The sequence below is a fragment of the Neoarius graeffei genome, chromosome 14, assembly GCF_027579695.1.
Source record: "Neoarius graeffei isolate fNeoGra1 chromosome 14, fNeoGra1.pri, whole genome shotgun sequence".
NCBI lineage: Eukaryota > Metazoa > Chordata > Actinopteri > Siluriformes > Ariidae > Neoarius > Neoarius graeffei.
Window position 1 is genome coordinate 27,851,495 of NC_083582.1, and position 72,089 is coordinate 27,923,583.

Genomic DNA, 72,089 nt, shown 5'->3' on the forward strand with positions numbered 1-72,089 from the left:
CCTCCGCGACCCGGTCCCGGATAAGCGGAAGAAGACGAGACGAGACGAGACGAGAGCAAACACAAACAGAGTGGAGATTTCAGTAATGTTTGAATGTGTTAATTTTCTGTCTGACATTTGAGCAAGTTTATCAGAGAGACACAATTTTGTATCTTGCATTTTACTGCAACAATGCTGAACACTCACTTGGGTCAAGATTTAGATTGTTAGGTTTTTTTTTTTCCCTCAAAGGAAGTATGCTCTTTTTTTTTTCTTATAAGCGGGACACCGTGTAATTTGAGTTTTTGACCAGCCCTGAAAGAGTTGGAAGAGAATGGATGTTTAAGAGGGTCTGAAAGCTTTTACACTATTTAGTAAGAGGAGATGAAATGTATCACGCTTCTGTGGGTCACACCACCTTGTTTTCATGTTCTGACCTATTTCTATTGCTTTGTGTGGAGGAACACTAATCCATGTGATGTTAGAGCCATTGTCAAGAGTGGACATTTCAGTAATGTTTGAATGTTTTCATTTTCAACATTTTGAGCAGGTTTCTCAGAGATACATTTTTTTTGTTTGTTTTTACGAATCTCTTTCTGCAATTTACTGCAGCAACTCTGAACATTCACTCAGAATGGACTCAGTTGAACTCAGAGTTATTGTTTTTCCCCAAAGGAAGGGTGCTCTTCTTATGTATTATATCATTATTTATGTGTGGGACAGTGTAATTTCAGTTTGTGAGCAGCCCCAAGCAAATGTGGATTAGAGGGTGTAAAGGCTATTTTTATAACATGTCCCAAGGAAGGTCTTTTTTGACATCCATTGACACTTATTTTGAAGCAAGGCTGATTGAAGTTGGACTTGTTGGGGTTTTAATAAAGGTCCTTACTGAACTGAGTTTTCAGCTATTTTTTCATGTATTAATAAGTTTGAGTGGCAAATTCTCATGTAGATTCTTTGTAGATATGAGTTTGCTTAAATTTTTGAAATCTAGCAATTTCTGTAAACTCAAGTAACTTGGCAATAGAGCATGAGGGGAAAAAAAAATAATGTTGCCCTAACTTGATAAAATAAGTTCAACCAACATCTTTTTTTAGTTCTTGTAAGTAATGTTTTCCAGTCCACATTACTTGATACATACAGTTGAGTCAACAAATCGTGAGTTGTATCAATCATGTATTCCATGTTGAGCCAACTTGATTCACAATTGTAAGAACTTGATAAAATAAATTCAACCAACATATCTTAAAGTTATCTCAAACAATATTTTCAAGTCCAACTTACTTGATACAGGAAGTTGAGTCAACAGACTGGATGTTGCATCAACTCATGTTTTTAAGTGTAATAAAATTGACATTATAAGTTGACTCAGTTTAACTCAGTCAAAGCAACAAGATGACTTGACTTTGTTAAGTTGAGTCAACTAATCTTTTTTTACAGTGCATGCTCATAATGTTACCCATGCCCCTTAGCTTCAGATCTCCTCCCATATCCCCACACTATAAAAAAACCTTGCATTCCAAACCACATTCACAACCTTGTGAGTGGACTTCAGCAACCAGAGGAAAAGGTGAATATAACTAATTTGTTTAATGTTTAAAGATAATTACTGAATAGTTGATTTCTTACAAGTAAGCAATGGAAAGACCATCAGCTAAGCCATATACAAACTGTTACCATATTTTATAGTTGTGTGCACAACAATGACATTATTTTCATTTTTAAACCTTTATTTTACCATGAATTATCCCATTAAGTTTGACTGGCATCCTAAAAAAGAGGCTGTCCATAAGTCATAGTATGGACAGTTGAGTAGAACTGCATAGTTGGACTAGATTTATGCAGCATATTTAAAAGAGGAATCTCTGTATCTTATAATGTGTCCACATGTCCATATGCTAGAGTATACACAACTAAAGATACTTTAGAGTTATATGTTTGTACTTGTGTGTCTTGTATTGATCATTTATGGCTATATTTCTACCTTTACAGATGTCTCAGAGCAAACCTATCCAACGGTAAATGCTCTAATGTTCTATCTCTTTTTACGTGTTCACAAATGAGAATATATTCTGGTGACCTTTTTTTTTTAAAATCATTTTTGTTACCTGTATCTATCTTTTGTTATCCCCCGCTGGCCGAAAGGCCCGAAGGGGGATTATGTCGTGGCGATGTCCATCCGTCCGTCCATTCCGGGAAGGGTGCTCACCTTCTGAAATCAAGTCCTCTCATAATTTTTGGAGGAACTGCATGCAACTTGACAGGATTCTTTGTTATATGTCAGTACTATGCATATTGTAATTTTGTTAAATTCAGTCATATTTTACCAGAGTTACAGCCCCTGATTAACAAAATTATAACTTCACAGTTTCATGAGTGTGTTTTCCTTCTGAAATCAACTTCTCTCACAATTTTTGGAGGAATTTCACAAAACTTGACAAGAGGCATTGTTATATGTTGGTAGTATGCATATTGTAATTTCGTTCAATTCAGTCATATTTTACCAGAGTTACAGCCCTTGATTAACAAAATTATACTTTGACAATTTCATGAGCGTATGTTCATCTCATTTCATCTCATTATCTCTAACCACTTTATCCTGTTCTACAGGGTCGCAGCCAAGCTGGAGCCTATCCCAGCTGACTATGGGCGAATGAGAGTATGTTTTCATTCTGAAATCAAATCCTCTTACAATTTGTGGAGGAATTTCATGAAACCTGGTAAAAGGCATTGGTGTATGTCGATAGTATGCATATTGTAATTTCGTCAAATTCGGTCACATTTTACCAGAGTTACAGCCCTGGATTAAAAGAAAATATAATTTGACAATTCCATGAGACTGTGTTTTCCTTCCGAAATCCAATCCTCTCACAATTTGTGGAGGAATTTCACAAAACTTGACAAGAGTGATTGTTATATGTCGGTAGTATGCATATTGTGAATTTGTTCAATTTGGTCGCATTTTACCAGAGTTGTGGCCCGTGATTAACAACGTTGTACTTTCACAATTTCATGCGAGTTTGCTTGCCTTCTGACATCAACTGCTCTCACAATTTTTGGACGCATTTCTCGACGCTTGGCAAAAGGCCTTGTTATATGACGGTAATATACATATTGCAATTTAATTTTGTTTGTGAAAATTTTACCAGAGTTTTGACTCTTGATTAAATAACTTCTATTTTGACAATTTCATGAGGGTGTATGTTCTTCTGAAATGAACTCTCACAATTTGTGGAAGAATTTCACCAAAATTGGCAAAAGGCTTTGTTACATGACAGTTATACGCATATTGAAATTTTGTTTAAGTTGGACATATTTTACCAGCATTATGCCCTTGATTATTAACAAACTTGTACTTTGGCAATTTCATCAAGCTGTGCTTGCTTTCTGAAATCAACTTCTCTCACAATTTTGTCAGAAATGGCGAACAGAGGTGACGTGAGGACCCAAGAGCAGACTCAAGACAGGCAGTGTACAAAAGGAAACTTCTTTAATGAAGTACAGGCAGAGGTACAATAGGGCTCAGGCAAAAATCGGCGGTCAAAGAACAGACCAAGAGGTCAAAACACAGAAGAGCAGGCAGGCATGGTCAGGGACAAAAACAGGACAGAAAAATCTTCACAAAAACTGAAGAAAACAGGGACAAGGGAAACCCAGGCAGAGGAAGCAAAAAACACAGTCCAAAGGAACAGGCAGGTACAACAGGGGCAAAAAACTGGACAGGAAACTAGACGGGAAAAAACAAGGAACAATACAGGCAGGGGGAATCTGGAGGTCACAATATCAAAAGGCTATAGCGAGGCAAGGAAAGTCTACAGGAGACAGTCTGGCAACAGGAGTAGCTCCAAACAGTTCTTAAAAAGGCCCTGGCTGATGGGAGAGGAATGGTAGCAGGTGTGGAAGTGCCATTTCCAGGAAATTGGCCTTCAGCAAGGCAGGACTGAATTCCTGTCCCGGATCCCGCCTGGAGCCGGCATGGGAGTTCCACAAACTCAGGCATGGATGGACCGGACCAGACTGTGACAAATTTTTTATCCCCCACTGGCCAAAAGGCCTGAAGGGTGATTATGTTGTGGCGATGTCTGTCTGTCCGTCCGTCCCGGGAAGGGTACCCACATTCTGAAATCAACTCCTCTCACAATTTTTGGAGAAATTTCATGAAACTTGACAGGATTCTTTGTTATATGTCAGTACTACATATATTGCAATTTCGTTCAATTCAGTCTCATTTTACCAGCAGGGGATATTGTGCTCTGAGAGCGCTCTTGTTTTATGTTAATGTTTTATGTTAATGTTTTATGTTCATTTCCATGAGTTGTGTGTGTATACAGTGTATATATATATATATATATATATATATATATATATATATATATATATATATATATATACAGTTGAACTCAAAATTATTAGCCCCCTTTAAATTTTGGAACATTTTCCCAAATATCCTCCAAATGTTTAAAGCATTGCTAAAAATTGATATACACAAACAATCACCAGTACTATTCAGATGTTTGTGGTGCATTTTGGAATATGAAATTAGTTTTAGGCTGTCTTTATATGAAATATGGTAAAAATGAGTTGGTCAAAAATATTAGCCCCCATGTGGATTCTTGCTTTTAAAACACAGTTAATTAACCAATCAGCTTTTAAACAACACCTGTGCAATCAATTGGCTTCCTAGCAACACCTGTAGTCAATTGGCTCCATTCAACAGTTTAAAAGGACTCCAAGGAACAGGGCATTTGAATGAATGAGGAGGATTACTATTTGTCACAATGCCGAAGACTAAAGAAATAAGTCTTGAACTCCGACAAAAGATTGTGGAGGCTCATGACAAGGGCCAAGGCTACACTGCCATTTCAAAGAGGTTTACAGTCTCCAGAACTGCAGTTCGGTGCATCATTGCCAAGTACAAGGAGACAAATTCGGTCAAGAACAAACCTGGTCGTGGACGCAAGTGTAAGATCTCAAGAACTCCGGAAAGAAAAATTGTCAGAGATGTCCGTAAAGAGCCCCGTACATCTGCAAAGGAAATTGTTGCTGACCTGGCCTCTTCTGGAGTTTGTGTGTCAAGGCACACTGTTGTGAGGGCTCTTCATCGGAATGGGCTTCGGGGCTATCGTCCCAGAAGAACCCCCTTACTAAAACATCGTCACATCAAAGCCCGACTAAAGTTTGCCCGTGAGTACTTGAAGAAGAAAGATGAGTTTTGGAAGTCTGTGCTTTGGTCAGATGAGACGAAATTGGAGCTGTTTGGGCATATGGACATTGCCTATGTATGGCGAAGAAAGGGAGAGGCCTTCAACCCTGTGAACACAGTTCCCACAGTTAAACATGGTGGTGGCAGCATCATGCTGTGGGGCTGTTTTGCAGCCTCAGGTACAGGCAGTCTGGTTCGGGTGCATGGCACCATGAAAAAGGAAGATTACCTAAAAATACTGAAGGAAAACATGCAGAAGTCTGCTCTCACTTTGCGCTTAGGTTGTCGTTGGGTCTTCCAGCAAGATAACGACCCAAAGCATACATCTAAAATAGTCCAGCAATACTTCAAGGATACCAAGACCAACGTCATACAGTGGCCTGCACAGAGCCCAGATCTCAATCCAATAGAAAACCTGTGGCAAGTGCTGAAAAAGAACGTCCATGCACGAAAACCATCCAATTTGGGCCAGTTGGAACAGTTTGCAATGGAGGAATGGGCCAAAATTCCTCAGGAGACCTGTGCCAACCTAGTGAAAAACTATTCCAAGAGGTTGTTGTCAGTTGTGGGTCAAAAAGGGTACACAATTGACTACTAATGGTCAGGGGGCTAATAATTTTGAACATCTCACTTTTGCTGTTTTTGGTTGAAACTCAGTGTGATAATAAGATATCGTAATGAAACTTGTTGGACAATGTCTTCATAGTGCATTTATTTCAAGAATAAAAACATTTGTTGTCAATGGTCATTTTCATGGAGAAATCAAGAATTATGTTCAATTCCACAAGGGGGGCTAATAATTTTGAGTTCAACTGTATATATATATATATATATATATATATATATATACATATATATATATATATATATATATATATATATATATATATATATATATATATATATGTGTGTGTGTGTGTTTATTTTACTGTTTGTGCTTGCATTATTGTCATAGTACTGAAGTCAGGATTGGTCATTCTCTGAATGAAGGAGAGCAGGACCATGTTTCTAGGAGGGGAGAGACTGTTCTGCAGTGCTTAAAGAGACATGGTATCAACTGCAGTCAGGTATGGACTCTATTTTTCCCTTTCGTCATTAAATGTTTTACATGGATGAACAACCATACTGGTGCCATTCTGTGGCTCAGCCTAATGTTTTTTTCACTTAATCGTCACTTGCATACAGAGGAGACGGACTGAAAAAGCATGATGTATACATTTTTAATATGCAGATTTCACATTGAGTTGCTTGTATTCAAATCACTTAAACCACCTTATTTTGCAAGAAATCACAAACGAATTATTTTTCCATTTGTGTATCATTTGATGAATAAGGTACACTAAGTTTCAACTCAGTAGAATCCTTGCATGTCACAAATGTTTCCTCATAGGATACAATGCCCAACATTGCACTGCTGGGCTCTGGGGGAGGTGAGCGAGCCATGCTGGGGTTACTGGGATCACTGGTTCAACTAAAGAACTGTGATCTCCTGGACAGCATAATGTACCTGAGTGGAGTCTCAGGATCCACATGGTACTATCCACACACAAATAGACATGAACAATATAAACTGGTGGACATCAATCAGTGTGTCTCACATCTGTAAATCAGTGAAATGCATACAGTATGCTGAAAATCTATGCTAAGTGTACTTCATAGGCTGTGTACTGATGCACTTTACAGAGAATATGTTTATACAGGTATTCCAAGTATCACACAATAGAATAAATCAGTATTATTAGAAATAGATAAATGGATTTGTGACTTATATAAATGAGTTAATATTTGACTTTGAATATGAATATTTGAACAATAACTGACTCTTTTGTGTGTGTGTGTGTGTGTGTGTGTGTGTGTGTGTGTGTGTGTGTGTGTGTGTGGTGTACAGGTGCATGACATCCTTATATAAAGAGTCAGACTGGTCCACCAAACTGGCCGCTGTGAAGGAGAATATCATTAAAAGGCTTGATGGGCCTGCAGTCAGCTGGTCAGATGCTTGGAAAAAACTGAACAAATACTATGACCAGAATGACAACTTCTCTCTGACAGACGTCTGGGCTGTAATGTTTGTCACTATGATCATGAAAGAGGTAAGTGTGTTCAGCAATGAGGTCAGAGAGTCCAGTACACAGACTGAAGAAACCACAATCCGTCTGCCATTATTTTTGTAGTGTTTATTTAATGTATATATTTGGCCTTATACAGACAAATAAGCATTATCCTGCAGCTTTCTGAAATAAACTGAGAAGTAAAACCAGATATCACATTAGAAAACTGCACTGCAAGAAAGCACAAAGTAAATACTCCATGAAAATACCAGCCTGTATTTTTGTTAAATACAGTATATGCTTCACACTTTTGACACTGGTTTGAAAATATGGAATCAATTTTGTGCCAAAATGTTCATACAATACTTTTGAAATATCAAACAAAAACGACAAATCAAAATACAAAAAAAGAAAAAAAAGTAAATTTTTTTAGACTGGCAAACAAATTATTCGTGTAATTGTGCAAAATATCAGTCTATTACTCTTCAGAAACCTTTTATTTTTGTTCCGCGTCTTTCTCAGTTTTGCTTGATGTAATTTATTTTGGTTGCGATTCCAGCGTTCTCGTTTGCGCTCCCTGATTTTTTGCTTGCAGTTTTGGCACAAACTTCACATGTGGGTGGGCTGTCCAGGAATGCATTCCCATTGGGTAACTTGTGTTTGACTGACAGCTATGCTCAGCCATTCCCTGGAGGCTGTTGCGGCCATTTCCTACTCGGATTCTGGCAGACTGTTTGACGAGTGACCGATCCATTGACGGTAAACAAGGATCGAGTAGACTTCAGTGGCGACTATGATATTGAATTTACACTTTGTTGAATTAATTCAATATCATAGTCGCCACTGAAGTCCACTCGATCCTTGTTTACCGTCAATGGATCGGTCACTCGTCAAACAGTCTGCCAGAATCCGAGTAAGAAATGGCCGCAACAGCCTCTGGGGAATGGCTGAGCATAGCTGTCAGTCAAACACAAGTTACCCAATGGGAATGCATTCCTGGACAGCCCACCCACACGTGAAGTTTGTGCCAAAACTGCAAGCAAAAAATCAGGGAGCGCAAATGAGAAAGCTGGAATCGCAACCAAAATAAATTACGTCAAGCAAAACTGAGAAAGACGCGGAACAAAAATAAAAGGTTTCTGAAGAGTAATAGACTGATATTTTGCACGATTACACAAATAATTTGTTTGCCAGTCTAAAAAATTTACTTTTTTTTCTTTTTTTGTATTTTGATTTGTCGTTTTTGTTTGATATTTCAAAAGTATTGTATGAACATTTTGGCACAAAATTGATTCCATATGAAAACACACTACAAATGATACTGTGACCAGATTTTCTGTGAAATGCTAATTAATATTCACAACTAAAATTTATCTGTGAGTCAATATACGTAAATTGTGCATCTTTTAATGTGTAGATTGATGAAAACACTATAAGCGGTCAGAGAGAGAATCACAGCAAAGACCCATATCCCGTCTACACTGTGATTGACAAGCAGTGCAAAAAGAAGAAACGGGACCGAGGTTTGTTCTGTGTCCATGTGTGTACCTGTATATGGGGGTAATGTAAGGCCTGCTTGTGTGTGCTTATAAAGTAATTAGTAAGTATAAGGCTGAAATTCTGACAGCATTTTCTGTGCAGATGTCTGGTTTGAGGTTGCGCCTCATGAAGCTGGCTACTCCCTCGCTGGTGCGTTTGTGGACTCAGCCTATTTTGGGAGTCAGTTTGAAGAAGGGCGTTTAGTGAAAAAACAACCTGAGATTGACATGCTGTATCTGCAAGGTATCTGTCACTTCCAGACAACAGAGACTCCAATAACGGAGTCCATTGTTATCACAACACGACATACTATATCCTCAGAATGATTATTTCTCAGTAGTAATTTGCCTCCAAATACCTTAAAATCTAGCATAGATTTTTTTTCTTTTTTCTTTGACTTTAATCCACTGTTCACTGGTTTGATACAGTGAAATGTATTTTAGAGTCACAGAAAAGGAGTTTTAAGTTAAAGCATAAGTGAAGCCTATGGCCGAAAGTTTAGAGACATAGAACTGTGACTGAAAGGATGCTGGATTGATTCCCTGGACCAGCAGGAAACATCCTGTTTGAGGATGATGATAGTATTATTTAATAATATTTAGTATTATTTACTATTAACTGCTCCCTGGGTGTTATTGCTGTCCACTGCTCCTTGCTCACTACAGCATGGGTTAAATGCAGTGGATGACATTTGTAGTGGTGATCTGCTCATTATGGTGTGCAAAAATCAGTACTTTTTTGTTGAAATGTTTTTGCCAGTGTTTCTCTCTGTATATTTGGAACAGACTAAATTCAGACATGAAGACACACACACAACACATGAAAAATACCAAACAAGTAAAAAAAAAAAAAAATCCTCTCGAGTAAACTACAGAGCTGTGCTACTGAGCATTATCTCTTCTTCCAGTTGTTTTTACTCACATTAATATTCATAAATGCACGGTCAACTCTTAATGCACTCCCATGTCCATTTCCCCTCAAATCTAAGAGAACCAACAGCACAGAGGCTGATGTAAACTTACACACAATGAAAAGAGAGAACCGAATCGAAAATAAATTTATTTTAGCCTGTTGTCAGTTTTTGACCAAAAAAAAAAAGGTAATAAAATCATGTCTCTGAAGGTTCTCTGTTTTCTTCAGGTTCTTCATAAGGTCCTGTGCAGGTTCTCAAGGTTGTTAAAAAATAATTTGACCAGTAATGCATGTCAACAAATTATTGAGTAATATGCATTCTATGAGGGGGCAGTACGGTGACGGTGGTGTAGTGATTAGCACTGTCGCCTCACGGCAAGAAGGTCCTGGGTTCGAGCCCAGCGGCCGACGAGGGCCTTTCTGTGTGGAGTTTGCATGTGTCTGTGTGGGTTTCCTCCGGGTGCTTCGGTTTCCCCCACAGTCCAAAGACATGCAGGTTAGGTTAATTGGTGGCTCTAAATTGACCGTAGGTGTGAGTGTGAATGGTTGTTTGTCTCTATGTGTCAGCCCTGCGATGATCTGGCGACTTGTCCAGGGTGTACCCCGCCTCTCGCCCATAGTCAGCTGGGACAGGCTCCAGTTTGCCTACAACCCTGTAGAACAGGATAAGCAGCTACAGATAATGGATGGATGGGCATTATATGAGCATGTTAAACACAGAAATGTTATATACAGCCAAGTAAATAAATGATCAAAATTAACCAGAAACCACTAACTGTTTATCCTTCTGATATTTTTACACAGGACTCTGTGGCAGTGCCCTCGCTAGTAAACAAGAGATACAGAAATGGTTATGGGAACATATCAAAGGTATTAATGCCTTTTTGATTAATATTTCACTCATTTGTTTTATTTATTTTTCCATTTAATGAGTCCGTCTGGACAACTAGACATCTTCAATCTGTAATATTGCAAAATTAACTGCTGTAAGTGCTCAGTTTAATGTATATGTTTTGAATTTCTCTCTCTTTTACACACACACACACACACACACACACACACACACACACACACACACAGAATTACTTCCATTTACGCAATACTCAGCCCAGGACCAAAAGGTGCTCTTAACTCTCGTGGAGCTGAACAAATGTGTTCTGAACGAGGAAGACCCCACAAATCTAATCACAGAAATGACTGTGCAGCTAGAAGGTACGCTGCTCAGAAATGTTCTATACTGTTAAAAATACATTTCTGTTCTCTAGAAGAGTTAATTTAGATCACAAAAACATTCAGAAATAAAGTCATGAATGAATGGTGCATGAGAGAAGTCTGTAAGTTTATCATAAAACTTTGCTTCTTTACCAAGATATGTTTTCCACCACAGGAAAGCTGGATAAACATGGGAGAGCAATGTTTATCTCTAAAGAAGAGTTACTATATGACCAGAAGCATCAGACACTGAAGGAATACACACTGATGATATGTAAAAATTTCCAAGATCGGTTTGAGGACTCTGAGAGGAGTGAGTTTATCGAAATCCTCAGTTCTCCAATCAGGGACATGCACAGGATTATAGAGGGGCAGGGGCTCAAAGTCAGAAAAAGGGCAGCAAGTGCATGAGTTTTTTCCCCGGTCCTTTCCAAAATATGGAAATGTAGAATTAAAATTAACGTACTAATAGGAAAGTAAGTACTTAGCGATGTGTCCTGTGTGATATGCAATTGCCAATTGCCATTTCTTTTGTGTCAGCAAAATTGTCACTCACATTATCATTGGCTTGGAAGACATGCAAAGCAATAAAACACTGGTGCATTATTAGGCTTTTTTATTGTTAAAGATTTAACATTGAACAGTGAAACCTGAACTTTGAACAAATAAGTAAATAGCCTAATGGACAAAATGATAAAAATCAGTCCTTCCTCTCATAAGGTAGAAGCCTAACATTCCAGGGGCCTTAAAGCAGTAACCTTCTGGGGGCCATGTCCCTGTAGATATTAATGACCTCATTGTGATTTATGGGTATGTCTTTTTCAATCGAGAGGAGAAGGAGATCAGAGAGCCTCTCTTCTTTGCATAGGCTTCTGAGTACATTTTTCACAAGCTTTTGTTTTTGTTTTTTTCTGAAACGTAACCCACATTTGATTTGAGCACGTTGTGGAAGAGGTCGACGACTAGTTATACAAGAGGAGAATATAAGCTTCCCGACGATATATGATACTTGCATGTACACCGAAGCACGGCCGAGGCAATCGATTGTGAACAGTAACAGGTCAGGTCACGTCAGTTAACAAGCAGATTATTAAACTACAGAGACTTAAATTACTCGCACAAATGTCAGTAGCCCTACAAACGCCCAAATGTCATGTCCATACAGTCTGAAAGGGCTAACTGTTAGACCATAACTCACATGTTCAAGCTGCCTCACTGTCCGTCTCCTCTGTTATCATTGTGGCAGCGCGCGCAGCGGCTTGTTCCCCCTCTCTCAGTCCGCGCGCCCCCTCTCTCTTTCCGCGCCCCCTCTCTCTGGCCTCGCTCGAGCGGAGCAGCAATGGACAGAGAAGCGGCAGCTCAGCGCACACAACCACCCCGGATAACAGCGCACACAACCACCCCGGATTACAAGAACATTGGTAGATTGCCGTGGAGTTTTTGTACCGCCGTTGTTTTAAACTTCTAACAGGACTGTATTATTATTATTATTATTTTATTATTTTTTTAAAGGGCAACATTTAATTCGAGGCAAAAAGGGCAAGGGCTCAAGCACCCCTAAAGCCCTATGTGTGCACGTGCCTGTCTCCAATATTCGGTTCATGTATTTTGTGAAATATTATATAGATTCGTCACCATACCTTTAGATACATGGTTTATTGAAAATAGCTTTTTAATGATAACTTTTTTAAAAATAAATATTTCCTTTTGTTTTTGTTAAAATTTAAATACCATGAGGGGCGGCATGGTGGTGTAGTGGTTAGCACTGTCGCCTCACAGCAAGAAGGTTCTGGGCTCAAGCCAGGTGGCTGATGGGGGCCTTTCTGTGTGGTGCTTGCATGTTCTATTCGTGAGTGTGCGGGGTTCTTCTGGGTGCTCTGGTTTCCCCCACAGTCCAAAGACATGCAAGTTAGGTTAATTGGTGGTTCAAAATTGACCGTAGGTGTGAGTGTGAATTATTGTTTGTCTGTGTGTCAGCCCTGCAATTATCTGACAACTTGTCCAGGGTGTATCCTGCCTCTCACCCATAGTCAGCTGGGATAGGCTCCAGCTTGCCTGCGACCCTGTACAGGATAAGCGGCTACAAATAATGGATGGATGTTATACAGTACATGCTTAATCAGTTGAGAAAGAGTTGATATATTTGACTTAATTATTCAAGTAGATAGGTCCATCCATTATTCATAACCACTTATCCTGTGCAGGGTCAGAGGCAAGCTGGTGCCTATCCCAGCTGGCTATGGGTGAGAGGCAGGGTACACCCTGGACAAGTCACTAGATCATCACAGGGCTGACACATAGAGACAAACAACAGTTCACACCTATGGTCAATTTATAGCCACCAATTAACTTAAGCTGCATGTCTTTGGACTATGGGGGAAACCAGAGCACCCAGAGGAAACCCGGACAGATATGAGGAGAACATGCAAACTTCACACACAAAGGCCCCCGTCAGCCACTGGGCTCAAACCCAGAACCTTCTTACTGTGAGGCGACAGTGCTAACCACTACACCACTCAGTGCGTTTACATGCACATCCAAATCGAGCTACTGTCGGTAATCGAGCTAAGGGTCCCATCAGGGGTGCCAGAGAAATCCAATCCTACATGCACACAAGGAAATCGAGCTATTGTGTGAGGTACATTGTGCACCCGAGCCACAGGTGGCGCTACATGCCCCATCATGTTGGTACACTTCCGGTTGTCGTCATGAAGAAGAGCTATTCAAGAGTATAAACAAAGTTATCAGTTCTGTGTTCACAAGAAGAACGACGACGAGGACAGCAACATCGAGAGAGAGAAGATTGTTCCTTGTTCCTCCTGACCTCTTCTGCTGCTCGCTACTACTACTACTGTTTTCATGCCGACCGAGGCTGTTGTGTTTCCCGCTTGTGGTCTCGTCACTCGTCACTTCCGGAAGGGGCAGTGCTGAAGTAAGTAGCTCGACTACGTAGCTCGATAGGGTTTACATGCAGTAAGTAGCTCAGCTACAATCGCATAATCTAGGTCGCGTAGCTCGATTACGAGAAATCCAGTTCGGTTCGATTTCAGCCGAGCTAAGGTGTTTCCATGGCATTGAGAACTTCGATTTCAGTCGAGCTATGGCAGAAATTCGATTTTCTCTATGTGCATGTAAACGCACTGACTGTGCCACCCAAGTAGAGAAGTATCAACTTTTTTTACTATAACATTAAAACTAGTATGCTGTGACACTATACTATCATCAAACTATAATATTTTTATAAACAGTTCCAATAAATATTTTAGAAAATGCATGAAGAAAATAAATTTGTGACAACATTAATCCCAGAGTAAGGGAACACTCTGTGGGAATTCAATTTTTATTGTCATTTACACAATGTGCAGGTGCAAGTGTAAATGAAAAGAGGGCTGCGGCCTCACCAAACAGTGAACTGGTGAGAACATGGCTATCAATAAAAACACGAGTAACAGGGAAGGAAAAAATATCAATAAGAACACAAGAGAACAAAAGACCATCACATATGTGCAAATTTGCATTGACTGAGGTAGTGTATGTAAAGTAACACTGTACACATTAAGCAGTCGTGCAAAATATAAACTTCTGCATGATAAACATGGCAGGCCTGCAGTGGCAGCAGTGCAAAGCAGAGTCATTTAAAGTGCAGAGATAGGAGAAGGAGGAGGTGGGGGGTGGGGTGATAAGAAGTGAGTGGTTAGAGTTCAGTGGTAGCCAGGTTCAGATGTATAACAAGTTGGTGGAGGAAGTTGTTTCTGAGCCTGGTAGTGCAGGCTCATTGATGTGAAGTCCAAAAAATTTAAAGCTGGGCACATGTTGCACTTTGAATTCAGTGATGGGGAGTGGCTGCAGCTTTTGGACTTCCTGAAGTCCACAATCAGCTCCTTTGTCTTCTGTACATTTGAGGATGAATTTGTTGGCGGTGCACCATGAGGTGAGGTGCAGGAGCTCATCCCTGTAGGCTGTCTCTTCATTGTTATTGATTTGGCCTACAATTGTGGTGTTGACCACAAACTTTATTAGTGAGTTTGAGTGCTGGCTTGGCAGGCAGTCATAGGCAAAGAGAGAATAGAGGAGGGTGCTCAGGACACAACCTTGGGGGGCACCTGTACTGAGGGTCAGGTTGGAGGATGTGTACTGAGGGGACAATGGTATTGAAGGCAGAGCTAAAATCAGTGAACAGTATCCAAATATGTGGTGTTATATTCTAGATGGGTCAGAGCAAAGCACAGGGCAGTGACAATGGCATCCTCCCTTGACCTTTTGGGATGGTAGGCAAATTGGGTGTTGGTCAAGTATGGGAGGGATGGGGTCTTTTGATGTGGGCCACGACCAGTTTGGGGGTGAATGCTATGTGTTAGAAATCATTCAGACATGAGGGTGATGATTTCATGGGGATGGAGAAAGTTGAGGTGGATTGGGAAAGTGAGAGGTTGAATATTGTGGTGAAGACCTCAGCCAGCTGTTCTTTTATTGTGATGGCCTCAATGCAGAAGGTAATATAAAATTGCACAGTGGATGTATAATGGCTATATGAGAGCCATAAGGGGCTGTGTTATCAAAGCCCCTCATGGGCTTTGTATCATAATTTTGTCTCATAGATTTCTTTGTGGGGCGGCACGGTGGTGTAGTGGTTAGCGCTGTTGCCTCACAGCAAGAAGGTCCAGATTCGAGCCCCGTGGCTGGCGAGGGCCTTTCTGTGTGGAGTTTGCATGTTCTCCCCGTGTCCGCGTGGGTTTCCTCCGGGTGCTCCGGTTTCCCCCACAGTCCAAAGACATGCAGGCTAGGTTAACTGGTGACTCTATATTGACCATAGGTCTGAATTTGAGTGTGAATGGTTGTCTGTGTCTATGTGTCAGCCCTGTGATGACCTGGCGACTTGTCCAGGGTGTACCCCGCCTTTTCGCCCGTAGTCAGCTGGGATAGGCTCCAGCTTGCCTGCGACCCTGTAGGACAGGATAAAGCGGCTAGAGATAATGAGATGAGATGAGATGAGATTTCTTTGTATCATAAATGAATAGAATAGAATAGAATAGAATAGAATAGAATAGAGCACTATACTGGGAGTCACAAAAACCACTGCATCCTGTGCGCTGCCAAACCAAAACCAGAAACCAGACAATCAAGGATCCCTAAATATTAATTTAGGGATCATGAGGTATCATTAGAGGGTGTTGAGATGTAGTATTGCAAACTGGACAAGGGGCCGCGGCATGGTGGTGTAGTGGTTAGCGCTGTTGCCTCACAGCAAGAAGGTCTGGGTTTGAGCCCCGTGGCCGGTGAGGGTCTTTCTGTGTGGAGTTTGCATGTTGTCCGTGCGGGTTTCCTCCGGGTGCTCTGGTTTCCCCCACAGTCAAAAGACATGCAGGTTAGGTTAACTGGTGACTCTAAATTGACCGTGAGTGTGAATGGTTGTCTGTGTCAGCCCTGTGATGACCAAGCTGACTTGTCCTGGGTGTACCCCGCCTTTCACCTGTAGTCAGCTGGGATAGGCTCTGGCTTGCCTGCGACCCTGTAGAACAGGATAAAGTGGCTAGAGATAATGAGATGAGATGAGACAAGGGGCTGGAGAGGAAACCTGAGCAGGACGGGGGAAAATAACTGTTCACATACTCAAGAAAAAAACAGACAGTTGGAGATGCTGATGTAGCTTGAGCTAGGTAGCCCACAGTATGGTTAACACAGGGCAGTGAGGAGCTGTAAGAGATGGTAGAGGTCCTGGACTTCCAGTAGAATGGCAGGTTTTTAGCACTTTTTAGACCAAGACATTGGAACAGGACATCCTTTTTATAGAATAAGTTTAGATGTACCTTCTCTTAGTGCTGTGGGGACTCAAACCAACTGTGTCCATCGAGCTGCTGAAGATGGAAATTGTTGTACAGATGATGGACTTGTAGTGAGAGGTTGAAATACTGTGAAAACGTTAAGCGCTTAAACAGCAACTTTGAGAAGTGGAAGAGAAAAATGTCAGTTTGGTGAAGAAATGTTACCATATTTTAACATAAGATGTTGGATCAGCTAGCGGTGGGATGAAGAAAATAGTTTAAAGTCTAAACAATTCTGAACCTCCCTTGTACCTATTGACCAGCTGAATGAGAGGAAGGTGGAGATAAGAGAAGAAAAAAAAACCACAGTGAAACCTTAATTTAGCAAAAGTTTTATTTTGGTATTCATCAATTTCAGGAAGTTATTCCTACAACTTGCACATATTTTTATGCTACTGTCAGTGCATCAAAGGTTGATGTATTGCATATTGCTCATTTAAATATCCATTACATTTTCACATTTTTATTAGACTGTGTTCAAACTGAATAACTGTAAATTTACTTTTAAAGAGGCATGGATCTCATGGATTATACCAAAGATCTTTGAGCTTCTTACAAACTGGACATGGGGAACAACATACGATTTCCTCCACCAAATGAAAGGTAGGCACAAAGGCTTAACTGCAATGGGCAAACCCATTGACAGTTAGTGTAGAAAACAAATTTTGATGTAACTGAATAGCCTTTGCCTTGACCATATAAAGATGTTATTTTTCATTTTCTGTGATTGTTAATATCAGTGGAAGATGTGGACCCCTCTGTTCTGAGTGAAGAGGAGAGAAATTATATGGATGCTGGGCTGCTGGACAACTCTCCTTATTTCCCAATGCTGAGAAAAGAGAGACACATCGATCTCTTCATCTCCCTTGATTTCAGTTCTGGAGACCCCATGGAGGTAATGCAAACAGAAATGAGCGTACAAGCAGACGTTTGAGCACATACATATTTGCATGGTCTAAATGAGTGACCATGTATACAGTGTAGGTCCTCACACGGGGCACCAAAATTATGTAGATGCAATTGCGTTATTAAATCAGTCTCATAAACGTATGTAGGTGCAATTGCACTATTAAATTGGTCTCATAAAATATCAGTTCATTAATTTTACTAATCAGTATGTCTATTAATTATTAAATTAATGAATTAATTACTCTAATGATACACTAGATTAGTGAAAGCAATGTGAATTCTTTGATGACAGAGGATGGCTTCAAGAAATACTGCAGCAAAACAGACAAGACACAGTTTCTTATAAAATATTTAATGTTTTAAAATGACAAAACCAAGTGAGGATAACACTGATCAGGTACATTCAATAATACTAACAGCTGTTTAACAATCATTAGCTTTACCGGATAAAACAGCCTGCCGGCGACGGCCGGTTATGGGCCCGACACTCCAGCCCCATCCATTTTCAGGGCTAGTTGATTCGGCAGGTGAATTGTTACACACTCAGCGGATTCTGACTTTGGTGGGGGTGGTGTAGTGGTTAGTACAGTCGCCTCACAGTGAGAAGGTTCTGGGTTCAAACCCAGCAGCCATCAAGTCAAGTTTATTTGTATAGCGCTTTTAACAATAAACATTGTTGCAAAGCAGCTTTACAGAATTTGAACGACTTAAAACATGAGCTAATTTTATCCATAATCTATCCCCAATGAGCAAGCCTGTGGCGATGGTGGCAAGGAAAATCTCCCTCAGACGACATGAGGAAGAAACCTCGAGAGGAACCAGACTCAAAAGGGAACCCATCCTCATTTGGGCAACAACAGACAGCATGACTATAATATTAACAGTTTTAACATGAAGACAGTTTCGTTGATGTTGTAACTCTTCATTGATGGAAACTTGAGTGCAAAACTGTTCATGGCAACTGCAATCCTAAAGTTAGCAAGTCAACTGTAGTCCTCAGCCATAAAAGCATTACTGTAAGAGTCCAGAGCATCCTCCAGGTGTAACTTTCAACTGTCCTCATGGGGCCATCCTCCACAGGAGCGATGCGATGAGACTCCAACCAGACACAGGGCACCAGGATGGATCAAGCAGGTCCGAGGAGCAGAAGAGGTCAGCATCTCGATCCCAGGACCAACATGTAACTCAGAGGGACAGATTTGGGGAGGGGGGGAGAGAGGGAGAGAAAACACAGGTTGTTAGGTATGCCCTAAAAATGACACAAGTATTAATTCTGTGTGGTAGGCTCGCAGAGACGAGAGTCTTGACATCAGGCATAATACGGTACACAACAATGGCATGTTAAAATGGTTAAAAAATATCATGACCTGCTCTGGCTGGATGCTTGATTGGGTGATGGGAGCACAGTCCTCAGTAATGATGGGATGCAGATGGGACCCTTAGGGCTGGCCAAGACAATTCAGTTACATTTCACCGGGTCTGGGACATGTGACAGAATGTCTGATGGCCTATTCCCTGCAGGCTACGAGAGCCTTTCTGTGTGGAGTTTGCATGTTTTCCTCGTGTCTGCGTGGGTTTCCTCCGGGAACTCCGGTTTCCCCCACAATCCAAAGACATGTAGTTAGGTCGACGTGGGGCGGCCTTGGGCTGAGGTGCCCTTGAGCAAGGTACCTGACCCCTGACTGCTCCCCAGGTGCTCTGGTGTGGCTGCCCACTGCTCTGAGTGTGTGTGTGTGTGTGTGTGTGTGTGTGCGTGTGTGTGTGTGTTCACTGCTTCAGATGGGTTAAATGCAGAGGATGAATTTCACTGTACTTGAAGTGTGCATGTGACAAAGGTTTCTTCTTCTTCTTCTTAAAAATCAAGGCACAAAATGATGATATGAAGTAGTAATATTGTGTGTGTATGTTTGCAGGTAAGTGAAATCATGAGAAAAAGGTGCGGGAGGGGACTGTAGGCACTCTGTGTGACTGATTAGACAAAGGATTTTAACAAAAGGTGCATAAATAATCATTGGCCCGCACAGGGCTCAAACCCACAATCTTGGTATTATCAGCACCATGCTGTAGCCAGCTGAGCTAGCTGGCCCTTAATTTAGTTATGTCTGAATACTCAGATGTGTAAAAATGGTGCATGGTAAGCAAGTGATAGAGAAATAGAGGTAAAGAGAGATAGGGCAATGCAAAATCTATCGACCAGAGTAACACTGAGAAATAAAATAACATAGATCAAACCAAAAGTTTGATCATCTGTTGACCTAAGGTTGACCTTAGGTTTAAATAGCACTTTTCACATAAACTAATCAAACTAAGACTAACATTGCCCAAATGCCAGCCTTACTTGGGACCACTCTCGCATGGCAGCATGAAGGAGTTCATCAGTGAGCCTCCATTTTGGTGTATTCTCCTGAAGAGTGGAGCACAGCTTCAATTCAGTTTAATGCAGATCTGCTATGTTGCAAAAGTCCTTCCTGGGCAGGATCTCATTGATCCAAAAGGTCCTTGGTCAAAAGTTTGTTGGCTGAAGACATGGAGGGAATCGTTTGCTTCCAATCTTCCTAATTAGCGTTATTACAGTGTAGTAATAACAGGAGCCAGTTTCAAACACAACAAAAGCGAAACAATGCAACTGAGGTCCTTTTTTTATTTTTTAAACAGTGGTCAGTGGTCCATACAGCAACGCATGTTTAACCCTTTGTTTCTTCGCTTCCGCCTGCAGGCCATAGTGTCTCTTTTTACCAACAGTGAATTGGTCGGAGAGTGTCGGTCAGAGCGAGCCGAGGCGCATCTGGTTTTGGGAGGACAGAGGCACAGGGCATCGGCAGTCGCGTACATCCATGACCGTGGCGAGGCGTTCGCATGGTGGGACGTGGGACGCTCGTGTCAGGAGGTCGGGCAGAGAGCGCAAAATGTGCTCAGACCACCCGATTTATAGGCGAGTTTGCGTCACGATCTACTGCAGTATACCACCCAATCGCGGTGCAGTGAAAGATGAGACAAGCCAATCGTGATGCAGTGAAAGATGAGATGAAGTGGATATTGTTCGGGGCAGGAACTGAGGGAGTAATGGGAAAGGTAGTTGCGGAGATGTGCTGTACCGACATCAGCCAAATCCCAAAGGACAGACATAATATACTCAGAAATTAAGTAAAACTATAAAAATGCTCTTTTGCTTCAGTGCAGACAAAAAAGTTAATTCTAAATTTGTTATATTAAATTTTAAACCTCTCATAAAAAAATAAAAATATTGTTATAATACTTAGCCAGCTTGTCAACCTGTTCGTTTCCCTCCACACCAACATGAGTTTTCTTTGGGTACCTGCTCATATTGGTGTGGAGGGAAACGAACAGGTTGACAAGCTGGCTAAGCAAATGCTAAATAATAAAGAAATAGAATTGCAAATCCCAATAAGTAAGGCAGAGGCTCAGATTTATATCAAGTCCTATGCAAAGTCAGCCTAGCAGGATGGAAATTAAACAGGGAGACATCTATATAACATTGAAAAGCAGATGAATATGGGAAGGATAGAGAGCAGGTGTCAGAGAGAAGAAATCATGATCACCCATTTAAGAATTGGACATCTCACCATCTCTAGCCACTTTATCCTGTTCTACAGGGTCACAGGCAAGCTGGAGCCTATCCCAGCTGACTACAGGCAAAAGGCAGGGTACACCCTGGACAAGTCGCCAGGTCATCACAGGGCTGACACATAGACACAGACAACCATTCATACTCACGGTCAATTTAGAGTCACCAGTTAACCTAACCTGCATGTCTTTGGACTGTGGGGGAAACCAGAGCACCCAGAGGAAACCCACGCGGAGAACATGCAAACTCCGCACAGAAAGGCCCTCACCGGCCACGGGGCTCAAACCCAGACCTTCTTGCTGTGAGGCAACAGCGCTAACCACTACACCACCATGCCACCAGAATTGGACATACAGGACTTAACTTTTCTCTAAACATAATAGGCAAACACCCAACTGGAAATTATGAACATTGAAGCCATCCAGAATCAGTAGAGCATGGACTCCTTCACTGCAAGAAATACGAACATGAAAGAAATGAGCTTTTTAAATCTCTCGGAACAGTTAATCATCATAATTTCACATTTACGGCGTCTGTACAATTACCAAAACACTATGCCTGAGGACCCTCCAGATCAACTCCTTTACCTAATAAAACTATTAACAAAAGATTTAACTAAACAGATATGTTTTCAACCACTGAGACTGTGTCTGAGTCGCAAATACTACTTGGAAGGCTGTTCCATAACTGTGGGGCTTTGTAAGAAAAGGCTCTGCCCCCTGATCTAGCTTTCACTATAGGAGGTACCAGGAGACAGCCTGCACCTTTTGATCTAAGTTGACATGGTGGGTCATAAAGAACCAGAAGTTTGCACAGGTACTGTGGCGCGAGACCATTCAGTGCTTTAAAATTCAAGAGTAGTATTTTATAATCAATACGAAATTTGATTGGGAGCCAGTGCAGTGTGGATAAGACAGGGTTGATGTGGCCATATCTTCTAGTTCTTGTAAGGACTCTTGCTGCTGCATTTTGAATTAACTGGAGCTTGTTTATGCACTTATTGGAACATCCAGACAGTAAGGCATTACAATAATCCAACCTAGAGGTAACAAAAGTATGAACTAATCTTTTTTTGCATCATGTAGTGACATTATATTTCTTATCTTAAAAATATTTCTGAGATGAAAAAAAGCTATCCAGGGTAATGTTATCGATATGAGTTTCAAATGAAAGACTGCAGTCAATAATCACCCCGAGTTTTTTTTTTTTTTACTGCTGCACATAAAGAAACAAAAAGGCCATCAAAAGTTACTGTGTAATCAGAAAACCTACTTCTAGTTACATGTGGTCCTAGTACAAGTACTTCTCTCTTGTGAGAATTAAAGGGGAAGAAAAGGCAATATATAGAGTAAATATAACAATAAAACACACATTGATGAACCTTATTCAAGACTTACAAAAGTTTTTTGTTCTAAGGTTGGAAAGTTATAGTGTTTTAAAAGTAGCTCGAGCAAACTATTTCCGCAGTTTGAACAGCCCGCCGTGATATTAATTTTATCCAATCAGAATGCACGTTCATTTTCTCTGTGTAACACTCATGACGTATGTATGTGCCCAGTTGTGTTGGCTCATTGAGGTTGGGAATAGCGCGTGTGAATCGGAAAGTAGGATGAATTGTAAGTGATCGGCTACACAATGCCACAGTCAGGGACGTGCACAGGATTATAGAGGGGCAGGGGCTCAAAGTCAGAAAAAGGGCAGCAAGTGCATGATTTTTTTTTCCCGGTCCTTTCCAAAAGTGTTCTCTCTCTCTCTCTTTCTCTCTTTCTCAGTCCGCGCGCCCTCTCTCTCTCTCTCTGGCCGCGTGCCCCCTCTCTTTCTCTCTCTCTCTCTCGGTCCGCGCGCTCGCTCTCTCTCTCTCTCTGCGCATGCGTGAGTGAGTGGGCGTGTTGGTGAGTGCTGTGAGCGTGTGAGCGTCGTGCCCTTCTGTGGCTTTCTAACTTTCTTTCTTGCTGATCTTTTTCTTTTTGTTCGGTATTTTTTTATGTACATTTTCACTGTTGCATAAGGCACATTTTCTCTTGGACGGGTCTGTCCCCTGAGCCCGTATCCAGCTTTCGCTGGTCGGAGCCATGGCCTCCTCTGGAGGGTCCATGGATCTTACAACCTTATCACGCCGTCATGGCGTTAAGGTGGTTGTGGATGTCAGTGTTGAGGAGTGCAGTCTAGCAGTGGGTGATATCGTTGGTCATGAGAATATTGCGTCGGCCTCGAGGATGAATAGAGCCATTGTAATTTTCTTTAAACGCATTGACTTTGCGAATGTAATGGTCGAAAGGGGAGTGGTGCTCAATGGCGTACTCCACACGGTTTTGCCTTTAAGTTTGCCTTCGAAGAAAATCGTCATTTCTAATGTTCCCCCTTTTCTCTCTGATAGCATGCTCGAACGTGAGCTTTCTCGCCATGGCAAGCTGGTCTCAAAGATTTTTAAAATGTCGCTTGGTTGTAAATCACCTCTTCTTAAACATGTTGTCTCTTTTTGCCGTCAGGCTTACATGATACTTAATGGCAGTGATGAACTTAATATAACCCTTCGTTTCAAAATTGATGACTTCGACTACGTTGTGTTTGTTACGTCTGATACAATTATGAAATGTTTTATATGTGGGGAAATGGGGCATTTAGTTCGTACATGCCCTAATGGGCCTAAAAATGATGAGGGGCAGCATGAGAGAGATGTGACCGCTAGTTCAGCTGGTGGCGAATCAGCGGATGTGCTGCCTCTGGTCGAGGTGCCCCCAGCTGGTTCCCAACCGGCTGGTACTATCACTGCCCCTGCCGATATTGTCGATACTGATGTAAAGCGCATATGCTCGGAACCCTTTCCGATCGCATCGCAAGAACCTATCCTCGCAACACCCCAGGATGCACCTGTTGCTGCGGCAAATCCTGCGCAACCTTTTGCTGGTCCAGCGAGGACAACGGAGGCCGTAGAACCCGAGGCCTTGCTTATCGATATTGTGGATACGCGGAATGCTCACACTGATATGGATATTTCTGTTCAAACGCCAGTGGAGGTCGAGTCGACTGGAAATCCTGCTATACAGACATCCTCAGGTAGGACTGCGGTTTCTATTACCGATATTGTTGCGAGTGGGTCCGCTACCAGCACCGATCTACTGCCTACCCTTACTGTCCCTGTTGCCAGCCCAATAGAGTTCAAAGCACCGAAGTCAAAAAGGAAAAATGTAACTGATGATGCAAGTTGTATTGCCAAAAGGCACGTTAAAGTGGCCTCTGCGGACTCGGAGAGTGATGGATACTCTTCCGACTCCAGCAGTTTCTCTTCATCCCCCACATCAAGCGCTGAGTTTATGTATACCGCTGATTATATCAGTAAGTTTTTGGCAGACACAAAAGGGAAAAGGAATGTAAAAGTTGAGGAGTATTTTGTAGACAGGAAACAGTTTTTGCAGGACGTGTGCCATCATAGAAACGAAGGCGCGTTTAGTGACCCCAAAATTCACCGCCTGAGAAAGATCGTTACGAAAGTTAAGAAATATTTAAAACGTGATGATGCACAAATGGTTTAGCTTTCCCTTTCGTTTCTGTCTTGTCTCTCCCCCCCCTCACATCCTTGACAATCATGAATAGTGTTCGGATTGCCTCCCTAAATATCAATGGGGCCAGGGATTGTGAGAAGAGGGCATTGATCTATGAACTGATTAGGCAGAAGGCGATTGATGTCATGTTCCTGCAAGAGATGCACAGTGATGCGTTAAACGCCACGGACTGGTGCAAAGAGTGGAATGGTTTATCTGTCCTTAGCCATCATACATCCAGTAGTGCTGGTGTTGCCCTGCTGTTTTCACGTGACTTTACTCCTCAGTCCCACTGCATCGATGAAGTTATAAAGGGGAGGCTTTTAAAAATACGGGCCATTTTTGAGAATGAGGTTTTTGTTTTTATTTGCGCTTATGCCCCGACTACTGGTGACGATAGGTTGGCTTTTTTTAAGAGACTAAGCGCTCTGATTAGAGATTGCAGTCCGGGTGATTTTTTGTTTCTAGGTGGTGATTTTAATTGCACGACAGATAGCATGGACAGGAACCACGCTGAACCCCATGCCTTGTCGCGCAGCCACCTTGTTGAACTACTACAAACACATGGGCTGTGTGATGTTTGGAGGTGCTTCCACAAAACTGATAGACAATACACATGGGTGCATTCTAGGGGTAACGTGTTGTCCATGGCGCGACTTGACAGATTTTATATTTTTAAACACCATTTGAATAGCATTAGAAAATGCTGAATATGCCCTGTTGGTTTTTCTGACCACAGCACGGTCGTTTGCAATGTTTCCATGACCAATGTTAAACCCAGGAGTGCCTATTGGCATTTTAATGCATCACTTTTAGAGGACTCTAATTTTCAGGACAGTTTTGTAGTTTTTTGGAGTGTATTAACGGCTGCACATCGCTTGCACAGTGGTGGGATGTGGCGAAAGCAAAAATTTAAATGTTTTGTCAAGACTACAGCTGATGCGTTTCCAAAGTGATTACTGAGTCCCTAAAAGCCATAGAACTCGAAATTATGGATATGCAACACCCCACATCCTCAGCTGGTAATCAATTTTATTATGAGTCTTTCAAATCCAAAAAGGTGTTTTTATCAGACCTTTTAAGAGTTAAGGCTGATCAAATAATTAGGTCACGTTTTCAGAACGTTGCTGAAATGGATGCCCCATCCAAGTTTTTCTTTGGTTTGGAAAAGAGGAATAGTCAGAAAAGATTCATTCATGGTGTCTATTCCGCATCGGGGACGCTGGTATCAGATTCCTCTGACATTTGCAGAGAAGCTGTATTTTTCTTCTCAGAACTATACCAATGTGAATATGTTGAGCATCCACATGTGGAAGACATCTTTTTCCGAAATCTGCCCACCATCAATGATGACTCTGCCAAGGTGCTTGACGGGCCTCTGTCTCTGCATGAGCTAGAGGATGCCCTCCACACTATGCAGTGTGGGAAAGCACCGGGCATTGATGGGCTATCAGTTGAGTTCTTTCGAGCCTTTTGGCCTATCCTGGGGAAAGATTTTCTAAGTGTCCTAAACGAATGTCTGGAAACAGGGCAACTACCTTTGTCATGTAGGAGGGCGGTGCTTACCCTGCTGCCTAAAAAAGGTGACTTGAACCATCTCAAAAACTGGCGCCCTGTAGCCTTACTCACAACTGATTATAAAATTCTTTCAAAGACCCTAGCTATTCGGTTGGGAAAGGTAATGTCGGAGGTCATACATCAAGACCAGACTTATTGCATACCTGAGCGTTTCATATTTGACAACATCCACCTAATCAAAGGTGTCCTCGACGTTTCCAAATTCGTTGGTCTGAAATCTGGTTTGGTTTCACTGGATCAAGAAAAGGCTTTCGACCGTGTGGAACACACATATTTGTGGAAAACACTGAAGCATTTTGGTTTTGGTGATGCCTTTCTAAGGTTGATCAAAATGCTGTATTGCAATGTTGAAAGCGTACTCAAAATCAACGGCTTTTTGTGTGCTCCATTCAGTGTTAACAGGGGTGTTCGGCAGGGTTGTTCTCTCTCTGGTATGCTTTATTCATTAGCTATCGAGCCTCTGTTAGTGCAGTTGAGGGCTGAGCTCTCTGGTCTGTATGTTCCTTCTTGTAAAAGTGTTTTTAAATTGTCAACCTACGCCGACGATGTTATCACATTGGTCAATGGACAAAAAGATATTGAGGTGCTACTTAAAACAACTGATTTGTTTGGTTCTATATCATCTGCTAAGGTGAATTGGAACAAGAGCGATGCTTTTTGTGTTGGGGGTTGATCTGGACATGACGTACAACTTCCTACTGGGCTGATGTGGAAGAAGGAGGGCCTTAAGTACCTAGGGGTTTACCTGGGTGACCAAAACACCTCTCGGAAAAACTGGGAAGGATTCTTGGAGAAGATCAAAGGCCGTCTGAACAGATGGAGGTGGATTTTACCCCATATGTCCTACAGGGGGCGCATCCTCATCACGAACAATCTGGTCGCTGCTTCATTGTGGCACAAATTAATATGTGCCGACCCCCCAAAAGTTTCCTGGCCAACATTCAAGCGCTTCTAGTGAGTTTCTTTTGGGACAATTTGCACTGGCTGCCTCAAAGCGTCTTGTATCTGCCAAAGGACGAAGGGGGACAAGGTCTGATGCATTTACCAAGCAGAGTGGCAGCTTTCCGTCTAATGTTCTTACAGAGATACCTGATGGGTCCCAAAGACTTAGTGTGGAGACCGCTTGTGGGCCTTCTATTTCAGACCGTGGAGGGGTTGAGGATGGATAAGGCTCTCTTCCTAATGGACGTTAAAAGGCTGGACATTTCTGGATTTCCGTCGTTTTACAAGGGCGTTTTCCAGATTCTGGGCCTGTTCCATACACAAAGGCCTGGACCGAATACATCGCTGCATTGGCTGCTTGAGGAACCCTTAATCCATGGCTCTTGGTTGGATGTCTCTACGGACGGCAACCCTACACTGTCAAGACTTTTGTCCAAGACTGGTGTTTTACAGGTCAAACATTTGGTGAACTGTACAGGTGCCAACTTCTCATCTTCCTCTGAGTTGGTAGCGCGTCTGGGCTTTAGGTCCGCACGGATTGCTGACAAATTGCTGGGCAGATGGAAAAAGTGCTTCTCGGCGGATGAACTCATAATGCTGACAAGGTTCAGTGGGGGGGTCGACTTCCCCATCAAGGACGACCCTTTCCCCTTGCTGAACATCTTTCCTGAACTTGGGGATTGTACAGGGGTTCTATTGGAGGGCAGAGAGAATGTTGGGTTTTCTCTGGCCACCTTGAGCGGGAAAGGTTTCTATAAGTTGTGTGTGATTGTTTTAAACAAACAGAAGCTTAATATGAGAGTCGACACCCCTTGGCGAGATGTTTTTAAGTTACAAAACGATGTGAAACCTGAATGGAGGACGCTGTACAAGCCACCCCTGAAAAAACAGATTGGCGATTTACAATGGAGACTCCTCCATGGCATCTTGGCAATTAATGCATTTGTTTGCATTATCAACCCTGCAGTGAGTCAAGACTGCCCTTTTTGTTTTCAGAGAGAAACTGTTTTTCATTGTTTTATGCACTGTTCAAGACTTTTGCCTTTGTTTGGCACTTTGACAAATTTGTTTTTGGGCAATTCCATGTAAATGTCAACCTCACCATGCAAAAATAAAGCAACATGTAATACATCAAAACCACTCCCAGAGATATCACTTAGGCCTGTATTTTACAGATGTGAATAAGTTGAACCAATTTGTAACCAACCTAATATGTCACTGTCAGTCTTTCTTTCTTATAATGTAAAACCCAAGCTAAAATCAACTTTGATCATGTACAATTCTATATTATTGCCACAAGCCACAGAAATGTATGCAAAAATCCACAAAACAGCAAAACAATAGTCATCCTAAATATTATTTAAGAACTTTGATAGTTTTAGCTGATATTTAGAGAGTTTTTCAAAGGGTTATGGTGGTTAAATTGCTGATTTTCTAAACATACGCCATGTCTATTTCAGACGCGTCACATCCGTAACGGAATTTCGTCACATCCATAACGCTGACTTTTCCTTCCGAAACTCTGCATGAAATACAAAATATTTTAAACAAAGATTTTTTTAATATTCACCTTGGACCCCTCTATCAAATGGATATCTCCATTTCGACATTAGGTTCACAATTTCACAGAGTTTGATAAAAATGTACAGTCACCCAAGAAAAGTGATCCTTTTTCTGTCACATCCATAACGCATCTTTTATTGGCATTTTCTGGCATGCCCTAGATGTACTATGGGAATTGTTCTTGTTCTATCACTTCTCCAGTATGGTACGGCCTTAAAATATGCAACACCTGTTTAAATACTGGGAGACAATAAAACATGCACTGGGTCATTTGTTGCCATTTTGAGTTCAAGTGTCACGTCCATAACGCTGGAATTGCTCTTTTGGCCTTTGGTGAAGTTTTTTCTGTGCAGACTTTTATTTTGGGTTTCAGGTACACACAGAAGCACAGATCCAAGTGTCAGCTCTTAAACTTTATTTTGGGTCAGGCAAAAATGGCCATTTACATCAGCAGGAGGAACAGGGTGTCTGGAGACTTAGATTGCAGTGCAGTACGTGTGTTTTCAAGTCTGGTGAAATCCAGGATTCTTATTGATTTCCATTTTTATGAGCTTATGAAAGATATTGATACGTTTGTTAACAGGTGGTGTTGTGGGGAAGTACTTTGTGCAGTGAGGGATGAGGATGTGACCTTTTCTTGTTTTCTAGCCTAGAACTTGGTTGTATGCTTTTTTTTTTATAAAGTGTTTTCATTTATTTGAAGTACTTTTCAATGGTATAAACAAGGGTCTGTAAATAAAGTGGATTTAAAAATCAAATCTCTCTGGCCGCGCGCCCCCTCTCTTTTGGCCCTTTTCCACTACCCTTTTTCAGCTCACTTCAGCTCGCTTCAGCTCACTTCAGCCCGACACGGCTCGCGTTTCGACTACCAAAAACCAGCACGACTCAGCTCGTTTCAGCCCTGCTTAGCCCCTAAAACTCGCACCGTTTTGGAGTAGGGCTGAAGCGAGCCAAACCGTGCCGACTGAGGTTGGGGGCGTGAGCAGACACTCCCCTGTGCACTGATTGGTGAGGAGGAGTGTCCTCACATGCCCACACACGCCCCGCGAGCGCGCTGGGATCTGTAAACACCGCAAACCCGGAAGAAGAAGAATTACGAATTACGAGAATTTCTGAAGCCTTATGCGCCTCGCCTCATCTATACGCTCTTGCCAGTATCTGTCCGCGTTGTCGGTGACAACAAGCCACAGCACCGAGACCAGCAACACTAACGACTCCATGTCCTCCATGTTTATTGTTTACTATTCGGGTCGTGAGACTACCGCTTAAAAGATCACTGAATCAGTGACATACAGAGCATCGTGGACGAGTTCGCGGAGCGCAAGGCTCGTTGTATGCCCTTCAAATAATGCGCGCAGTAGGCTATTGATGTTTTATTATGAGCCATGTACAGTATGTCGCCGAATGTTTTTTTGTTTCTGAGTTACATGTTCGTTTGAAGGACTTAATGTACAAAATAACATAGTTGCACCCCGTAGTGTTGAAATTGGTAAACACAGTGCATTCAGTGAGGTTTGCACCGCCCTCCTTTTATTTCTGACTCTTCCTGTCAGCGTTGCAACCTCTGAGCGCTCATTCGTATGCCCTTCAAATAATGTGCGCAGTATAGGCTACTGATGTTTTATTATGAGCCATGTACAGTATCCTAATGTTTTTTGTTTCTGAGTTACATGTTCGTTTGAAGGACTTGATGTACTAAATAACATAGTTGCACCCGGTAGTGTTGAAATTGGTAAACACCGCAGTTGCGGACATTTTGTAGCCTAAAATGATGCTATGATAAGCTTTAATAAAGGGCCCGGTCATTTGCCCCGCCCCCGGCCCGGCTCTGACTTGTTCCGCCACTGTCACTGATGTCACTGTTTGCGCTGCTTAACGGCATCACATGACGTCCACCCACTTTCGCTAACTCCACCCAATGTGTCCACCCACTTCCAGCCAGCACGGTTCAGCGCGGTTGTAGTCGAAATGCAACTCCAACAGCCCCGCTCAGCTCGACTCGGCACGGCACGGCTCAGCCGCGTTTGTAGTGGAAAAGCGGCATTACTCTCTCTCTCTCAGTCCGCGCACCCTCTCTCTCTCTCTGGCTGCGCGCCCCCTCTCTTTCTCTCTCTCTTTCTCAGTCCGCGCGCTCTCTCTCTGCGCATGTGCGGTGCGAGTGGGTGGAGTGGAGCGTGTGTGAGTGAGTGCGTGCTGAAAGTTTGGCCGCCGTGCCATAAACTTTTGTTCTTTTTCTATCTTTTTTTCTATCTTTCTATTTCTTTTTTTTTTTTTTTGTATACGGTTGTTAGTTTATTGTTGTTTGAATTTTGTTAAAAGTGCACGCGCCAGGCGTCTGCTTCCTGTTGGAAGTATGGCGGCGCGAAGTGCACCTGAGCAGCGTTTTGGCTTTTTAACGAGGAAACATGGGATTAAAATAGATTCACCTCTTTCAGTAGAGGAGATCAGTTTGGCTGTGGGAGCTTTAATTGGACATGACAATGTTTTGTCGGCGTCTCGCATGAACAGGGCAGTGGTTTTATTCCTTGCTTCTGTTGATTTAGTAAACGAAATGGTGGAGACAGGGGTAGTGGTTGAAGAGGTCTTTCTCCCCGTTTTACCTTTATCTAGCCCCTCAAGAAAAGTAATGCTTTCTAATGTGCCCCCCTTTATTAGCAACAATGTGCTTACAGAGGTCTTATCTCGGTATGGAAAGGTAGTATCTCCCCCAAAAATGATACCGATGGCAACCAAATCTCCGCTTTTAAAGCATGTTGTCTCGTTTAGAAGGTTTGCTTATATAATTTTGAAAGACAAGGGAGAACTTGAAGTCTCTCTGAATATTAAGGTGGATGATTTTAATTACACGATTTATGTGACCACAAACACGAAGTGTTTTGGATGCGGACAGCTGGGGCACCTGGCGCGGAATTGTCCAGATAAGGTGAAGCTGAATAATGTGAATTTAAAAGAGGGTATCCCCAGTGATGAAAGATCTCAGGAAACACCCAACACTGAGAATGATGAGGCACCTACGGGCGAGGAGGGTGAAGGTGCGGGTGATGGGAATGGTGAAGGAGAGGTAGCCCCTCCGGCTGAGACACCAGAAGATGGTGACTCAATGGATCTCGTTTTGGAATCTGAAATGCCCGCTGCTTCGCAGGGTAGTTACACAGATCTAGTAGAACAAATCTTTAATGAAGCTATTAACGAACATAACCCTCCTTTAGAAACTGAAAATGTTTTTAAAATGCCGACCAAGAAAAGGGGTCATCAGGGTTCTAGAGGTAAAGCAAAGAAGAAGAGTCTAACAGTTGATGTGCCTGATAGTGAGAGCGATTATGCGTCTGACTGTAGTGTTACCTGCAGTCTACGCACAAGCGGCTTTTCTCAACAGAATTACAGTGTTGAAGATATCAAAGCGTTTTTAACCAAAACCAAGCATGCAAGGAATGTAAGGATTGATGATCACTTTGCAGATGTTGATCAGTTTATCGCAAAGACCAAACTGTTTGTCAGAAGGGGGATTTACCGATCAAGAGGGCTTCCGTTTAAAAAAGATATTGGGCAAGTTAAATGATAGTGATGTTAAAAATCAATTGTAATTTTTCTTTATGATCATTATGTATCTTAAGTTCTATATTTTATATTTCCTTATGTGTGAATTTCAAATTGCTTCATTGAATTTAAATGGAGCAAGGGATCGAAATAAGAGAGCTATTGTGTTTGAAACTTTTAAACAAAAGAAAATTGATGTTGCATTCGTTCAAGAAACTTACACAGATGTAAGGAATAGTGATGACTGGGCGAGTGAATTTGCGGGTGTATCAGTTTTGAGTCACAACACCTCAAATAGTGGGGGTGTTGGTATTCTTTTTAGCCACAATTTTATTCCATGCTCCTATGAAATTAATGAAATTATTAAAGGTAGGCTTTTAAAAGTAAGAGCTAAATATGATGGTAAAACCTGTGTTTGTTTGTGTTTATGCACCTACCGATGCTTTAGAGCGCATACTTTTTCTACAAACACTGGATGACGTTCTAAAAATTTGAGATTGTGAAGACATCTTGCTTGTTGGGGGAGATTTTAATTGCACAGAGAATGGCATAGATCGCAATCATATAGAGCCTCACATGCCATCTCGTAAAAAGTTAGTTGAAATTGTAAAGGTTCACAATCTTGTAGATGTTTGGAGAAGTTTCCATTTAAAGCAGAGGCAGTATACATGGGTCCACGCATATAATAACATGCTGTCCTTGGCAAGGCTAGATAGATTTTATGGGTTCAAACACCAGTCTAATTTCTTCAGGAGTTGTAACATGGTACCAGTTGGGTTTTCTGATCACTGTATGGTAACTTGCAACATTTTTATTAGTACTTTTAAACCAAAGAGTGCTTACTGGCATTTTAATTCCAGTTTATTGCAAGACAAGCATTTTAGGGATGTTTTTAATTTTTTTTGGGATCAGTGTAAGAGTACAAAGCCTGTTTTTAGGTCAATACAGCAGTGGTGGGATTTTGCTAAGGTCCAGATAAAAATGTTGTCCCAACAGTATAGCTTCAATGTCACGAGGGACATCTCCAATCGTATGACTGCCTGCCTTAGAGATTGAGATTTTGAATCTTCAAGGGGACACAACTGGCAATGTAACGGAAAAATTGAAAATCAAAAAGAACTTACTGGCCGAGTTATTAGGGGTTAAGGCTCAAGGAGCTCTGGTCAGGTCACGTTTTCAGTCTATTGAACTCATGGATGCGCCTACCAAATTCTTTTTTAATTTGGAAAAGAAGAATGGTCAAAAAAAGCTAATGCAATCTTTGTCGTCAGAAGATGGCACTATTCTGTATGATCACACTGACATTCGTAAAAGAGCACGGGCTTTTTTTGAAAATCTTTACAAGAGTGAGATCTCCTATGAGCAGGCTCCAGAGAATGTCTTTTTGAACAATTTACCCCAGATATCCAGCTCGGCAAATGCAATCCTCGGTGGGGTGATAACCCTGGAGGAAGTGTCTACAGCCCTCCAAAGTATGGAGAGTGGAAAGGCTCCGGGGATTGATGGTCTACCGGTTGTATTCTACAAAGCTTTCTGGCCTGAAGTAGGCACAGACTTGCTGGAGGTACTTAGTGACAGTTTAACCAATGGGTGGCTGCCACAAAGTTGCCGAAGAGCTGTGGTGACGCTGTTACCAAAAAAAGGGGATCTAAATGACATAAGGTCATGGAGGCCTGTCTCTGTCCTATGTGTGGAATATAAAGTGCTCTCAAAGGTTCTGGCCAATAGGCTTAGAAAAGTGGTAGGAGAGGTCATCCATCCTGACCAGACTTACTGCGTGCCTGGAAGGTTGATTTTTGACAACATTTGGTTCATTAGGGATATTGTGGATGTTGGAAGGCGTCTAAATTTAGATTTTGGACTTATTTCAATAGACAATCAGAAAGCATTTGATAGAATTGAGCATAACTACTTATGGAATGTCTTGGCCGCTTTTGGTTTTACTTCTGATTTTATTAATTATATAAAAGTCTTATATCGTGACATTGAAAGCATACTAAAAGTTAATGGTGACTTGTGTGCCCCTTTTAAAGTGTTTAGAGGTATTAGACAAGGCTGTCCCTTGTCTGGGATGTTATATTCCTTGGCGATAGAGCCACTTTTGATTAAACTGAGAAATGAGATTGAAGGTGTAATGCTTCCAAATTGCACTTTTAAGTTTAAATTATCAGCTTATGCTGACGATGTGGCTATTCTTGTTAAGAGCCAGAGGGATGTGAATGCCATGTTGGGATTACTTAATGATTTTAAATTGCTATCCTCTACTAAAGTAAATTGGGGAAAGAGTGTGGCTTTGTTGATGGGGGACTGGAAGAATGGTCCACCCAGTTTACCTGAGGACCTACATTGGTGCAGAGAAGGGTTTAAATACCTGGGGGTGTTTATCGGGAATAATGATTTTATGTTGAAAAACTTTGAAGGTGTTTTAGAGAAAGTGAAAGGCCGTCTTGGTAGATGGGACTTTTTAATTAATAAATTGTCTTATAGAGGCAGAGCGCTTATAATAAACAACCTGGTTGCTTCATCCCTCTGGCACCGGCTGGCCTGTATAGACCCTCCTGTCATTGTGCTGTCAAAAATTCAATCTGTTCTGGTTAATTTTTTCTGGGACAACCTACACTGGGTGCCACAAAGTGTTTTGTTTTTACCCAGAGAAGAAGGGGGACACGGGTTGGTTCATTTACAGAGCAGGACGGCTGCTTTTCGTCTACAGTTCATACAGAGACTGCTTAGTGGGACTGCGAAGAGCAGCTGGGAAGCTGTGACTTGTGTCATTCTGCGCACTTTTGAGGGGCTGGGGCTCGATAAGACGCTTTTCTGGATGGACCCTAAACGTTTGAACTTAAAGAAATTTCCTATTTTTTATCGGAACCTTTTTAAAGTATGGAGTCTTTTCAAGATTGGGAGGACTATGAGCTCTTCATCTCTTTTTTGGTTACTGCAAGAACCTTTGATCAATGGCTCCATATTAGACCTCTCACATGATCAGTCTTTTCCTGCCCTCAATGGAGTTCTCTGTGAGGCTAAAGTTCTCACCCTGAATGACTTGATCAATTTAGCAGGTCCTTTGCTTCATAATGCGAATCCAGTGGCTGACCAATTAGGAGTAAGGTCATTACGAACGATAAAGCATCTTCTTGGAAAGTGGAAGGGGTTCTTTACAGAAGACGAAAATAAGTTGTTGATCGATTTTTCTGTGGGCTTGTTGTCTCCAAATGAATCTGATGTATTTCCTAATTTTACTGTAACTGCAAATTGGGATGACTCCTCAGGTGTTTTACTTAAATCCGAGCCCATATTTTTTCTTGGTTGTAACCTTGCCTCTGGTAAGGTATTGTATAAACTATGTGTTCTGGCTATGAACAAAAAACACCTAGATAAAAGAATTGACACTCCGTGGCGTGCTGTTTTACAAATCACTGAGGAGGTTAAACCACAATGGAGGGTCTTTCACAAGTCACCATTACCTAAGAAATGCGGGGACTTACAATGGAGGATTTTACATGGGGCAGTGGCGGTTAATGCTTTTATTTCAGTTTTAAATCCTAGTGTAAGTGAACAGTGTCCCTTTTGCACAATGAAGGAAACCATTTTTCATGCTTTCATGCAATGTGTGAGACTGAAACCTCTTTTTACCCTTTTAGAAAGGTTATTTGGTGGTTTTAATGAAAACTTTTTAATGGAAACTTTTATTTTAGGGTTTAAATATTGCCAGAAGCGCAGGTTTAAATGTCAATTATTAAACTTTTTAATTGGACAATCCAAAATGGCCATTTATGTGAGTAGGCGAAATAAAATAGAGTTCGACTCAGGGTATAATGTTTTAATGGTTTTTATGATGTTGGTGAAATCAAGAATTTTTATTGATTTTCGTTTTTACAGTGAAATGAATGATCTTGGGGCTTTTGAAAGGATATGGTGTTATAAAGATGCTGTGTGTTATCTGGAGGATGATACACTCAATTTTAACAGCCTGTTAGAGGACTTGCAGCCTGATTAACTGTGTTAATTTTATCAGAGTTGTGCATTTATTTAGTTATTTATTTATTTATTTTAGGCTGCATTTTTACTCTTTTATTTTTTAATGACTTTTAAATACTGGTAAAGACTTTGTTTTAAGGACATGGTATGCATGTATAAGCAATTTGTATTAAATGAAGTTTGAAAGTCAAGTCAAGTCTCTCTCTCTCTCTGGCCGCGCGCCCCCTCTCTTTCTCGCTCTCAGTCCACGCGCCCTCTCTCTCTCTGGCCGCGCGCCCCCTCTCTTTCTCTCTCTCTCTGTCCACGCGCCTCTCTCTCTGGCCGCGCGCCCCCTCTCTTTCTCTCTCTCAGTCCGCGCGCTCTCTCTCTGCGCCCCCTCTCTCTCTCTCTCTCTGGCCGCACGCCCTCTCTCTCTCTCTCTCTCTCTCTGTGCCCCCTCTCTTTCTCTCTCTCTCTCTCTGCGCCCCCTCTCTTTCTCTCTCTCTCTCTCTGGCCGCACGCCCTCTCTCTCTCTCTCTCTCTCTCTCTCTCTCTCTCTCTCTGTGCCCCCTCTCTTTCTTTCTCTCTCTGGCCGCGCTCTCTCTCTCTCTCTCTCTCTCTCTGTGCCCCCTCTCTTTCTCTCTCTCTCTGGCCGTGCGCCCTCTCTCTCCTAGTGCAGTGGGTAGCGCTGACGTCACGGTCTTTTAAAAATGGCGACTCTTGTGCGGTTTAGCGTATAAAGTATTATATTTACAATTACCAAGATATTTCGTTGTTTTCTAGTACATAAATTTGATAGAATACTTAAGAATACGTTACTTTGTCACATCAGCAACTGTATATATTGCCTTTTCTTCCCCTTTAAGCAGATGGAAGTTAATAAGCATCCAGTGTCTAATGTCCTTTACACATTCCTCAATTCTATTAGGCTGGTGTCTCTCATCTGGTTTTACAGAAACATACAACTGTGTGTCATCAGCATAACAGTGCAAACTAATACCATGCTTATGAATAATATCACCCAAAGGTAACATGTATAAAGAAAAAAGCAGTGGGCCTAAGACAGAACCTTGTGGGACACTGTTAGAACCTGTGTCTGTCTCAGTTCAGATGCGTTGACGTAAGAGCGCTCTGGAGCAGGGAGAAAACAAACCACACGAATGAAATCAATCTGGTTTATTCAGGCACTGCTCAGTGATACACAAAAAGAGCAGGGTTTATATACATCAGAAGCTTTCGTGACAAGATAGGTAAGGGGCCCGGGGGCACAAGGTGAACTCGCCAGATAAGGAGTCGTTTTTATTATACATGAAAGAGCAGAATGTACACCCCCTAGAACAGGAGGGTCCAGGAATGTGGTTTCAGCGAAACTAGAAGGTACAGAGAAGAGCAGAAGAGTATGTTCTCGCGGCTATGCACGTTTACCAGGATGTGAACAGGTCATAAGTTCAGTACAGCTATGCACGAGAACACACATACAATCTTACAATCCCCTCTTTTATACTTTGTTTACAGAGTATAACTACAGTTTAGACTCTAATGTATTGGCAGACATAGGGGTGTAACCAGAGTGCGCAACCCTTGAGGTCGAAACATTTCTGGAATCCAAAACTTCCGCATCGTTCGTATAGATTTTAAGCAATCAGTTAGGTTATTCGACGTGTTCTTGTGACAATTGTGCAAGCCTTTTACCTGCGAGTGGTTAGAGAATTCGGAATGAGTGTGTGTTTGATTAACTGTATACCCTCCCAGACACACCAAAGTTAAACATGAGCGAGCTAACTGTTGTAAGGCGCCAAACGAGCCGTTCTGCGACCTAGGAGCGAGAGACACAGATGCTGAGCTCACAGGCATTAAATGACAGACATAACATGATTCATTAGTATGTTGTTTAGCAGTCCAGTTGGCAAATTGCCAAAAAACGTTGTCCTCGTGGCTGGCTTGAGCGGGATTCCCTGCTCCAAGCACTAAGACCAATACCAGAAGGAAAGTCATACTGGTCACTGACTTTGTTCTTTCTGTGTCCACAGGATGTAGATAGTTGAAGGTAGCCCAGGCTCACGTGTCTTTCAGATTCTTTAGCCCAGAAGTCTGCAGGACTCACCGACCATCCCCTCTTTGTAGATCAGCCGAAACCGGATTATTCCAGATGCTGGGGAGAGGATCCCTGAAAAGGCCGTCAGCTGTTGTCACAACAACCTTCTGTAACACAAAAACCTATTAGACATCATCATCATAGATTCAATTTACTATTGGAGCCTTCTTGATTCGGCTGGCGTGGATCCACTGTGGAAAAAGGTCAGTTAGTACAGCCGTTCGAGTTACAGCGAGCACATCCGTGGGTTCACTGTAGGGCGGTTCCTCCAAAGGAGCGCCTAATTTCGCAAATTTCTTTACCAACACTTTATCCCCTACCTCAAAGGGGTGAGTGGGTGCCTCAGGAATGGGAGGCTTTTTGGAATTTAGTCTCGTCCAGTACTCATCCAACACCCGCATGAGACCCACGGCGTACTCACTGAGATGTACATCAAGATCACTCGTTCCTATAGCCTGCACACCTCTGCGCCAGGGTGTAGGAAAAGGCCGGCCCATCACGAGCTCGTACGGAGACAGGTTGTCGAGGGCCACTTGAGCGGTCATTCGCATGTCAGCGAGAACTAAAGGCAAAACTTGTACCCAATTTTTAGTACCAGCTTCTTGCATGGCTTTACGCAGCTTACCCTTGATTGTTCTGTTTGCGCGCTCCACAATGCCGGAGGACTGCGGATGGTACGGGATGTGGAAACGCCAATGGATCTTTAAGTCTTTACACAGTTCTTGTGTCACCTTAGAGGTGAACGGCGTACCTTTGTCAGAGTCTATCCCTACCGGGAGACCATAACGCGGAATGATTTCTTGCGTCAATTTGTTTACCGCCGTGCGAGCGTCTTCTTTCCCGCAAGGGAAAGCCTCCACCCATCGTGAAAATTTGTCGACCATGACCAAGAGATACTTAAAGGGGCCCTGTTTTGGCATGTGAGTAAAGTCAATCTGCCATTCCTGGAACGGCGTGTCAGGTATGGGAAGGTGCTGATGTACCGCGCCTGGTTTAGATGGATTATTCTGGGCGCACGTTAAACATCTGTCTAGAATGTGATGTACATCGGTGTGTATTTTGTCGATGCAAAATATTTTGGATAAATCCTCCACTACCCCCCTTCGTCCGCGGTGAGTGGGACCATGAAACTCGCGGACGAGAAATGGAGTGCAATGTCTAGGCAAACAAAGGCGGCCCTGAGCATCGATCCGAACGCCGTCAGACGGCTGCGCGCCGCATGAGTCCCAGAAATGGTTGTCTGAGGCCGAAGCGGAGGCCTGGAGGGAGATCAAGTCAATGTCCGGAAGAACGGCACTAATCATACGGCTGGATGAGACCAGGGAGAGAGTAAGCGAAGGCGGAAAAACACCGGAGGCAGCCGCGGCTTTGGCAATGCGATCGGCGAGAGAGTTTCCCCTGATCTCAAAAGAGTCCCCAATACAATGAGCACGAGTCTTAACAATGGCTAAAGAGCGCGGGAGAAGACACGCTGTAATAAGATCAGTAACAAGCGAAGAATGAGAAATGGGCTTACCGTCTGCAGTGGTGAACCCACGCGAAGCCCAAATCCGACCAAAGTCGTGAGCAACGCCGAAAGCGTAACGTGAGTCAGTGTAGATAGTGACGTCTGTGTCCTGAGCAATAACACATGCACGGGTTAGAGCGTATAGTTCGGCAGCCTGAGCCGAGGAGAAAGGAAGAGAAAAAGCTTCAACAGTTTCATCAGGAAGGCGGCACACAGAATAACCACACACGAAAACGCCGTCAGAGGGGCGTGAGCACGAGCCGTCCACAAACAGCGAATCACCTGAAAGTAACGGGGTGGAGCGTAAGTCGGGGCGGATACTTGTCTCGAAAAGAATGCTAGAAATGCAGTCGTGTGTTTCAGAAGGAAGAAAATCATCCTGTGAATTGAGGAGGCGCTGAAGCGCGTGCGCGAGAGAATCAAAGGAGGAGGAGGGCTTAACAGTAAGGTTTTCGGTGGCCAAAAGAATAGACTCGTATCCAGAGCGACGCTGCGCAGATAAATGCTGGGTACTGAGGTTCTTTAAAACGTGCACTACATCATGTGAGGTGTGGAGAACGAGCGGGTGAGACAAAACCAGCCGTTCAGCGTCCGTGACCATGACAGCACATGCAGCCACCGCCCTGAGGCAAGCAGGGAGACCCTGTGCCACAGAATCAAGAGTTTTAGAGAGGAACGCACAAGGCCGCATACCCCCCCCGTGCTCCTGCGCCAAAACCCCAGACGCAGTTCCCTGCTGGTTGCACACATATAAATGAAACGGCAAACGGTAATTCGGAAGTCCGAGAGCAGGGGCCGAGCATAAAGCCTGTTTCAAGGCCCTGAAGGCCGTCAGCATCTCATCAGACCACACCAGGGGCTGAGTCAAAGGGTCCGAGTGCAGAATTGCAGAGCGCAGACACTTGTCATAGGTGGAACAGTCAGGAATCCACTGGCGGCAGTAATTGATAAGTCCCAGAAAAGCCATGAGGGCGTGTTTGGTGGCAGGCACCTGAGTGTCTAGGATGACCTGCACACGCTCGGGGCTGAGCCTGCGGGAGCCCTGGGAGAGATCGTGACCCAGATATCGAACAGTGGGGAGGCAGAACTGAAGCTTAGTTCGTGAGACCTTGAAACCTTCTTGCGCCAGAAGAGAGAGGAGAGCGAGTGTGGCTTTAGCGCAAAGGTCCTCGTCCTCCGCCGTTACCAGAAGATCATCCGCGTATTGGAGCACGGAGGAGCCCGAGGGGAGGCACAAATCGGCCAAGGCGTCCCTAACCACGGCTGTGAAGACCGCAGGAGAATCAACATACCCTTGAGGTAACCTGGTCCAGGTGTACTGCTTACCCCTATGCGTAAAAGCAAACAGGGGCTGTGTCTCACAGCCCACAGGGACGCTGAAAAAGGCAGAACAGAGGTCAATCACAGAGAAAAACGCATGTTCACACGGAATCGAGGCCATAAGAGAGGGAACGTCTGGAACTAATGGGGCGACTGGGATAATTAACTCATTAATCTTACGCAAGTCCTGGGTGAAACGCCACGTGCCGTTGGGCTTCTGCACCGGGTTCACTGGGGTGTTATAAGGGCTGACACAGGGAACAACCACACCTTGCTCTAGGAGAGAACACAGAACATCATCAATGCCAGACAGTTTAGCTGGGGAAAGGGGGTACTGTTTTACATATACTGGCGAAGAGTGTTTAATGACCGCCTCGTAAGGGGTACAGTTAACAAAGCCCACCTCGTCCTTATGTTCCGCCCAAAGAGAAGCTGGAAGGTCAGAAAGAGAGGGTGTGAGGTGGGTAACGGCACAAGCAGCATTGAGAAGGTTATGGGGAAGAGAAAGGGAGGTGAGGGCAAGAGCAGCCGACGAAGTGTCGTCTGGTATGTCAACAACCATGTGTGAGCCACTAAAAGAAATAGAGAGCCCTAGGAGGCTCATGAGGTCCCGTCCAAGCAGGTTAAAAGGGCAATCAGGCATGCAAACAAAGGAGTGAGAAAACTTCAGTAAAGGATCAAGGGCACAAGTAACAGAAAGGGGGGGCGTGCAACTGGAATGGAAAGGAACCCCTTCTATTCCCACAGAGCTTACAGACCGTGTAGATAAAGGACCCGCATATTCCCTCCCCACTGAGGACATGGTAGCCCCGGTGTCGAGTAAAAAAGGATATTCAGTCCCTGCCAGGCATAAAACAATAGTGGGAAGATCTTCGTTAAGAGGGGAGCTGAATAAAAGATTTAACATAGCAATGGTCGGGGTTTCATCGCTCTGAGGGCAGCCCTATGGGCGGGCAGGATCTCTCTGCCCTGTGGGGCTTGAACCGGCGCGCATGACGGGTTTCTCGCGTTCCTGCTCATCTCGCTGTTTCGCATGACATTCTCTTATCCAGTGCCCCTCTTTTCCACAATAGTGGCACTTTCCATTTCTCCTCCCTCCCCCGCCGCGCGGTCCCGTTCGGCGACCCCTCTCCTGTCGTCCCTCCGCTCGTCCGCCCGGCACGACGGATAAACATGCTTTATTCGTTTTACAGTCTAAAAGACCATCGCTCTCCAACGTGCGCACCCGCTCCCCGGCCTGACGGAGGACCAGATTATTCCGGTCACTCCAGTGATGTTTTAATACGCTCTGTATTTCGGGGCGACAATTAGACAGAAAGGTGGACAAGAACATTGGGTTCGGGTTTGCCAAATCAAGTTCAAGACCTCCCAAATGTTGCCAAACTTCCCCAAAGCGCTTCCAGAAAGCCGACGTCAGCTCAGAACGCTCCTGTTTGCAATTAGTGACCTGTGACAGGTCTCTATTTGCTTGTTTTAAGGCGAGCAGGTATCGCGTCAACTGCTCGCGAAGCTGCTGCAGCGCGTCCGGCGTGTCTTTCCAAAAGAAGGTAGACACGGTGCGCTGGCGAGGGCGACCGTTTTCCCCTACCGGAGGCAATTCCTCCTTAACATTAACAGCAATATCGTTGACGGGGCGGAGGACCTGTACGTTTTCTAACAGGGCCGTCTCATCGTATGCGCCTCCTAATTTATTCTGCAGAATAAACCGGTAGTCGGCTCCCGTTAGCTGACAGTTACGAGAAACATTAATTAACTGATCAACGAAGAGCAGAGGCTTGTCGGGTGACGGAAGAAGTGAGATGATGTCCTTAAGAGCCGACGGGGACGGAGGAGTTATATCAATACCACTGCGCTTTGCAACCCATACACAAGCAGCGTTTTGTGGCGGATAAGGACGCGAGCCGGCGTCTGGACCCACACCATCGGGATTATCCCAATCATCATCATCAGTGTCATCATCGGTGTCGTCACTGCTTTCTTCGTCTTTGCCGGTCTTGGCTGATGCAGGCGCACCTTTTATCCCTCCAGGGCGCTGCCCTCTGTCAACCGTGGGGGGGGGGCACGCAGACACAGCAGCCAGGGACGGATAAATTTTAGGAATCGTTTTTACAGATGACGACGATTTACCAGTAGCTTTTCCGGTCTTACTGTAAGGCGGAGGTTTACTGTCTAACGAGGCTGGAGGAGCAGAAGGAGATTTAGATTTTCCCAACGCCGCCTCCACCGTTTCTGTAGTAACGGGCGCAGATCGAGGCTTCGGGATGGACTTCAAGACTGAACGGGGAGTATAGGCCTGTTTAAAATTATCCCATACCTTTTTCATGTCATACCACTTAGCGTAACCCTCCCGCATATACGGGCGATCCCAACCGGGGTCCCCTAATCCCTCATAAATCATGCGATAGGCTGATGCAAGATAACCAGGATCGAATGTACCTTGACGAGGATAGGAAGGAATTTGAGGGTTGGCCTCAGTCCAACCTGCCAAATTATCGAGCCAGGGAGAAACATAATAAGCAAAACCGCACCTAGTCATCCATTCGGCCGGGGTTTCCCCTGGCGCAGGCTTAGGGAACGAGCTTCCCATCGTACAATGACAACAAACGGATCTGAAGAGGAACAGACAACAAATATAGTACAAATTTGTATAGCGCGCTCTTCCTGGACTCGAACCAGGGAAAACTGTCCTCCGTAGGACACTACGAAACTACTGCCAACCAGGTAGTCAATCAAACATGTCTTACCTGATTGAGAGTATCACGTCGGGGTCACCAAATTGTTAGAACCTGTGTCTGTCTCAGTTCAGATGCGTTGACGTAAGAGCGCTCTGGAGCAGGGAGAAAACAAACCACACGAATGAAATCAATCTGGTTTATTCAGGCACTGCTCAGTGATACACAAAAAGAGCAGGGTTTATATACATCAGAAGCTTTCGTGACAAGATAGGTAAGGGGCCCGGGGGCACAAGGTGAACTCGCCAGATAAGGAGTCGTTTTTATTATACATGAAAGAGCAGAATGTACACCCCCTAGAACAGGAGGGTCCAGGAATGTGGTTTCAGCGAAACTAGAAGGTACAGAGAAGAGCAGAAGAGTATGTTCTCGCGGCTATGCACGTTTACCAGGATGTGAACAGGTCATAAGTTCAGTACAGCTATGCACGAGAACACACATACAATCTTACAGACACCAAACTTTATCTCAGTATGTCTCGAAAAATCACCATTTACATACTCATACTGATAGTGATGAGTTAAATAATGCCTGAGCCAGGAGAGGTCCATTCCCTTAACTTCCACAACATTTTTAGTCTATCCAGGAGAATGGAATGATCAGTGGTGTCAAAGGCTGCACTAAGGTTTAGCAATACAAGCAGGGAGACAGTCCTTATCAGATGCCAACAGTACATCATTTACTACTTTAACCAGTGCTGTCTCTGTGTTCTGATGAGGTCTAAATCCTGACGATACATTTCATGGATGTTATTTCTATGTAGATAAGAGCATAACTGCTGTGCCACAGCTTTTTCTAGGATCTTGGAGATAAAGGGGAGGTTTGATATTGGCCAATAATTAGAGAGCTGACAGGGATCAAGGTCAGGTTTTTTTAATCAGAGGCTTGGCAATTGCTAGTTTAAAGGATTTGGGTACATGGCCAGTTCTAAGGGAAGAATTTATTATTTTTAGAAGTGGTTCAATTGCTTCTGGTATTATCTATTTGAAGAGTCGTGTAGGTAAGGGACCTAATACACAAGCTGCGGATTTTGATGTATAGATTAATTAAATTAGTTCGATTTCTCTAAGGGGAGTAAAACATTCTAATTGCTGATCTGATAGTTATATTGCTAACTACAGGGTTACTGAAATTGCCTGGCCTTAAATTAGTAGTTTGAAATTTTTGTCATATTTTCAATTTTGGGGCAGCACGGTGGTGTAGTGGTTAGCGCTGTCACCTCACAGCAAGAAGGTCCGGGTTCGAGCCCCGTGGCCAGCGAGGGCCTTTCTGTGTGGAGTTTGCATGTTCTCCCCATGTCCGCATGGGTTTCCTCCGGGTGCTCCGGTTTCCCCCACAGTCCAAAGACATGCAGGTTAGGGTGAATGGCCCCGGGGCCTGTAAATAATGTCACGGAATTGACTGGGTAGGCTTATTTTTTGAGGCTACATACATTATATTAGTATGAAGAACTTCAAATGTATTAAATTTATAACCAGGTTTTGGTGTTATGCCTAGATAATCATTATAAATAACCGTGACACCTCCTCCTCTGCCAGTTAGATGAGGCTGGTGTATAAAATTGTATCCAGGAGGTCGAGCTTCATTGAACGCTATATATTCATTTGGCTTAATCCATATTTCTGTTAAACACAGTACATTAAACTCCTGATCAGTAATAAGTTCATTAACAATTAGCACTTTAGATGTATGAGATCGAATATTTAATAACCCTACCTTTAGATTAAAGGTGCTGGCAATGGCTGTACAGTCAGTATGATCCAATTTTATATTAATTAGGTTACAAGAAGAAATTGAGTATTTCTACTTTTCTGTTTAGCTCAGGGAACAAACACAAATCTCGATGTAGTGGACCCTGAGTGACGACTCTGTGCAGCTAGTCGACAGTCAGTTTAGCCTGTTTGTCTGCTCCCTGGCCTTGGCTCTAGATTGTCAGAAGTTAACTAGGCCTGTTCTGAGACTATGAGCAAGAAATTTGCAAGAAATGAGAGCAGCACCTTCCCGAGTGGGATGGATACCGTCCCACTGTAACAGTGCCCTCAAAATTAGTCCAATTATCTATAAAGCCCACACTGTTTTTGGAGCACCAGCTGGACAACCAGCAGTTCAGCAACCAAAATCTGCTGTAAGCTACATCACCATGCTGCATTGAGATGGGGCCAGAGCATACAACAACATTGGACATTGCCTTCGCTAATTTAAACACCTTTACAAAGTTACTCTTAGTAACCTCAGACTGATGAAGGCGTATATCATTAGCTCCTACATGGATAACTATCTTTAAGAACCTGTTTGCCTAGGACCCTAAGATTACCTGCTATGTCCGGCGCCCTGGCTCCCGGTATACACCTGACTAAAGCTGCTGGTGCCCCTAAAGGCCAAGCTAATTTCATGTGCCATATGATAGAGTCTCCTATAACCAGAGCTCTTTCAGGTTTCTCAGTGGGTGCATCACTGAGGAGAGCAAACCTGTTTGACATGTGAAGTGGAGAGGAGTGGTGCACCTGTGGGCGAGCTTCAGTGGTAGCTTTGGCTCTATATTTATGCCGCCAAGTCATCACCCATTCGCCCCATGGTGAGGGCTCTAATGCCGGAGTTAGATGATTGCTAACTCCATCTAGGGCATCCAGACTTTCCCCTGCAGAAACTATACTGCTCTCGTTCTCACTAGCCTTCTCTAAAGTCTGGATATGCCCCTCCAAAGCTGCAATCTTCTCCATCAGAGAACTAACTAATCTGCACTTATCACAAATAAAGCTATCACTACTGATGGAGGAAGAATGACTATACATCCTGCACTCAGCACAATGAACAAGCTGAAGGTGTGCCATGATTCATGTACCTTAATCGAAGATCTGTTGATATTAAAGCAGATCTGATGTGGATGGCAGTTGTGGAAGCGAGTTATTTATAATCACGCTATCTGTTATCACCCAAATGAGGATGAATTCCCTTTTGAGTCTGGTTCCTCTCAAGGGTTCTTTCTCATGTAATCTGAGGGAGTTTTTCCTTGCCACTGTCACCACAGGCTTGCTCATTGGGGATAAATTAGGAATAAAAATTAGCTCATGTTTCACATCTTTAATTTTCTGTAAAGCTGCTTTGTGGCAATGTCTGTTGTTAAAAGCACGATACAAATAAACTTGACTGGACTTGAAAAACTGTGTGGATAAATAATCCACCAGTTTAAGAACAATGTTTCTGAGCATACTATTGTAAGGAATTTAATTATTTCACTATCAACAATCCATAATAACAGCAAAAGGTTCAGAGAATCCAGTGAAATTTCTGCACATAAGGCCACGGGGGAAGCCATGGCTAAATGGTGAGAAAAGTAGCTTTTAGACCCAACAGTCACTGGTTCAATTCCCTGGACCAGCCGGAATGGCTGAAGTGACCTTGAGCAAGGCACCTAACCCCAGGCTGTTCTGGGTTTGTTGTATGTCTTTCTGGATAAGAGTACCTGCAAAATTTCTATAAGGGGCAAAGCCAAAAAAACAACATTGAACACTTGTTACCTTGAGTCCCTCATGTGGCACAGCATTAAAAACATCACGATTGTATAATGGACATTACTACATGGGCTCAGGAACACTTTGGAAAACCGTTGTTCATAAATACAGTTTGTTGCTGCATCTACCATGCAAAGTGAAAGCCTTTGAGTCCACCTTTCAAATTGTTTTTGGAAATCATGGATGTTGTGTCCTGCAGGCTAAAGAGGAAAATGACTGTCCGGATTGTTACCAGCACAAAGTTCAAAAGCCAGCATCTGTGATGGTATAGGGGTGTGTTTGTGCCCATGGCAGGCATAACTTGCACATCTGTAAAGGCTCCATTAATGCTGAAAGGCACATACAGGTTTTAGAGCCACACATGCTGCCATCCAGATCACACATCATTTTCAGCAACTTCCCTGCTTATTTCAGCAAGACAGTGCAAAGGAAGTTGGTTGCATTTAGCCTATGATAGATGGTGATAGATGAGTCATCCAATCACCTGTCAAGTATTTTATTTTTATTTATTTTTTAAATGCCAGTTTCCAAAGATGACTTCTGTGAAAAAAAGAATCTGACAAAATCCGATTATAACCAGCAGGAGATAGGAGATACATGAGTGAGAGAAAATCTGTAAGCAGCTGTACTTTATCACACATATTACACAGCTATTTGTGATATTCTTTTTGTGAGCTTGATAAACTTAGTTTGCAGTTAGTTATTTGGAATTCTGCAATCTATAAAAATGTTTTACACTGACAAAACCACGACTGTCAACATTGGACTTCTGCATGACTCAAAATTCATTTAAAATATTTATTTGTTTTAAAATATTTTATTTTTAATACTTATTTGGACTTTCACAAATCAGGTTGGGTAATCTTAGCCCATTTAAAAAGTAATCTCAGTCTCTGGATCTGAAAGCCTGTCATCTGAATTGAGGACAGTAACCCATGCATTTAAACCTAAAATAACTGTATTCCATTATTTCTGGATGAAATGACACAACAAATGTTCTCCTCATTCACAGACTGTGGTTAAAGCTTCTGAAATGTGCAGGGAATTGAAGATTCCGTTCCCTGAGGTAAAACCACCACCAAAGTCTTCTGAGCCAGATGACTTCTATTGTTTTGAGGGGAAGAACGGAGCTCCAACTGTGATCCACATTCCCCTTTTCAACAAAGTCAACTGTGATGGTAACTGACCCTATTTAAATTCACACAGGATTTTGTAGTTTATATCTTTCAAGGGCAGTGGTCAGTGGAGTGGATTGTGTTTCACTGCATTTTCTATAACACTGACAATCTGACTATTGACAGACTGTTTGCCAGTTGATCATATTTTAAAAATCAAGATGCAAAGATAAACACAAATACCCATAATATTCTGCTCTCCTTGGACAACCTTCTTTACCTTTTCAACCTTTTTTTTAGGTCATATTAAGGAGTGGGAGACAGAATATACAACCTTTCAGGGGCCCTACAGTGGTGACATGATCATCAAGCTGATTGAGAAAGCAGGCGAGAATGTGATAAACAACAAGGGAAAACTCATGAGAGTGATACGGTCTGTCACTGAGGAAAAGGGTAAAACACAATAGAGAGTGTTTGCCTTCAACTACAAGCTTGGGTGGTGAGCAAATTGCAGTAATTCATGTCAGTGCTTCATGCCACATTATGTTTATTTTTATAAATCTGATTCTGAGATAGTGATTGTTTTCTGGCCTGTGGGGTTACTGATTGATCAACTCAGTACAATCTCAGTACAACAACATGTTTTGCTCTTGTGTAATGACCAGGCACCTGATCTAGATTTTTGAACTTCACCTGCTTTACCTCATTTCATAAATACATATTCATGGAAATAGTCTGTCTCAAAAACCTTTAAATTCTTTATTTTTGAGTTATATTTCGCTGATGCTTAGTCATCATCTTGCTGGCATCAGACAGTGCTTAAAAATATGACACATTATTTCAATAATCACTAATCACATATTCATGGAAAAAAACTATTTTAGTGTTTAAAACCATCATATACATGTTTGTGTAATACATTATATTTTCTCCTGGTATGTTGGTTATTTCCTAAAAATTACTGCAAAAATGTCAATAAAGTTCATGCATTTATTTTCATTTTTGTTCCAAGATGAATTCAAACAAGACCTCACAACTTTGTACTTTAAAGTCACTGACAAGAAAAAAAAAACTTTGAATCTTGAACCATAAATATATGTTAAGGTTGTAGGAAATGGGTATGTTTTCTACAAGTACATCCTTCAAACAAATAATCAGTTAATCATGCTGATACACAGGAAACCAGAACATGCATTTTAAATCCAAAATGTAAGGAGATATCAGCACACATGTCGGGCCTTTGTCTATACCAGATCTTGGCCAATCAGAGCCTAGTTGTAGCTGATTGGCTAATAATCTTGCTACCTAAATATTAAGTGCACCTCTCCTCAGTCTGTTTCTTCATTGGGCTGTAGCTTTGAAAGGGAAAAGCAACACACGAACCATATACTCATGGTGTTGTTTTTGCAATAATATGATTGCTCAAGCTCTAACACAGCATCAGTTTCAACAAGCATTTCTTAACACTGTCTTGAAAGTATGAAGCACCAACATTCCACCATAACCAACGCCTAGGTTTCAACTCTGAATTTTGATGAAGAATACCTGTTATGGCCAACTCAACAACTCTCTCCATTAGATATCAAAAAAGAAATAAGATGATTCCTCTCGGGGATTTACGAACTACACTTGCAAGATATCACCCCTTGTAGAAAAGACTGAATGGGAAAGAGAGCATTGGTTTGTCAAATTCCAACAGTCACCTCCTACTAATTACTGATCTGTGCATAGAGTGACAATAACGAACACCCTAACATCACATAGGAAGAGGTCTAAGATCTCCTGATACCACCTCCACTCAAGGCCAGTGGTGCTTCTTAGCCTATGTGATGATAAGAGGAAAATATCACGTACATGTTGACATCACATGCATCATGATAAGAAGTAGAAGACTTTATTTGTGACAAGCACACTCAAGCACAGTGAAATTCGTCCTCTGCATTTAGCCTATTTGAAGCAGTGAACACGTGCATGCACACACAAGTGAGCAATGAGCACACACACATACCCAGAGCAATGGGCAGCCATGTTACAGTGCCTGGGGAGCAGTTGGGGGTTAAGTGTCTTGCTCAAGGGCACTTTGGCCCAAGGCCGCCCCAGGTTAACCAAACCACATGTCTTTGAACTGTGGGGGAAACCAGAGCATCCGGAGGAAATCCACGCAGACATGGGGAGAACATGCAAACTCCACACAGAAAGGCCCCCATTGGCCACTGTGCTCAAACCCAGAACCTACTGTGAGGCGACAGTGCTAACCACTACACCACCATGCTGCCCCAGGCCAAAAGTCTAATTAATGGCCACACTTAAAGAGAATGAATCAAAATAATCATTCTGTTAGACCCAGCTCTACACACACACACACACAAAACAACAACTGAGAGAAGATCTCGCTGAAAACACTTGGCAATGTTCAGGAGGCCTGAGTGTGTGTTCAACTGAAAACATCTAGTACAGAAGGAATGCCATGAAATACTTTTTTTTTTTACACTCCATTGACATCCATGAATTTTTCAAGGATGGCTCAAATGCTTTATGGTCCACAAACACAATTCAACTGTCTATTCCAAACACAGGTCAGTAACCTTGAAAAATAAGGTTGCTAAAAATGTCCACTGGTAAAAGCATCCCAGCAGCCTTTTCAATGAACACAGTGTAGTAGGCAACAATGAGATCCCACAATATCCCATCGCAGAAGATCTGGATCCTGAGCCTCTCTTGTCTAGAATTGAAAATCTATCAAAAAGATGAGAGACAACAAAGGCAATGGACCACACCAGATACTAACAAATACTGTATATACAAACCTGCAAGGCTATGCCTTTTGTGTCCACAGCTGGAATGACAGTCTAGTTCATGTCCCATGGTGTATGAGATACTTATTTTTCAGCTGATCTGATCTTCAAAAACATGTCATAAGAGCTAGGAGCACACCTGGGGATTTATTGTATCAAGCCAAAGTAATTGTGTGTGTGTGTGTCCCCATCCATCCATCCATCCATCCATCCATCTGTAACCGCTTATCCTGCGCAGGGTCGTGGGCAAGCTGGAACATATCCCAGCTGACTAGGGGCGAGAGGCGGGGTACACTCTGGACAAGTCACCAGGTCATCACAGGGCTGACTCATGTGACTCTTTCCTGAAGCAAAACAAACAGCATCAGCTGTTTATACTGGCACACACATGCCCAGTGTATGTAAATGGTCACATGATATGCATTTTCAGACATGTGAGTATGGACAGAGGTTATTTCTGATATGGAGCCAAAATGCTCATCTGGATGGAGATCATCTCATCTCATCTCATCTCATTATCTCTAGCCGCTTTATCCTGTTCTACAGGGTCACAGGCAAGCTGGATCCTATCCCAGCTGACTACGGGCGAAAGGCGGGGTACACCCTGGACAAGTCGCCAGGTCATCACAGGGCTGACACATAGACACAGACAACCATTCACACTCACACCTACGGTCAATTTAGAATCACCAGTTAACCTAACCTGCATGTCTTTGGACTGTGGGGGAAACCAGAGTACCCAGAGGAAACCCACGCGGACACGGGGAGAACATGCAAACTCCGCACAGAAAGGCCCTCGCCGGCCACGGGGCTCGAACCCAGACCTTCTTGCTGTGAGGCGACAGCGCTAACCACTACGCCACCATGCTGCCCTGGATGTAGATCATTTCCTTTTTAAAACTAAACTAAAACTAAACATAGTGTGGATGTAGCCTTAACCTACTTAGCAGTTTACTCCTGAATGAACTGATGAATGAAAGAATGATAAGGTTATAGAAACAACCTTAGTCAGATGTTTGTAAAATTAGCTGCTGATAAATCCTTCTTTCTGCACAGACAGACAGACAGAAGTACAACTCCAATTCCAAAAAAGTTGGGATGCTTTGAAATTGTAAATAAAAATAGAATGTGAAGATTTGCAAATCATGGAAACCCTATATTTTGTTGAAAATAGTCCAAAGACAACATGTCAAATGTTGAAACTGAGAAATTTGATTGTTCTTTGAAAAATATATGCTCATTTTGAATTTGATGTCAGCAATACGTTTCAAAAAAGTTGGGACGGGGCAACAAAAGACAGAAAAAGTTGTGTAATGCTTAAAAAAAATCTAATTTGGTTAATTGGCAACAGGTCAGTAACATGATTGGGTATAAAAACAGCATCCCAGAGAGGCGGAGTCTCTCAGAAGTAAAGATGGAGAGGGGTTCACTGCTCTGAAAGACTGCGTGGGCAAAAAGTGCAACAATTTAACGTTGCTCAATGTAAAATTGCAAAGAATTTGAAATCTCTGTATGCAAGAGACAAGGCTGAAAACTGACATTGGATGCCTGTGATCTTCAGGACCTCAGGCGACACTGCATTAAAAGCAGACATGTGTCTGTAGTGGAAATCACTGTATGGGCTCAGGAACACTTCAGAAAACCATTGTCTGTGAAAACAGTTCATTACTGCATCCACAAATGCAAGTTAAAACCAGATATAAACAATATCCAGAAACACCACCACCTTCTCTGGGCCCGAGCTCTTTTACAATGGACAGAGGCGAGGTAGAAAATTGTCCTGAGGTCTAATGAATCAAAAGTAGAAATCCTTTTTAGATATCATGGACACCATGTCCTCCAGGCTAAAGAGGAGAGGGACCATCTGGCTTGTTATCAGTGTGCAATTCAAAAGCTGTGATGGTATGGGGGCATTAGTGCATATGACATGGGTAGCTTGTACATCTGGGAAGGCATCATTAATGCTGAATGATATATACATGTTTCAGAGCAATATGCTGCCATCCAGACAAAATCTTTTTCAGGGAAGGCCTTCCTTCTTTCAGCAAGACAATGCCAAACCACTTTCTGCACATAATAAAACTGCATGGCTCTGTAGTAAAAGAGTCTGGGTGCTAAACTGGCCTGCCTGCAGTCCAGACCTGTCTCCCATTTAAAATATTTGGCGCATTATGAAGCAGAAAATACGACAAAGGAGACCCCAAACTGTTGAGCAACTGAAATTGTATATCAGGCAAGAATGGGACAACAGTTCTCTTTCAAAACTACAGCAATTGGTCTCCTCAGTTCCCAAACAGCTACAGAGTGCTGTTAAAAGTAGAGGTGATGTGACACAGTGGCAAACATGCCTCTGTCCCAACTTTTTTGAAAGGTGTTGCTGACATCAAATTCAAAATGAGTATATATTTTTCAAAAAACAATCAAATTGGGAGTCACATGACGCGATGCGAGAAGGAGCCACGGAGTAGGGAGCTCCGCAATGCTTTGCTGCCTTTATCCTTTAAAACATTTACACCAGAGATATTAGTATCCAGTATACTTGTTAACTAACAGGGGTGCAAAAAGATGTCGAAACTTTCCAAGTCTTCGGCCTGTGGAGATATTAAAAGACATCCAAGATCACACGGGGCTGACGCCATGATGCAAGACCAAGATGGTGGTGGCGAGCCCGACCAGCAACAAGTTCACGGCATAGTCCAGGATATTAGTAACATTTACATGGCACTAACAAAGATTTCTGAGGATTTGGAGGGGCTGGCAGAAATACGTCGTACCACTGCATTGGTGGAGACTAAACTCTCCTCTCTAATTACAAGAATGGATGACGTTGAGAAGCGAGTGGAATATTTGGAAACGACCAAGAAGGAATGGCAAGCTAACCCACCAGCTAGCAAGACAGACGTCGGACAGATCTGGGAAAAATTAGAAGACATGGAGAATCGCTCGCGGCGCAACAATGTTCGATTCGTCGGCTTTCTGGAGGGTAAGGAGGGAGGAGACGTGGTGAAATTTCTGGAGGAGTTGATGCCAAATTTGCTGAACATCGAGGGGAGACGAGAGATTGAGCGGGCACACAGAGTCGCTGGCCAGCGATCCACACCTGGAGACAGACCCAGACCAATACTGGCCAACTTTTTGAGATCATCGGATCGGGACGCGGTGTTGCGGGCACCGAGGAACAAAGGCAAGCTGAGCTGGGAAAACACTATTATAATGCTCTTCCCAGACTACTCCAGAGCCACCCAGATGAAGCGCGACAAATTCAAGGAGTGCAAGAAAAAACTGCATGAACGGGGGGTGAGCTTCAGGTTGCTGTACCCGGCTAAACTGAGAATTGAGACCTGCGAGGGTGAAAAGGCTTTTGACTGTCCCCGGAGGGCCATGGCTTTCATAGACGCTATGCAGTGAGTAAGGATGCTTTGTGTTTTTTTACTGGGTTCAGCTCCGAGTCAAAGGTACCCTGATGTGTTCCCATCCTCTTCTTATGCACATGAATGTTAAACTAAAGACACTGGTGTAGACTTATCTTCATGGTAGCGGTGCAGGAGGAGTCACGACGAGTGGAGCCTCACGGACCAGACACTGACCGTCGGATTTCCGTTGGGGGGACTTTCACAGGGGTTGTAATGTGCAAAGTTCAGGTTCAGTTGCACACTCTTTATTTTGTTAGTTTTAGGGGTATGTTTGTGTTTAGTCATCACCACTGCTTAACTATACTGTTTTTGATATACGGTATGGTTGTGTCATTGTGTAGGCAGGCATGTCCTCTCAAATAGGTTTAATGCATCTCTCTACCTGGAATGTAAATGGATTGGGGAACCCCGTTAAGAGAAAAAAGGTCATGACCATGCTCAAGAGTAAAAAGTATGATGTGGTGTTTCTCCAAGAAACACCCATGTCAACAGAGGAGTCTGAGAAGCTCTGTGTAGGATGGGTTGGACATGTATTTTACAGTATAGGCTCTAGTAAAAGCAAGGGTGTCATAATTTTGGTAAGTAAACATGTTTAAATGTCTCAAGAAAATTAAGGATAATTCGGGAAGGATGATTATTTTGCTGGCTGAAATACAATCTCAAAAGTTAATCTTGGCTAACATTTACGCACCTAATTTGGATGATCTTGAATTTGATATTGATCTTGAAAGGAAGCTTCAAGCTGCTGGGAAATATGCTGTTGTTCTGGGAGGGGATTTTAATCTTTTAATGGATCCAGCTCTTGACCACAACAGGGCAGGGTTGCGTAAGGTGACCGAGGCCACTATGACATTGCAGAGAATTTACAAATCTTTAGGATTAATAGACATTTGGAGGATCATGAACCCTTCTGGTAGGGATTACACACATTTTTCACCAGTACACAAGATTTATAGCCGAATAGATTTTTTTTTTATATCTAAAGCACTCACTTCTGCTGTGGGTGGTGAAATAGGGAATATTCTCATTTCTGACCATGCCTGGGTTGGCTTGGACCTATTACCCCAAAGTGAGAGAAGAAAGTCTTACAGGTGGCATCTTAACTCATCCCTTTTACAGGACCCAGTAAATGTAGAGTGGCTAAGGACAGAAATAAAGAATTATTTAGAGATTAATTGGCAGTCAGTATCATCGGTGGGCGTGGTGTGGGAGGCCCGAAAGGCTGTGATTAGGGGACGTCTTATCCAACACATTTCATATTGTAAAAAAATTAAAACACAAGAGTTGCTAGAATTGGAAAATAAAATTAAACAAGCTGAAACAGAGTTGAAGCAACAAATGATACAATATGGCATGAGAAAACTGACAAAGTTAAAATACCAGTATTATAACATATAATCCCAAAAGGTTGAATTTAATTTATTTAAGACTAGACAAACATATTTCAAGTCGGGGGACAAAGCAGGAAAGTTACTTGCCAGTTATATAAAACAGAGGGAGTTGGCTTCCACTATTCTGGCGGTTAGGTCACCGGGTGGCGACCTCCTCACTGCGACTGTAGATATTAATAAGGCTTTTAAATAATTTTATGGTAATCTCTATAGTTCAATATCTACCTCTAATGAAGAAGAAATTCATAAGTTTATAGAACCACTAGGACTCCCCAAATTGACGGATGAACAGAGGGATTTTTTAAACTCAGATAATACTATTGAGGAGATTAAAGGGGTAATTCAGGCTTTACCATCAAGCAAAGCACCTGGGCCAGATGGTTTTACTGGGGAATTTTTTAAAAGCTTTGCGACAGAGTTAGCTTCACCTTTACTAGAAGTGTATAAGGAAGCACTAGAGAGGGGTGTACTGCCACCAACTCTAAGACAGACCCTTATTAGTCTAGTTCCTAAGAAAGGTAAAGATTTGGATAAATGCAAGAATTACCGTCCTATTTCATTAATGCAGATAGATGTGAAAATAATCTCGAAAATTCTAGCAAACCGATTAGACAGTGTAATTGTGTCATTGATCCATACTGACCAAGTAGGGTTCATTTGTGGTCGTAGCTCTTCGGATAATATTAGATGCCTTGTTGATGTCATGTGGTCTGTGGTTGATGTCCAGTCCCCAGTTGCTGCAATGATATTTTATTACTGGTGTCCGACCCCAGCAAATCTGTACCATGTCTTCTTGGAATCATAAACTCATTCTCAAAATTCTCCGATTACAGCGTCAACTGGTCCAAATCCGAGGCACTTCCCTTAACAGCTTATTGTCCCTGCACTGCATTCCATCCAGGTGCTTTTCAGTGGCCTGAGCAAGGTATCATGTATCCGGTTTCCTAGACAGCTGAAAGATTTGATCAAAGTCAATTTTGACCCATTATTACAAAAAAATTCCTGCGATGTGGAGAGATGGTCAACTCTTAATTTGTCTATGGCAGGTAAAGTTAACGTTCTGAAAATGAACTGCGTCCCCAAACTTAATTATCTTATTCACTCCCTCCCTTTAGAAATTCCCCATTATTATTTTAAAAGGTTTGACAGGATATCCAAGATATTTATATGGAATAATAAACGCCCCCGGCTGCACCACAGCAAGTTACAAAGACCAGCTGATAGAGGAGGCTTGGGGCTGCCAAAGATGTTGTTTTACTACTATGCTTTTAATTTAAGACACCTAGCCCATTGGTCTCTCCCTCCCGAAAGGGCCCCCTCCGTGGTACTGCATGGAACAAGCTGTAGTGGCCCCTCTGTCACCCATGCAAATCTTGTCTACTAAATTAAGTAAAGAAGCAAAAATGCATCCAATAATCTCTCATCTTAAATTAATTTGGACTAAGGTTGCTCAAATATTTAAATGTGATCCCTTTCTAAATATTTCTTCAAGTATCTGGTTAAAGCCAAAATTACAAATTGGTAAATTCCCCATTTATGGAAGGTATGGCTGGAGAATGGTATGGGCATATTAGGGGATCTGTATTGTGATAGTTCCCTAAAATCGTTTGAGGATTTAATGCAACAATTCAATATTCCTAGGTCTCATTTTTTTAAGTACCTGCAACTCCGCCATATGTTGGTAGGGATTTTTGGATCCAGTACATCAGTTCCCCAAAATGCAGAACTCCTAGATAAGATTCTAATGAGTTATGGAAAAGGACATGAGGCATCTGTCTATTATTCTATGATGATTCAGACTCTTGGTAATGGGCCCATTTTAGCTCTGAAGAATATATGGGAAAGGGATCTGAACCTGACAATCACTGATGAGGGTTGGGATAGAATTTGTAAAAATGTTAAAGTAGTATCAAGGGATGCAAGGGTACGCCTCATTCAATTCAAGATTATACATCAGTTTTATTGGACTCCTTCCAGATTGTTCAGACTAGGATTATTGCCCACATCAAGTTGTTGGCGATGCAAATCTGAGGAAGGTCATTTAGTTCATGTTTTATGGTCCTGTGGCAAAGTCCAACAATTCTGGACCAATATTTATGATAATCTGTGTGAGATTACAGAGACACAAATCCCATTTAACCCAAGACTATTTGTTTTGGGTGATCATTCAGTTTTGACAGGACAGGATAAACATATTAAAAGCTGGGTCCAAACCAGTATTATGATAGGTAGACAGATACTTATTAGGGGTTGGAAGACAGAGGGGGTGCCCTCTTTGCAAGAATGGGCTGCAGAAATGGCACGAGTTGCAGCATTTGAAAAAATGTTATATAAACAACTGGGTAGACTGGATGTATATGAAGGAAAAGGGAGGAAATACTTAAATTTCTTAAAGGGCTCCTGAAAGGGTTTATACAGGGGAGAGACGCAAGTTCTGAGTTTCCGGGTGGAGGATTGCATATCTGTGCTGCTGATGCTCTTTTTGTGTGTGTGGGTTTTTTTTTCTTTTTTTTGTAGATTATCTCTTAATGCTGTGCTTATAGATTTCATCTAGGTATGTACATGTGTGTGTATACAATCATATGTGTATTTGTACATGAAGGTGTATTGATAGAGGTATCTGATAGAGGTATCTGATTTATATAATTATGGGTTATGCTCTGCATTTATTGAATTTATTTATTTATTTTTTCATTTTCATTAATGGTACAGCTAGTGTGGCTGTAGTTACTAGAGACAGGTCTGCTATACATGAAGGAGTGCGACGTTAAATAACAACCAAAGAAGGATCAGCATTTGGTGGTAATGGTTTACAGGGGCTCGTTTGTGGTGGTGGTGGTGGGGGGGGGAATATGCTGTGAGTCTTTCATTCTGTACTGTAATACCAAGCTCTGTTATGCTGTTAAAAGAATAAAATGTTAATCACAAAAAAACAATCAAATTTCTCAGTTTCAACATTTGATATATTGTCTTTGTACTATTTTCAATGAAATATCTGGTTTCCATGATTTGCAAATTATCACATTCTGTTTTTATTTACAGTTTACACAACGTCCCAACTTTTTGGGAATTGGGGTTGTAGGAAGTCACTGTTTTCACTCATTTACCATAGTGTTTAAACAATACAACATATTATTCATTTCATCAGTTTGTATGACTATTGATTGATCGATTAATACCAAACTAGTACTGTTACCATTCAACCGTGACAGGTACCATAACGGACTCAATATTTTGGTATCGAACCAACCCTAGAACAGACACAATATAATGGAACCTGAGTGACTACTCAAGGCAGCTAGCAGATGATCGGTTTAGCCTGTTTCTCTGTTCCATGGCCTTGGCTCTGGATTGGGCATTTCAGTGAGAAGAGCAAATTAATTAGACACATGAAGAGGAGAAGAGTGGTGCTCCCATGGGCAAACCATTACCATTCTACCCTGCCAAGTACCATACCAAAACTAAAATTTTGGTACAGAACCAACCCTAATCTAGACCCCCTACACATGCAATTTGCCAGTTCACCTGTGCTGTTCATTCTCCAGCTTCAAGAGTCTATTTTTCCTGCGTTTCTTTTGATGAGTGCCAACAGTGCCAGAAATAAAAAATTTGGCAAGCCCAAACACGATTATTGCCTTATTTGTGGGAACTTGTGGGAGCTTTCCTTCACCCAGGTTTTCCAAAAGTTAGTTAATTTGATTACTCGATGACAACCCTTTTTGGTTAAATAATCTTCATGCTTGACACTCAGTGATCTTGTTAAAAAAATGTTCCTGGGACTTTCACTCACTGGCAACTTTAATAGGAATTTTTTCTTGATTTAGAATTTGTTCTAAGATTCCTGTTCTTGGCTGGCAAGAGTGGAACCCAACGTGGTCTTCTGTTGTTGCATGCTGATATGCTTTTCTGCTCACCATGGTTGTAAAGAGTTGCTATGAGTTGCTATATCCTTCCTGCCAGCTGGAACCAATCTGGCCATTTTCCTCTGACCTCTCATCAACAAGATGTTTCCACCCACAGAACTGTCGCTTACTCAATGTTTGTTTTGTTTGTTTTTGCCCCCCCCCATCCTCCTCCCCCAACATTCTGTGTAAACTCTTGGGACTGTTGTGTGTGAAAACACCAGAAGATCAGCAGTTTCTGAAATGCTCAATCCAGTCCATCTGGCACCATCACCCATGCCACAGTGAAAGCCAGAGGGATCACAGTTTTTCCCATTTTGATGTTTGAAGTGAACATTGACTGAAGCTCTTGATTTGTATCTGCATGATTTTATACATTGTGCTGCTGTCAATGGATTGGCTGATTTGATAACTGCAGAAAAACAGCAGGTGCATGGGTGTACCTAATAAAGTGGCTAGTGCACGTAACTCTCAGTTCAGCCGTGGCATCTCTTATGTGATGTTGAGCCAACCTTGCAAAGTGCAGCAATCTGGTTCCTTGACAAAAACACTATTTTTCCAAATTTTTTTCTCTCATAAAGTTATGACTTTTTCATCACAGAATTTCTGTTGTTGTTTTTTTTTTTCTCATAAATTTGTGTGTTCTTAATCTTGGAATTTCTTGGGGGGGGGGGGGGGGGTTTCCCTCACAAATTTATGACATAATTTCAGAGAATATCCAAATTTTTTTCCTCATAAATGTACTACCTGAATCTTAATAAGTATTTTTGTCAGAATATTACCCTTTCCCTTAGGTTTTTTTTTTTTTAGCCTATAATGGCCCTAATATGCCGTCGCACCCCCCAACTCCCAGTGTGGTAAGTGTACACTTTTTTTTTTCTGTTTGGATTTCATGCTTTCCATTTGCAATGATGCGCTATGTGCTTGTGGCTGAACCACAGACCAATCGGTGTCCTTTGGGGGAACCTGGTTAAAGTTAGCCCGGGACAGATGGTGACAAGTAGATGGTTCTGTTAGGGTTTTGCTGGGATTCGAACCTGGTTCGTTGGTGTGATGATCCAGCAAACCCCCACTAGGCCACCAGGGGAATGACTCAAATGCAGAGGCGTGAGGCGGAAGTAGAAAAAGTAACAAAAGGTTTATTTATACTATGTACACTATATACAATCCAGGGCAAAACAAAAAAAACAAAAACAAAGAGTATAATTCAAAAAGAAAAAGGCAAAAATGCAAAAGCTCAGAAGATCCACAAAACACAGTACAAAGGAAACTGGAGATAAACATAACAGCACAAAGACTCCGTGACAAGAGGACTGAACTCAGGGGTATAAATACACAAACTAATTAAGGACACAGGTGAAGATAATTAGGACTAACAGGCAATTAACAAAACACAAAACACAGGAACAGTGGCGGCCTCTAGAGGCCAAAATAAACATGACATGAAAAGGAAATAACAGCGGCCTCTAGAGGCCAAAACAGTCCAAGTCCTAACAGGTTCATCCCATCATCTGTGAGTTTTTTTTTTTTTTAATGCCAGTTTCCAAAGACAACTTCTGTGGAAAAAAAAGCATCTGACGACATCAGATTATAACCAGCAGGAGACAGGATATATATGAGTGAGAGAAAAGCTGTAAGTAGCTGTATATTACCACATTTATTACACAGCTACTTATGGTGTAATATCCTTTTTGTAAGCTTGGTAAAGTTAGTTTGCAGTTAGCTTTTCAGAATTCTGCAATCTACAAAAATGCTGTACACTGACAAAAAAAAGAAAAAAAACACCACTACTGTCAACATTGGATTTCCCCATGACTCAAAATCCATCCCTAATTAACCAAGATGATTTGTGAAGATTTTCACAAAGGACTGCATGTCTGTCATTTGCTTACAAATCTATGAAACCAAAAGTGGAAAAGACACTTTTTAAGCAGTGTCAAGAATTTCTCAAAACATTTTAAACCCATACTGATTTATGAAAACTTTGACAGATCACATTTTATGAGTTTTAACTCTCCAAAGTGCTGCAGTTATTCTTATATATTATCCCATTAATTGTCCATGTATTTCAATGGACTAAAACGTAAGTTACAAAGGTAAATATGGATCTGTGAGACCGAGGGATGACCGTCACTACAGTCTAAAAAAGGAATGATCGCCTTCATTCTGCCTATCACTGAGACCATATGTCAACAAAGTCATGTCCATGACCTCTGGAAGCAGAACGACTTGCGTTATAAATAGCAGAGATTGCTCCTGGTTCAGTCTCCTACCTTGAGCGCCTCAGGATGGTCCAAGTGACAAGGATAGTGATGGTCATTCCTCGGTCTCACAGATCCATAGTTACCTTCGTAACATATGATATGTTTCGACCTCGCTCTGACCGTCACTACGGTCTAAGAAAGGGATGACACATACCAAAAGAGTCGCGAGGAACCCAGAATTAATCATTAGAACCTCGCTCGGTCACGGACATGAGGGCAGCCTCGCAGACCGGAGCTGGGCGAGTTACGTCCACCCTGTAAAATCTGGTAAAAGTGCATGGCGTAGCCCATGAAGCCGCTGCACAGATATCGCCTGCTGCCACACCCCTAAGGGCAGCCCAAGACATAGCTACACTTCTGGTAGAGTGAGCCCTCATACCCGAAGGGACCGGTATCCCCTGAGCCTTGTAAGCGTGGGAAATAACCTCCACCAACCAATGAGACAGCCTCTGTTTGGAAAGCGGCAGCCCGCGCTTCACCGCCCCATAACAGATAAAAAGTTGAGAGTGCGTTCTCCTCAAGGACTGTGTACAGGCCAGATAAGCTCTCAAGGCCCTGACTGGGCACAAAGTGAGCAACTTGTCCTGCTCTGCCTGCGAGGCAGAGGAAGGCTGGAATTGGGACACCTCCAGAACCTGGCTGATGGACTGCTGATTAAGGACCTTTGGCAGAAAAGCTGGATTTGGCCAAAACGACACGCCAGTGCCTCCTGCCTGCCACCTTAGACAGTTGTCGCTAATGGAGAGAGCACCCAGCTCTCCGACCTGCTTTGCTGAACAGAGTGCCAAGAGAAAAGCAGTCTTAAGGGACAAAGATCGCAAATCTGCATCTGAAATAGGCTCATACAGACCTTCAGTGAGTGATGTTAAGACTGTGGGCAGATCCCAGCTTGGCGCCTGCAAGGTGCGACCTGGATGCAACCGGCAGGCTCGCTTCAAGAACTGGCCAATCAAAGGATGCCTACCCAAGGGTCTGTTGTCTGCGCCCTGGTGAAAGGTTGAAATGGCCAAAGCATAGACATTTATTGCACTGACTGCCTTACCTTGATCCAAATGGGACTGCAAGAAGCGTAAAACATATGACACAGGGCACACTGCTGGCTCAAGACCCATGCCGGCACACCAATCTGAAAAGATCCTCCATCTGAGTGCATAGCAAGCTCTAGTAGATGGAGCCCTGGTGTTATCGAGTGTCTCTTGAACAGACTCATCTAGCTGCTCAGTGATGGACTCTGCAGGGGCCAAACCCATAGACGTAGGGCACCTGGGTTCGGATACCAGATCCGCACGTCTGCCTGTGACAGAATATCCGCTCTGCATGGCAACTGCCATGGCTGACCCTGCAGCAGCCAGAGCAGGTCCGGGAACCAAGGCCTCGACGGCCACCATGTAGCAACCAGCAGGACTGAGTGTTGGCCCTCTCCGATCCTCCGGAGGACATAAGCTATGAGAGGGAGTGGAGGAAAAGCATACAACAAGCTTGTTGGCCATTCTTGTGACAGAGCATCCAGGCCCAGACTGCCCCCCTGCCCCGTGAGGGAGTACCATTCCGGGCAGTGTGTTGTCTCTGCTGACACAAAGAGATCCACTTGTGCAACACCATACCGCATCCAGATTTGGCTGATGACGTTCGTGTTCAGTCTCCATTCTCCCGGGAGTGGCCCCGTCCTGGAGAGAATGTCGGCCGCTCTGTTCTCCACACTGGGGATGTGACCTGCCCTCAGTGAAGAGAGTCGTGGCCATGCCCATGTTAGCAACTCCTCCGCCACCTGGAGGCACCGCCGGGACCTCATGCCCCCTTGGTGATTCACATGATACACCACCGAGGTGCTATCTGTTCGCGCAAGAACATGTTGGTATTGCAACACCGGCAGGAATCTTCGAAGAGCGAGATGGATGGCCTTCAGTTCGAGGACGTTTATGTGCTCCAACATCCACGGGGATTCCCACATGCCCCTCACCGACCGTCCTTACCAGACAGCTCCCCAGCCTGTCAGGGACACGTCCGTCATGATGACCTGTCTCCTGTGGGGAAGGCCCCCCAGTGGGGCACCTCGGAGCAGGAACTCCCGGTCCCTCCAAGGACGTAGAGCTTGGATGCAAGCCTGAGACACACGCAGCCTCATCTGCCTGTCGTCTTTCAGATGGAGATGGAAAGCGTTGAACCAGCACTGCAGGGGGTGTGCCCTCAGCAAGCCAAGAGAAATTACTGCTGCTGCCGCGCCCATCAAACCCAGCAGCTTCTGGAGTCTGTGAGCTGTAACAAGACTGCCCAAGTGGAAATACTTCAGCATTTCGATCAAGCTGTCCACTCTCCGTGGAGTGAGAGATGCCGTCATGCCGACTGAGTCGAGGAAGATGCCAAGGAATTCCACCTGTTGGCGGGGTTGCAGGTTGCTCTTCTTGTGGTTGACAGTGAAGCCCAAGGATTGGATGTGGACCAGAACTGTGTCTGTGTCGTGCACTACCTGCTCTCGGGAGGGGCGCAGATAAGCCAATCGTCCAGGTAGGGTAGGGTTTTCAGACCTCGAGCCTGGAGGGGGGACAGCGTGGCTGACACCACGTGAGTAAAAACCCTTGGGGCCAGGGAAAGGCCAAAAGGAAGGACCTGGAACTGGAACACCCTGCCCTGGAAGGCAAAGCGCAGGAAGGGCCTGTGTTCTGGGCACATTGGGATGTGGAAATGCGCATCCTTTCGGTCCAGAGATGTGAACCACTCCCCCTGCCAGATGGACTGCATCACCACTCTTGTGTGGACCATCTTGAAAGGCAGCACCTTGAGATATCGGTTCAAGGGCCTGAGGTCGAGAACAGGCCAATGACCGCCATCTTTTTTGGGAACAATAAAATACTTGGAGTAGAACCCAGTGAGCTGTGCACTGGGCAGTACTTCTGAGATGGCCCCTTTTAGAAGTAACTCTTGAACCTCCTTGATGAGTATGGACATCAAAGCCGGGTCTTTTATGGATGTTACCCTGACCCCTGAAAACGTAGGGGGGTCGCTGTTGAAATTGCAATCGGTAGTCACGAGCCACCATAGCCACAACCCAAGGGTCTGGTGCAATCCCCTCCCAGGAGGTCCATGACAGCTGGGAAGGACACTCGACGGGCGACCCAAGACTCCCATGCAGGACTGTTGCCGCGGCCTGCACCCCTGCCTGTGCCCCGCTGCAGTCCTCTTCTTCCCCTGGGTTGGGGATTTGGGGCTGTACTTCGGTCAGGAGCATTACCCATTCAGGCCGCTCATGCCGATGCATTAAAAGAGTGAGTGGCCAGGCGGTCCATCTTGGCGCACTCCTTACAAGGGCAACATGGATTGGGGGATACGCGGGCAAGGCCCAGGGACATCAATGCGGCCATTGATGGCTCAACTGGTGGCATGCCCCCCAGTCCAGTCTCAACCGGGTAACCAGCTGTTGCCAGCTGGTGGCAGCCTGCATGAAACCGGGGGCGTTGCGATGACTTACCCCATGTTGACTTGAGCATTGCTGCATAATCATCCACCACAGGTATAGGAGGTGGTGGGGTAGCGCGAGAGATGCTCTTCCAAACTCCTCCCAAAGGAGCCGGGGCAGGTGCAGGCCCAGGACCTTGGCAGCACTTAGCACCCGTGACACCATGGAGCTGGCAGGGGCCTCTTCCGTCCCTGTGGAGCCGTCAGCCAGCTCTGCAGAGCCAGAATGCAGGTCTACCCTGAGGCCGTCCCTGCCTGTTTTGTTGTCCGTCACTGTGTGGGGAGTGTAGAAGGATAGCACATCCACATCGCCCCGCCCATCCTCGTCACCATAGCTCTCAGGCCTGGATGAGAGGGTACCCCCCTGGCCCGGGGGCAGGGAAATAGATGACGAGCCCTGGTGACCATCCAGCCTGTCCATCCTCTGTGACAGAGCCTGGAGAAACAAGAGGATCTGGAGCGACTACGCATTACCACTCTCCATCACCGTAGCTGAGGCAGGGCGCTTAGCAGGTTTGGGCGCCTCTCTTTGGGCAGGCCTTTGGGGGGACTCCCACTGCCGATCATGTGAATGCTTGCGTTTGTGCTTATGCCCATGCTTACTGGAGAGGGACGGCTGGTTGGGGGAGCATCGCCTCTCTCTCCAGCTCTCGCGCACATGGCCGCCCACCTGGCTGGCCTGGCGCTGTCTTTCCCCCCTGGAGAGGTCGCAGGCCGTGCTGCAGGGGTTGTCCACATCCTCCACCATGTGGGCAGCTCCAAGGCACATTGGACACACTCTGTGCTCATCTCTGGAACTCATTGAGGCCCTGCAAATCCTGCAGTAGTGGGAAGCCATTGTAGCCACACAGAGGCCTAGGCAGTCTGAAGTCTGGATTCCTCCTTGAGCAGTCCACCAAGGTATTATGGTGGCCCATACCAGCGCGTGAACGCACTTATTGGGCGCACACTAGCCCCACCGGCTGCGAACAGCGGTATAGGGTATGCCACAGGATCATGATGGTGGCCCGCACCAGCACATGAATGCACTTAGTGGGCGCACACTATCCCCACCAGCTGTGAACAGGAGTATAGGGCGTGGCAGAGGAGGGCATCGCAGAGGAGCACTGTCGCAGTCTGCACCTGAATGCACCTGATGGAAATAGGAAAAGCACAGCACGCAGTATTATGATGGCCCACACCAGCGCACGAATGCACTTAGTGGGCACACACTAGCCCTACCGGCTGCGAACAGCGGTCTAGTTTATGCCACAGGATCACTATGGTGGCCCGCGCCAGCACACGAATGCACTTAGCCAGCATACACTAGCCCCACCAGCTGCGAACAGGGATATAGGGCATGGCAGAGGAGGGCGCTGCAGAGGAGCACTGTCACGGCCTGCACCTGAATGCACCTGATGGAAACAGGAAAAGCACAGCGCACAGTATTATGATGGCCTGCACCAGCACACGAATGCACTTAGCGGGTGCACACTAGCCCCACCAGCTGCAGACAGGGGTATAGGGTGTGGCACGGGAACACTGCCGAGGCCTGCACAGCGTGCAAACGCACCTAGCAGGCTACACCAGTGAACAACAACAAAAAAAAGGCACAACACAATAGTAAGAGTATATTACAAATCCAAACAAATCAATGCATTATGATAACAATTCAAACAAGTATAGCGCTAGGTGGCCTGTAACAGCAGTTTGACAGGCTCACACAATTTCCAGCTGTGACAACAGCAGTAAAAAACACAGAACATAGGTATTACAGCTGCCCACACCAGCGCGCGAACGCATTTAGTGGGCTCGCACTAAGCCCACGGCTGCGAACAGCGGTTTAGGCACACATTGGTAACAAACTCAGATTACCCGGAAATCTAGCGCATATAATGTCAAACAAAAAGGATACCTGAAAAAACAAGCTTACAGGCTGCTGGCAAATTAAGCTAAGCACGTAGCTCAGAAATACACAAACCACAACAATCCTCGGGGACACAAGGCACCTGTACCATGCAGGTAATGAATTAGTGGAATGTAAAGCAAAGAAATCAGGATTTCTTACCTTACGGGTCTCTTACTTACGGTCTCGTACGAGGCGATCAAGGTGAGAGACTGAACCAGGAGCAATCTCTGCTATTTATAACGCAAGTCGTTCTGCTTCCGGAGGTCATGGACATGACTTTGTTGACATACCAGTATGGTCTCGGTGATGGGCAGAATGAAGGTGAGCATTCCTTTTTTAGACCGTAGTGATGGTCAGAGTGAGGTCGAAACAGATCTCCATCCATCCATTATCTGTAGTTGCTTATCCTGTACAGGGTCGCAGGCAAGCTGGAGCCTATCCCAGCTGACTATGGGCGAGAGGTGGGGTACACCCTGGACAAGTCGCCAGGGCATCGCAGGGCTAACACAGAGAGACAAACAACTGTTTTCACTGTATTTCACTGTATTTTCTATAACACTGACAATCTGACTATTGACAGACTGTTTGCCTGTTGATCATATAAAAAAATTAATATACAAAAATAAATACAAATAGTCATGATATTCTCTTATCTCTCTTGTCAACAAGACATTTCCACCCACAGAACTGCTTCTCACTCTATTTTTTTTTTAAGCCATTCTATGTAAACTCTAGAGACCCCAGGAGATTAGCCCCAGGAGATCAGCAGTTTTTGAAATACTCAAACTAGTCCATCTGGCACCAACACTCATGCCACAGTGAAAGTGTGTGATCACAGTTTTTCCCAATTTGATGTTTGAAGTGAACATTAACTGAAGCTCTTGATCAGAGCCGGCCCGTGGCATAGGCAATATAGGCAAATGCTAAGGGCGCTGCGTCCATCCAGGGGCGCAGAAACGGGGGGAGAAAAATTATGACTTCCACTATTCTGAAAACGAGTCAGCATTATAATGTCTTAGCCTAATTTAATTGTACAGCAAAGCATGTAGTCAGGGTGCGATTTGTCAAAAAAAGCGGGGTGGGGTGGTGGTTGTTAATCATGAAACAATAAGCGCTCAACAGTGGTTCACCCTGTCTATAGTGTGTCTTCAGGCGCACAAGTGCGCATCCGCGGCTATTCTCTGTTTTGGCCATGTAATAGCCTAAGTGTTGTTGGCTAAAGAGTGTTTTTGCATAATGTAGATAACTGACATAGATCTGTTGCTTGTTTTGAATATGGCTGCACTTGGAGCAGTCTGTCGGTGTCGTTGAGCAGTCTGGGCTGAAGTAAAGGTCTTTTATGCACTGAACACGTTTCGCAGCGAGATATTCCAATGGTGCCTGGCACGTTTTTTTTTTTTAATAAAACAAAGTTGCTTTGTTGATCTGTGTTCTCATTAAAATGACAGTTTAGCAGCTCATTCAAGCAACCATGTTGCGAAGAGCTTCCTGGAGGAAAATATAATAAACGCGTTGAAAACAAGAAACAATCTCAGTGCGTCAAGACTGCAGGGAAACGAAACAAGCACTCAGATGTGTTCTCTTTACAAATAGCATAAATGGCACACTTTCTCTCCTGTAAAGGAAGAAGACACAAAAGCAACTCACCGAGCGGGTGGTGAGGAATTCAGTAAAAAATAATAATAATAATAATAATAATAATAATAATAATAATAATAATTATTATTATTATTATTATTATTATTATTATTATTATTATCATTAATAGACCTGTTACTTTTGTTAGGACTTGGACTGTTTTGGCCTCTAGAGGCCGCTGTTATTTCCTTTTTGTGTCTTGTTTATTTTGGCCTCTAGAGGCCGCCACTGTTCCTGTGTTTTGTGTTTTTGTTAATTGCCTGTTAGTCCTAATTATCTTCACCTGTGTCCTTAATTAGTTTGTGTATTTATACCCCTGAGTTCAGTCCTCTTGTCACGGAGTCTTTGTGCTGTTATGTTTATCTCCAGTTTCCTTTGTACTGTGTTTTGTGGATCTTCTGAGCTTTTGCATTTTTGCCTTTTTCTTTTTGAATTATACTCTTTGTTTTTGTTTTTTTGTTTTGCCCTGGATTGTATATAGTGTACATAGTATAAATAAACCTTTTGTTACTTTTTCTACTTCCGCCTCACGCCTCTGCATTTGAGTCATTCCCCTGGTGGCCTAGTGGGGGTTTGCTGGATCATCACACCAACGAACCAGGTTCGAATCCCAGCAAAACCCTAACAGAAAGACTCCGTCATGACCGACTCAGCAGAGGCTGCTTCAACTGTCTACCCGGCCAACCTTCAGGGAATTATGACAGCTTTGACACGCTTTGGAGCGACCATGGATGCTCATGGACGTACGCTCACCAGCCAACGTGAGGCCCTTGCTCGCCACGAGGAACTGCTTCAGCAAATTGGGAAAACCCTGGCACAGCTGACATCTCTGCCTGCATCTCCTGCTCCTGATCCAGCTCCCACTCCTGCTCCAGTGCCTCCTGCCATGCTGCCTTCTTCACCTCGCGAACCCAGCCTTCCTGCACCACAGAGGTATGACGGCAAGCACAGTGAGTGCCGAGAGTTCCTTACCCAGTGTCAACTCACCTTTGAGCTTCAGCCTACCACCTACACTACGGATCGCCGCAAGATTGCCTTTGTGATCACCTTATTAGCTGGTAAGGCGCGAGCCTGGGCTACTGCTATCTGGCAAAGACAGGGACCTGAGTGCTTTGATTTCCAGCTGTTTTCTGAAGAGATGCTTCGGGTCTTCGATCAGGCAGACATCAGTACCGACGCAGCCCGAAAGCTCATGTCCATCCGGCAAGGAGGAAGCGTCGCAGATTACGCCATCTCGTTCCGAACACTCGCAGCAGTAAGTGGATGGAACGAGACTGCCCTGGTGTCAGCCTTCCACCATGGTCTGTCTGACCCCATCAAGGACGGTCTGGCCTCTATTGGATGCCCAAGTGACCTCGAAACCCTCATCTCACATGCTATTCGTCTGGACAACAGGATGAGAGAACGCCACCAAGCCTTGAGCCCCCCCAGCCTCCCTACCTCTACCTGGAGACCGTCTACCTCCTTCAGTGACTGTCCAGAACCCATGCAAGTGGGTCGTACTCGTCTCTCCGCATCTGAGAGGGAGCGCAGAAGGAGGGACAAGTGCTGCATCTACTGTGGCAAGCCTGGTCACTTCCGAGCATCATGTCCCGAACTCTTGGGAAAAGGACCGCCCCGTCCAGCCGAGGGAGGGTTGTGACGGGGCCTACCCTCTCTCCCGGACTCCCTGGCCAAGGAATCTACATCCCGGTCTCCATCTCCTGGGGTGAGTCTGTCCACTCTTGTCAAGCTTTGATAGACTCAGGGGCGGCTGGGAACTTTATGGATATTCACTTCGCCCAAAGCATCAATATACCTACTGCACCTCTTGAAGTCCCTCTGTCTGTGTCTGCCCTCGATGGCCAAGCGTTAGGTGATGGAAGAGTCACTCAAGTTACTTCTCCAGTCTTCCTCCAGTCTCAAGGTCACAAGGAAGAAATATCCCTGCACCTGATTCCTTCACCTGAGTTCCCAGTTATTCTAGGCCTTCCTTGGCTTACTCGCCACAACCCTCGCATAGACTGGGTAACAAGCCAGGTTGTGGAATGGGGCCCTGCATGCCATGCCTCTTGTCTGCTCTCTAGCTCTCCTGTGTCTCCTGCCGAGCCCCCTGATCTCACCGAGTTATCTCAAGTTCCCACAGAGTACTGGGATCTCAAGGAGGTATTCAGCAAGAGCAGGGCCGCCGTTCTTCCTCCGCACCGGGCCTACGACTGTGCCATCGATTTGCTCCCTGGGACTACCCCTCCTCGTGGCAGACTGTTTTCCCTCTCTCAGCCAGAACGCAAGGCTATGGAGGAATACCTCAAAGACGCCCTGGTCTCTGGGTTCATTCGACCCTCCACCTCACCTGCTGGTGCCGGCTTCTTCTTTGTCGGCAAGAAGGATGGGGGGCTTCAACCATGTATTGACTACAGGGGCCTGAACAAGATCACTGTGCGCAACCGATATCCCCTTCCGCTGATGTCCACTGCTTTCGACCTGCTCCAAGGCGCCACCGTCTTCACCAAGTTGGACCTACGGAACGCATACCACCTCATCCGTATCTGACAGGGAGACGAGTGGAAGACTGCCTTTAACACCCCGTCTGGGCACTACGAATACCAGGTGATGCCCTTCGGACTCACCAACGCACCAGCTGTTTTTCAGGCCCTAATCAACGACGTCTTAAGGGACATGATTAACCTGTACGTCTTTGTCTACCTCGATGACATCCTTATCTTTTCCAAGACCGTGCAGGAGCACCGCCA

At 43.7% G+C, this 72,089-nt stretch overlaps 1 protein-coding gene across 1 annotated transcript; it reads left to right on the forward strand.

Moving 5' to 3' along the window:
* Nucleotides 1-1,971: 1,971 nt before the first annotated feature.
* LOC132897577 (cytosolic phospholipase A2 gamma-like) lies at nucleotides 1,972-49,080 on the forward strand. The gene is made up of 10 exons (XM_060938829.1): nucleotides 1,972-1,997; nucleotides 6,138-6,249; nucleotides 6,573-6,715; nucleotides 7,071-7,272; nucleotides 8,648-8,753; nucleotides 8,872-9,012; nucleotides 10,486-10,551; nucleotides 17,456-17,610; nucleotides 48,511-48,676; nucleotides 48,914-49,080. Exons 1-10 carry the CDS (start codon nucleotides 1,972-1,974, stop codon nucleotides 49,078-49,080), a joined length of 1,284 nt encoding a protein of 427 aa, XP_060794812.1.
* Nucleotides 49,081-72,089: the final 23,009 nt, after the last annotated feature.

Coding starts and splice junctions, on each gene's coding strand:
- LOC132897577 (XM_060938829.1), top strand. CDS start 1,972: ATGTCTCAGAGCAAACCTATCCAACG. Junction 7,273..8,647: donor TCACTATGATCATGAAAGAG/GTAAGTGTGTTC, acceptor TTTAATGTGTAG/ATTGATGAAAACACTATAAG. Junction 48,677..48,913: donor CAACAAAGTCAACTGTGATG/GTAACTGACCCT, acceptor CCTTTTTTTTAG/GTCATATTAAGGAGTGGGAG.